The following is a 72,089-nucleotide window of genomic DNA, read 5'->3' on the forward strand; positions in this document are numbered from 1 at the left end:
ATATCTTCACCTTCCTTACTCCTGATTAGAGATTTTGACGGGAGATCTTGCTGAGGCTGAGTCCCCGGCTGTAATGTAGGCCCGTCTTGTCTTTTTCGGGAAGCAAGGAGAATCTGTGATCCTTGTGTTTGGCATCCTTGCGTGGATTTTGCTCGTGGTACCGCAGGTCAGGCTGCGGAGTGGTAGAGGTCGGTTGAGATGAAAGTTGTAGGCCTCGACCTGAAATGGTCGCGCATCTTTTGGGATAGGTTTTGGAACGCGGAGCGGAGCTGCTAGCATAGACTTGGCGTGAAGGGAAGCCGCTTGCATTGGTTCGGCTTGGGATTAGCCGTCAGCATTGGTGGGATTGGACCTGGAGCCGTTAGCACTTGGTCGTCTTGAAACGGAGTTGCTTGTGTTGCTCGGATTGGAGTGGAGATAGCTTGAGTTCCTTAGAAGGATGTCGACAGGCTTCGGTTCCGTGGGATGATGGAAACTTTGTCTGAATTAGGGTTTGGCATGCTGAAACCCTAATTAGCGCCCTTTAGTAGAATCGATATATAATTCTCGTACGAATTCGGATTTCTACAGTCCGCTCCCTCCATTCTGAGCGGAAAAGAATTTCCTATCTCTTTGCGCGGGAATATTTAGGTTTCGAGCTCGTCCGGGAGGCGAAAACAGCCTGACAGTAAAATTCAGGAAGAATTCGAGAGGGATGTTGCGGGCCTGAGGTGGCATAGTCGCGCCCAGTCATCCGTTTCATGGAGAAAGAAGGGACATTTATTTTTTCCAAACTCTAGAAACTTCGTCCGCATGAAAAGAGATATTGACCTTCTCCTGTTTTCTGTTGCTCGTCCGGATCTGCACCTTCATCTGTAGTGTCTCTCCAATGGATTCCAAAATTTACCGAACTTCGTCAGAATGCGACAGATGGATGAAATATGCGCTCGGCAACGACCAAGTTGGAGCTAACATTGGAGATTGTGGTTGTGTGTTCCTATCTTGTGTGGTCGTGGGGATTTACAGTGATTGTTGCCATGGTGAAGCTCTGGCCGGTATCAACAAACGGGCGGCAACAGTTCTTGGCAGCAGATGTGATCAGAAGAGACTTGGAAGGAAGGAGTGGCGCTTAAAGAACAATCCTCAGTGAGGAAGAGCGGCGGCTACGACAAGATCCTTAGAAAGAAGGAGTGGCGGCCACGACAAGATCCTTTACAGGAAAGGGGCGTTGAAGTGGCTTCGGTTCTCGGAGAGAACGTTGAAACTTATGGAGTAAAGACGCTGAAATTTCGTCTTCGGATCCTAGAGCAGCTTATGGAGAGAACGCTAAAGTGGAGCGGATGTTGGAGCGAATAATTAAAGCGGAGCGGCTGCTGAAGAGAACATTGAAGCGGAGCCGCTGGAGAGGCTGCGTCAATCAGTGTGTTGTAAGGCTGGGCTCCCTTCAAGCGGACAGTGGTTAGGAGTCCCCAGTTCCATCTATCAATCGTGCTCTCCAAGAGAGGTTGGGATTTGGGAACGATTTATCTGGTTGGAAAAGGTTGTTTCCCTGATGCGGTGCGGTTGAGGGCTACAAATATGTGTTGACGTTGTGCCTTGGGGAAACATAGAATCTCACATAAATGTTTCATCATGGACTGCACAGTTTTGTGGGCGAAGTCCCCATAAATCATGTGTCTCTTGACAGGAAGAGAGTCTTCGTGAACTCAGGGGGTTTGCTGATTTTCTTTTCTTCTATTTTAGAGAAGTCGTTCCTGATCTTTACGTGTGATGAAATCGGATTGCTGATTCCCTACGGGGCGTTCAAGTGCAACGCTAGAAGGATGCAAGATGCTAGCGCTAGGAAGATGCAAGTTGTTGTAAAGATGCAAGTTGTTGTAAAGATGCAAGCTGTTGTAAAGATCCAAGCTGCTGTAAAGATGCAAGATGGAAGTGCAAGTGTGACGCTGGAAGGACGCAAGTTGTGGAAAAGATGCAAGCTGCCGGCGCTGGAAAGATGTAAGATGCCGGTATCGGAAGGACGCAGGCTGTTAGTGTGCTGGAAAAGATGCAAGTTGTTGGCCCTGGAAAAACGCAAGTTGTTAGCGCTGGATCTTGTTGGAACGAGCGTCGCCTTGGCATGGACGTTGGCTTGGCAAGGCGCTGGCTTGGCGTGGGCGCTGGTTCCGGCGTGGGAGCTGTCTTGGCGTGGCGCGGTAGAAATAAAGTGGGCCAACATATTCCAGGTATGTACTCCAGCGTTTCTTGTGTTGGTGCAAACCCTAGCCATAGGTATGCCTCCCATAAATCTGTAGAAATATTGTTCTTCTCTTCGAATATTACCGTAGTAGCGTCAGCTACCTCATGACTAGTGACTGGTAATTGTTATGATGCAAAGTAGGTACACATGGGCATGCAACTGATTCCACAAAGACTGGGCGTTAGGGTTTCTCTGAGATCCAAGGTTGCAGGCCAAGGTGACCGAAGGTCCTTCTGCGGACATGGGCAAACAACAAGAGGCGGAGGTTAGAAGGTTGTCCAAAGAGTTGGAGTTGAAACAGGCGGTCCTCCAAATGACGAAGGACGTCTTCTTCGACAAGAGCAAACCACTGTTGAATAGCTTCCTTTGGATGCACTTTTGTCTTCTGAAATTCTTCTGTTTTTTTTTTCGAAAGGCAAATGAAACACCTGGCTTATGGTTTTGATTTTCTGGATTTATGGGTTGATAGACAAGTGTTACCTATGAGGGTTTTGGGTTATTATTCGGGATGAACCGTTTTAGGATGATGTCGTTTTTTGTTTATGATTGTAAGTGATACGGAAATCCCAGGGAAGATATGGAACCGTGAACGTTGCGTGTTGGTAGATGACATGGGATGAAACATAACATGGCTATTGGTTTTATCATTCCCGTGAAAACTTGAAATTGTAAACCATATATTCTGTCTAGGCAAGACTTACTCGGTTTCCCGGATCTCATGATGAAAAAGGGATCCTCCGTGTGTAAGATCGAGTTTTGTGGGAAGAACCGCCGCGATTGTGGAAAGTACCCAGTCGTTTTGAGTCACTTGATGACTGGATCGTTTGCTTTCGGTTTCTGTGAAGTCCCAAGCCGTCTCTTGCGGTTTGCGACTGGTAACCAGGTTGTCTGGTAGTCGAGTTGTGGATCCCTGAACAGATCGCTCGCTACTGCCGTTCTGATGTCTGGATCGAAGTATGAGATCGAGGATTGAAAACTGACATTGTAACCGAAAGATCAATATTCCACTGTGGTCGCCAATGGTTTATAGGCAAAAACCGTTTCTGCTAATTTTGGTAATTTCGGTGAGTGAATGAGAAACAAATCTAAACCCTAAACAAATGTACTGCACGGGAGTACTTTAGATTCGAGAGATCAATCTATACAAATCTGGCCTAAACCAATAAATGGTCGTTCTGAATTTGCTTCGGTCACAAAGAGGAGGAGAAGGGCTGGTTTAGGGAGGGAAGCGAAGAGAGTGTTGAGACCAGAGCAGTTCTGGAAGAGTAGTACTTGACTTATATCAGCAGATGAAAGCTTTGAGAAAGCTAGCAAGAGTTTCCTTTCTGAGTGTTGTATTTCTCCCTGACCAAAAACTTGTGTTTTGGTGGAAATAAGTAAAACCTATTTATAAGAGTCCAAGTGAAACGTACTCTGGCCTCGTAAGAAAAGAAACGGATGAGTTAAATGGGAAGAGGTGGTAACGCCTGGTATTGATGGAATTTGATGGAATTGATGTTCCATAATGAAAGAGCGTTTCACCATTACTTCATGCATTTACTAACCGTTTTATTCTTATTATACCTTCTTAAAACGGGCATTTGTGTATGCCGCACGATGTAGACCTCCAAACCAAAACCCTAATGAGCATCCCCCAGTTTGTGACATACATTTTGATGTCTCAAGTGTTTTCGTGGAAAACATGTAGCATGTCGCTGGTGTTTGATAAGTTGAGCTTGAGAGACTTGCCGGCTCAGTGGCGACCTTCGACGGTCGAGGTTTTGTATAAGAGGAATCGTGGCCTTTGATGTAGGCGCGGCATGCCAAAGTGCAAGGGTTGCACGACATGTGCCAATGGCATATGTGGCATGCCTCGGCCCTGGGTTGCACGTCGGGAGCAAGTGGAAGTGCCAAAGTGCAAGTGTTGCACGGCATGTGCCAGTGGCATGTGTGGTATGCCTTGTCCCTAGGTTGCACGTCGGGTGCAAGTGGAAATGCCAAAGTGCAAGTGTTGTACGGCATGTGCCAATGAAGCGTGTGGCGGCGTTGACCCTAGGTTGCACGGCTTAGCATGCCAGGTTGCAAGGGTTGCATGGCATGTGCCAATGGAGCGTGTGGTGGCTTTGGCCCTAAGTTGCACGGCTTGGCATGCCAGGTTGCACGACATGTTCCAATGGCGCGTGTGGCGGCTTTGGCCCTAGGTTGCACGGCTTGGCATGCCAGGTTGCAAGGGTTGCACGGCATGTGCCAATGGCGCGTGTGGTGGCTTTGGCCCTAGATTGCACGGCTTGTCATGCCAGGTTGCAAGGGTCGCACGACATGTGCCAATGGCGCGTGTGGCGGCTTTGGCTCTAGGTTGCACGGCTTGGCATGCCAGGTTGCAAGGGTTGCACGGCATGTGCCAATGGCGCGTGTGGATGCTTTGGCCCTAAGTTGCACTGGTTGGCATGCCAAGTTGCAAGGGTTGCACGACATGTGCCAATGGCGCGTGTGACGGCTTTGGCCCTAGGTTGCACGTCTTGGCATGCCAGGTTGCAAGGGTTGCACGGCATGTGCCAATGGCGCGTGTGGCGGCTTTGGCCCTAGGTTGCACGACTTGGCATGCCAGGTTGCAGGGGTTGCATGGCATGTGCCAATGGCGCGCGCTTTTGGCATGGTTGCCATTTTTTGCAATGGTGGTGCGTTTTGGATTTTTGGCATGGTTAACGTGATGATTGCGCCTTGATTTGCGGTTTGGCATGGTTGCTACATCTAGTGCAATGATTACGTATTTATTTGCGGTTTGGCATGGTTGCCATATTTAGCGCGACGGTTGCGCGTTATTTGTAGTTTTGGCATGGTTGCCATATTTTTGCACAATGACTGCATGGTACATGCAATTGTTATGTTTTGTATGATGAGTGCACGGTGTGTGCATTTGGCATGTTTGCCATGCTTTTGCGCAATGATTGCACGGTACGTGCAATTGCTATGTTTTGCGCGATGTTTGCACGGTGCGTGCATTTGGCATGTTGCATGACATGTGTGAGTGGCATGATTGCCATGCTTTTGCGTAGTGATTGCACGGTACGTGCAATTGCTATGTTCTGCGTGATGATTGCACGATGGGTGCATTTGGCGTGTTTGCCGTGCTTTTTTCGTAATGGTTGCGCGGTATGTGTGAATTTAGGGTTTCGCGCATCAAAACCCTAATTTAGTATTTGAAAAAGGGTACCCTGGTGATTTTTACATAAGCGCGTTAAATGCTCTAATAAATGTGATAGTGTCACCGGTGACGTCATGCTATAGTGAGGTTTTACGGTTTCACCCCTTGTCCTTAAACCACCATCAACAACTGGTATCAACCTAGTTTATACTATTCTCTAATGAGAACATGTTGAATTGGTTAAACCCTAGTTTATTCTTGAATAAGGGTTTTGAAAAAACGGGGGTACAACAACGACGCCCAATATTTCGTTCGGCAATCTGAGTGGACAAACTCGAATATACTTTTAAGAGAATCAACTAGACAGTCAGACTCAATCTTTAGAAAAGTATATCAAAGAGTTATATCTCAATTTCTCAATTAAATCTGTAATCAAAATAGGAATTTGCGAGCCCGATTGAATAAGAGAAATAACTTGGACAGTATCACAAACCAATATCCAAGTGTCAATCAATTCAATCAACAACCCAAATGTCGGATTTAAGAATTCATTGAACTTAACACACAACCTGTGATATTTCTATTATATAACAAAACATAATGCGGAAAAGAAATAACACGGACACCAGAATTTTGTTAACGAGGAAACCGCAAATGCAGAAAAACCTCGGGACCTAGTCCAGATTTGAACACCACATTGTATTAAGCTGCTACAGACACTAGCCTACTACCTATGAACTTCAGACTGGAATGTAGTTGAGCCCTAACCAATCTCACACTGATCAAGGTACAGTTGCGCTTCATACGTCTCTGAACCCCAGCAGGATTCTACGCACTTGATTCCCTTAGATGATCTCACCCACAACCAAGAGTTGCTACGACCCAAAGTCGAAGGCATGATAAACCAATCTGTCTCACACAGAAAAGTCTATTGAGATAGATAAATTTGTATCCCACAGAAATACATATGAGTTTTGTTCCATCTTATGATAAATCAAGGTGCACATGAACCTATTGATAAACCAGACTTATATTCCCGAAGAACATCCAAGTATTATCAATCACCTCACAATAATCTTAATCGTATGGAGGCGAAACAAGATATTGTGGATTCACAAACGATAAAATGAAGATATTTGTGACTTCTTTTAATCTTACCTATCGGAGATAAATCTCAAGCAAATCTTATCAAAGATAATACTCAATCACGATAGTAGAAGTAAGATCATAACATACAACTACAGAGAAAATAGTTGGGTTTGGCTTCACAATCCCAATGAAGTCTTTTAGTCGTTAACCTACAGGGTTTTGGAATAAAGCTAAGGTTAAAGGAGAATCGACTCTAGTCGCAACTAGTATCACACGGTAGGTGTGGGGATTAGGTTTCCCAGTTGTTAGAGTTCTCTCTTATATAGTCATCAAATCAGGGTTTGAAAGCTTTGGAACAAAGAAATATTCACCGTTAGATGAAACCTGATCTAAGAGCCAAGCTAAGTTTGCTTGAAACCAAAGTAATATCTCTCCGCCGTTAGATGGACTTATCTTGTTACATGTAACTACTCGTTTTCCCGTAGCCTACGTGATGTGTACAGCTCAAAGGATCTGATACTAAGGAGTATCGATACCTCTGTTGAACTGATTAAGCTAAGCAATAAATGGTATCTAAGATCACAATAATAACAAAGAACATAAGAGCAATGTAAAAGCCTCTAAGTTTTCATGAGACACAAGATGTAACGTGGTTCGACATATGTCTACGTCCACGGGGTAATGAGTGATAGAATCGTATTAAGTATGTGGTGGTTACAAAGATCTTAAATGCTTCCCAAAGTAATAGAGAGAACTCAAGTTGAAGTAACTACTTAAGTTCTAAACATTAAAGATGTATAAGCTTAAGACTAGATATTCTCTCCTAGATATTGAATGCCCTTAGTTTGTTGGTGAAGCTTGGTATTTATAGCCCCTTCTTCTCCTGGTATATCTTTGCTGCCTATGGGTCCATCGTATGCTGATATACATTCCGTACCAGTGGTACCTTCGTCCACCGCATGCTTCTCCAGTTGTATCTCGCCACCTCAGCTGACCCACGTTCCTTTGGGAACTACCTAGCCTCAGTGCGCGTTGTACCTTCGTTCACCGCTTGCTTCCGCCAATCGGGTTCTGACACGCTTCCTCTCCCCACGTGCTTTGACTCATGCGTGTAGATATGAATCAGAGCATTTAATGTTGAATGGATGCGTCATCTACCTATGTCCCTTTTCCAGCTGACCCTATGTAGACTAGCCTTTTTCTTCCTTTATCTTGACCGTTCACGTCCTTTCTCTTGGGATGATGTGAAGCAGATCTACGAAGGTATCCCTTGCTACTCAGGCACGTATGCGGCCACTAAGATCGTGACACGTGCTCTGCAAAATATTGGTATTCACAGTTTTCCCCTTTTCTTTCATCTTCTGCCGTTTGGTAGAAGTGGAAGGAAACTTCCGTTACGCCGCCAATTTTGCACGTACCGATTGGGTGGCCCTACATGTCCTTTCATGCAATAACTTCCCCTTGAATTTGGGGACATCAAAAAAAAAATTGGATTGTCCAGCCGCCTATAAGAGGAGAACAAAGAGAAGGGAATTTCATTAACTCCCTTTCCTTCTTTTCTTCCGAACTGTCGCTCTCCATCACTTTCGTGGAGATGTTCTTCTGTTGTTAACTGTTATTCCTCCTGTTTTCTTCTTCGATTCTCCTCGTATGTTGGCTTCACTGTGTCGATCGTACAATTAAGTGATACTCACTTTCGATCATGATTTTCTTCTTGTAGTTTTTCTTATACTTGCATGTGAGAATTTTCGCTCGTTCTTAACTGCTTGTGATGATTGGGAACTTGGGTTTTGTTCCAATTTGGTTTTTGATGTTAATTTTTCCATGATTATTTCTTCGCCTGCCAGTTTGGTCGTGTGATCAAAGATTTTCGCTTTTGCGTCATGATATGTTCAAACGGGTCTTTTTGGTTGGTTTATAAAACCCATGCCCAAAATTTCCCGTTTCTGCCATTTTATTTGCCATTTGGAGGTACTGTAATTTTTCTGCCGCCATTGTTGATGATGAAGTTTTTCCTGGTGGTGTTTGGGAAAATGAGGCTTCCGAAGAAACCTACGCGTAAAGGGTCGAGGGTGTCTTCGTCGACTGATCCTCCTTCGCGGATGGATCATCCTTATGCTACGCCATCCCCTCCTACTGAGGATACTGATGTGCCTGCGATTGCTGATATATCTACGGTTGCTGAGGAGGCCGCGGAGTCTGGGGCTGAAGAGTTTGATGTTGAAGATCTTCCTCCTCCTCCTCATTATGAGCTGCATAGGCTTCAATTACGTGACAAAGATGGCTACGGTCACTTGTCCCTTGCTGAGATTGCAAAGAACTTTCGTCTTCACAAGTTTGAGATCTTTTTTTTAACGACCCTGATGTCCTCACCCAGTCTCTCATTCGAGATTTTCCTTACGATGGTGTAGTTGCAGGAAATCCTACACTACACCCCTCATATGATTTCATTGTTGATCAACTCATTTTTAGGTTTACACTCTTAATTTTATTGATTAATTTTTGAATATTCTTACAAGAAAGATAAAGAAGTAAAGAATGATCTCTGCTCTGAACTTTCTCTCTCCTATTTACTTGTTTCTTACTCAAAAAAGATCTCTCTCTCCTTCACAACTCGAATGACTATTTATAAGGAAATACATAGTGGATGACAGCTAATCTATCCTTTATTTTCGGATATGGTTTGTGATATTCTCGCAACCTTACAAATGTTAATTTCGCAAGCTCTCATATTTTCACAGGACTATCACATCTTTCTCATGATACTTGCTGACGTCGTTTCTGAAATTGTTCTGCGACGCTATTGTGTTGTACCATTGATAATTTCGCCGAGACATAATTGTTGCGAGATTCTGATCCTACATCTTGCCTCTTCTCATATTTTCTCTACAAATTAGAGAATGATGTGAGAAATGTCGCAGCTGCTTATATTTTCATATTCCACATTTATCACACGTACTCTCTTTTCCATTTATTTCTTGACACGTCTTCTGTAACCGCTACTTTTCAACCGCTCACGTCTCTTCGTCTTAATGGTGTTTATTTCTTCGAGTAAAAAATTTTCTTTATATACTCTTCTCCCCCACTTTTTCCACTTTTCTTTTTACTTTCTCTTCTAATTTTGTTCTCTCATCTCTGCAACTCTGTTATTCTTCTGCAAATTGTGCTGCTGTAATTTTTTCTTCCTTCAATCCTTTTACTTTTCATACATTCCCTGTTTCTAGCGCCATTATGTAGTTGCAGGAAATCCTACACTACACCCCTCATATGATTTCATTGTTGATCAACTCATTTTTAGGTTTACACTCTTAATTTTATTGATTAATTTTTGAATATTCTTACAAGAAAGATAAAGAAGTCAAGAATGATCTCTGCTCTGAACTTTCTCTCTCCTATTTACTTGTTTCTTACTCAAAAAAGATCTCTCTCTCCTTCACAACTCGAATGACTATTTATAAGGAAATACATAGTGGATGACAGCTAATCTATCCTTTATTTTCGAATATGGTTTGCGACATTCTCGCAACCTTACAAATGTTAATTTCGCAAGCTCTCATATTTTCGCAGGACTATCACATCTTTCTCATGATCCTTGCTGACGTCGTTTCTGAAATTGTTCTGCGACGCTATTGTGCTGTACCATTGATAATTTCACTGAGACATAATTGTTGCGAGATTCTGATCCTACAGATGGGAACAACCTTTTGATTAGTGTTGGTCAGCTGGCCGCTGGTATGTTTCTTCCTCTTTATAGTAGAAAGGATTCTTTCTATTATGAAGTCTTATCCACTAGGGATGACCCGGTGAACAAGACTCAAGTTCGAGGAATCTATCAGTATACTGGTAATTATTGGTGTGCCCTTCGTGAGTGTTGGTACCGTAGTAGGGGAAAGACCACCTTGGAGTCTTATGATCCCTTTGCTGAGGGGAGATCTAAGCGAGAAGACTATACTCCCACCAACTTCAATGCCACCTATGTTGATGCTATTCAAAAGACTAACCTTATTCCTTGGAGCATTGGCCCTCATCGCATCCATGTTACTGCTAGGAAGATTAGGGAAGGTAACAACCTTCGTTTGTTGGAGGAAATTGACAAGACCGGTTTGACTACGATCCCATACTCCACTAGGATGTCTCTGCCAAAGTCTGACCGCATTCGTCTTGATCATGATGACCGCTGGGCTCGTACTCCCCTTCGTGTGGTTGGTCCTTGGGCCTATGGTTTTACCACTACGGACCCTCCGGTTCCTCACTCAGATCGTTCTCTGCCTGAGAAGTATGATGGTTATCAGCCTTGGGTTTTCAATCCTGCTGCTTCTCACGAGGTACCTTTGTTGTAGCGCCTTTGTCCTGCTTAGATAGCTTCGTCTGCTATGGTATCTTTTATAACTTTAGCGTCTTTATTTCGATGGCTTCCAGTCTGACCCTGCTTCTTCTGCTGGGACTGCTCAAGGCTCTGCTGGTAATTTCCTGGCCACCAGGACTAGGAAGAGGAAGGCTTCGTCTGGTACACCTGCGGAGGTAAGGATCATACCTTTGTGTTTATATATTCCTTAGTACCTTGCCCCTGATTCTTAGTTGTCGCATGTGTTTCTTTGCAGTCTTCTCAGAGGAAGGGAAAACTGAAGATCGTGGTTGGTCTTGATGCCTTGGATGATGACCCTAAGGCCGTCGTTGAGGAACCTGTTGACGAAGATATGGAGGATATCGAGGATACTGGCTTTAGTCCTCACTTGGATGACATTCAAGAGGATTTTTCCAAGGATAGCCCTAGCCCAGTCCGAGTTGCTTCCGTTGAGGGTGAGAACCTCCCTGCTGGTGCCGGTCCTCAGTTGATCGATCCTGTTAGTATTCAAGCGCCTGCACCTACGTTGTCTTTGAAGATGCCTTCGCTTTCTGCTCCCTGCAAGGTTTTGCCCACCGTTTCTGCTACTGCTGGAGTTATTGTTATAGCTTCGAAGATCCTTCCTTCGTCTCCCGCTACTTCCCTCCAATCTAGCGGTTCATTTGCTAAGGTTGTTTCCCCTTCGGCGAGGGCTGGTAGCTCAGATTCTCAGCAGAAGAAGAAGGTTGTGATTTCACTAGACAGCTTCTCCTTCGATGCTGCTCCTGCTTCGCTAGGGAGTGCTCGGTCTGTTTCTACTGCCCCTGCTAGCAAAGCTGTTGGAGTTCCACCTTCGTCACCAGACTGGGCCATACTGGGAAATCTTCCTTCTACTGGTGATATGGATTTGGGCGGCTCTCAGGCTATTCCTTCTGTTCCTAGCTCTTCCACCATGCCATCCCTCCGTCGTGGTGAGGGTTCAGCTGTCGTGCCCCTTGCTCGCGTGCAAACAAACGAGGGTGCAATTGTTGAGTCTAGCCAAGGTCGAATGTCGGAGAGTTTGAGCTTAGGTAGCTCTGATGATGCTATTCTTGAGGCCATCCTTCGTAATTCCAAGGGTCCCTTTGCTGTTGGAGTTGACCATCATCATCTTGGTAGTTCTTTTGAGATAGCTTCGCAGTTGGATGTCTTGTCTGCTCAGTATCATGCTGCCAAAGACTTTTTCTTTGATCTTGATTGTCTTCGCTCTATTCAAAGCTTTAGTGAGATCCGCCGGGGTAACATTCAAGAAATGGAAGCTTTTATGGATACCTACGCCAGTTTTCTCCCTCGTCTCTCAGCATTCTCGGTAAGTGATTCTTACTTTGTCGCCTTTCTTCTCGATTTACTCTCTCGCCTGCTCTCATACTGCCTTGTTTGCAGCTCTGTAATCAAATCGATGTTAGTTATACCTTGTTTAAGGTATATAGGGCTAAGTGTACTCATCTGAGTGCCCTGCTGAAACGTGCTCGTCAAGACTATGCCCTTGCTATTGCTCAGCAGCCTTCGTCTAGTGAAATGAAACTTTCACATCGACTACCTAAATTTGAACTTTATTTTGATGTTTATGCTCTAACTTGTACCCAAAATTGTACCTTCCGTCTAAACCCAAACTCTCCATAGTCCATTTCACTAAAAACATTTTAGAAAACGCCAACATTCATGCCTAAACTTGAATTGCTACGAAGTTCTATCACTAAAATTTCTAACGAAAAGAAAGAAATAAATCAAATTTCAAACACGATATCATATGCCATCAGGATGTACGCTTGTGCCCCATTAAACCCCTACTTAAACTCACTATTACGAGATCAAATATCTTCAATTTCATCGGAAACTAATCAAAATTGATCGGAAAATCCACAAAAATCATACCTTTGCTTTATTCAATTTTATTTTATGGAATCTGCAGTAGCACAGCTCAAATTACAAAACTCTCTCAACAGAATAACCTGTAAAATCAGACACGTTCGAAATTTCACAGAAAATTCATCTAATCAGAATCTAGAACACCAACGTTAACCCAATTGTAAAATCTCAAATTCCACGACGTATGAAAAAATATATACAAGAAAATTGAAGTGGAGATCCTCACCAAAAACCCTTGTAAAAAATAAAATCCGTCTTGCACTTGTTTCTCAATTGGTTGAAGAAATCTCATATAAGTAACGTATAAAGAAACCTTCAGAGTCAAGGAAAGCTCAGAGAGAGAAGATCCAATACAAATAGTATTTTAGCCTTTTCCTTTTCTTGCATATACGAACAGAAGAGGAAACGAAAGAAAAGAAAACAAACACTTCCTCTGTAGAATTTGTACGTGCCAAATAATGAATCAGTGGGATATAGATGTTGATGTCCAGCTGCATTGGTTGATTACACGGCCAAAGTCAACTCATACATGTTAAATATGTTCTACACTTCGAGTCTGGAGTCTCTTGACTGTTAGCACAACCAATTACTCCGTATTGTATTTGTAATAAGTATGTTCAACGATTGGTTAGAACAGCCGAATGTGAGGGTGTTGCACGGTTATTACTGGATTGATTGAATTTTCTTTTCTTCTTTTAATAATACTCGGTGGATTTTCGCAAAACACAACTGGTTTTTTTTTTCTTCTTTCACAAATTTAATGTACGACATAGGCAGTAACAAAATTGGGGACATCAATCTGATTAACTGCAACTTCGGAGACCTTAGCCCTGGTCTGACGCTGTAATGAGCTTTAACCTAGAAACAACAATGGGTAGAAATTGATACAGTGAATAGAACCAAACAAGTTCTGGAAGTACATCTGCCTCCCAAACCTGAGGACTTGGTTTTTACTCCCTATTACAGACAAATTGAAAAGATCCACATTAGAGCAAGTCTTATGGTGGAATCCAACATATTCCAAGTATGGAAAAGCCATGGAATGTCAAGTCTAATGGCTTCCAAGTTGGGGTTTTCCACAGAAAATCCAAGCAAGGTTCCACTGTTTCGTGGAAGGGTTCGTGGAATACATCTGAACGCCAATAAGAATAGCGTTTTTTTTTGTCTGTAGATTTAGGATGAGTTGTTGAAATCTAACGGCTGAGAAAAACGCTATTCTTAATAGCGTTTTTTTAGCGCTATTAAGAATAGCGTTTTCACTATTTCACCACTACACTTGCACTTCCATCCACGGTTCTGAATGCTGAGGTGGCGTGGAAGATGGAAGATGGAACTCTTCCACCATAAGACTTGCTCTTATAGTTTGGTTCGATAACCTTACAAGTTACAAGAAACATAATCAAAAGAAGCAAGCTTACTAAAATGACATCCACTTTCTTATTTGTTCTCCATCCACAGTGGCCCTCTTCTTTCCCTGAAGAGCTTTTGCAAAAAGAGCATTTGTTCCCAAAAGATTGAACTTGTCGCAGTTCAGATGATCTGCCGATTTTGGAACTTCCGCAGCAGCTATGCACAGTCCCCACCTTCTTTCCCATGAGCTCTTCCTCCGGAAGTTCTCCTTCCTGGTTTCAACTGAGATACCTACGATTATAATTCCAAATCCAGCTAGCCCTGTGGATTTGTTATAAATAGAGATAAGCAAAAGTTAACAGATTCCTAGAAGGGATATCAATTTGTAAAATGTCAGATATAGGCACAGTTCTGCTGTCAACAGTATTATGAGTTCTATGCTAAGTTTCCGAGAAGTGGTTTAATATGAGATTTGCAGTGTGCCCTGGGTTGGGCTTTGTCTGTTGAAAAACGGTTTCACAGCGGGATTTCCAAATTTACCATCAGATAGTGGCACATACTTCCGCCCAAGGACAATAGGGAGTAAGAGAATGATATTTATTGAACAAAGAGGCACACCATTCCCCTAATTGTCAGATTCCCCTAGCTGTTGTTTCCTGATGAAATGAGCAGAACACCCGTACAGCTTTTCCAAAGCTACAACGCATTAAGAGATGTTCCCCAGTTTTGATGTATCATTACACATAACACGAGGGGGATTGATATGTTGACCACTGGAAGGAATTATTTGAATTCTGGGAATGACCTTCATTTTCCATATTTTCTTGGCCCATCCTCAATCTGAGCTTCCATCTTACTAAAAGATCATAAAGAGATTTACTACTGAAATTTCCTCGATTATTGTCCTCCCTAAAAGTAACCTCCTTGTGCTTATCAGGTGAAAAAATAAGTATCCTCCCCACTATTTCCTAATCAAACAGGACATAAATTACATTCCATCACTATCCGTAATGAGATCAGCTACCAGCTCACAATGCTCATAATTATGACACCTAAACATTCTCCTATCCCCTTCGATGTTGTTATTTTGGTTAATATCCTTCGTATCCGTGCTCGTCAAGACTATGCTGCTTCAATTGCTAGGATATCTTCGTTGGAGGGTGACCTGAGGAAGACGCAAAGGTCTCTGGAAGCTTGCTTATTGGCTCTTGAGAGAGCTAATAACGCTGCTAAGGTTGCCGAGGAAGGTCGTAAAGCTGCTGATTCTGCCTTAGCCACTGAGTCTTACAAATCTATTGGTTAGTTTTTTCCTTCTCCTTAGCTTGTTTCTTTACTTTGTGGTTGCTTGGTTCTGAGACAACCTTCGTCTGCCAGCCAATAATTCTAGCGAACTTAGATATCTCCAAGATCAAGTAGCTAAGCTAACCTCTGACGTCTGGTATTGCCAAAAAAAGTCTAGGTTGATGAATGTGATTGTTCATAATGAGGCCCAGCTTTCCCTTGAGTCTGCCCATAATGCTGATTTAGTGAAGCAGATGGTTGCGCTTTGTAAGGAGTGTGACGAAACCCTTAGATGGAAATAAGGTCTTATTTTAAAGCAAAAGGAGGATATTTCCTTAGTTGATAAACGTCTCCCTGCTCAAGAAGTTAATCGTAAGAAATATCATGCTGATTTTGAAGATGTTTGCGCTTCTTTAGCCAAGGTCACTGCAGAGCGTAATGTATTGACCTCCGAGGCCTGCTCCCTTAAGAACAAACTTGTCGACGCCGGCTCCGTGCCTTCTTCTATGTCTCATGCATCCCCAGTAAAAAGATTTGAAGAGTTATAGAATGTGTACCGAGATTTATCTTCTGAGAATTCGTCGCTCCGCATAGATGTTGACGATCTTCGGACTGAAAGGGATACCCTTTTGGATGATCTTGATACGGCTGAGGTGGACCTTGATGAAGCTCCATAGTTTAGAAGAGTCCAATATCCATGCCGGAGGTAGCTTAGGATGACTATTCCCTTCGTAGTATTCCTCGTATCTTTAGTTGCTTTGCATTGTCTCTAATATCCTTCGTATCCGTAGGTCTCCAAGAGCAGTTGGTGGGTGCAAATTCTAAGATCAGCAACCTCGAGGGTCAGATATCCCAGTTGGAAATATCTCGCCAGTTTGATGCTGCTGCTAAATTTAAGGCTGAGGCTCTTCAGCGATCTAACGATCAACTCAGTGCTCAGCTTAGGGAGCTTCGTCAGAAGTCGGCTTCTGATCTGTCAGCTCAGGCTTCTGAGATGGAGGCGCGGTTTAAGCGTTCTGCCATCGGTTATATCAACAATGCTTTCGCGGAGGCTGATCTCCAAGCGTAGGGTGTCACCTTTCCTCATCTTCCTTATCCTTGATTGTGTTATACTGACTTCGTTTTTAACCGAACTCCTTTGTTGTATTATGCCCCCAGCTTAGGGGCCTTTGTTGTCTCCTTTCTTTGAAACAATGCTCTGTTATTTGTAACTGCCGGACCTTTGTCACCTGCAACTTTTGGGGTGTGTTAGTCTTCTTTTGGTAACTCTATTATGGTACCTTTAAATTCATATATATATATATATATGTATTGTGTCTAATTATTTGCACGTTCGAGTCATCACTAGGTGCTAAGGTATTTTTATCTTTTTAACCTTTGGCGGAACATTCATCGTCCTACGTTAGTATCCTTTGGCCAGAAGGTACCGTGGTGGCGAGGGTTCCTACGTGGGAAATATTTTTCCTGTAACCCTACGCGTTCATCGTGATTGCTATTTTACTTCGACAAGGTATCTCTCTTTATGGGATATATTGCTTATTATTTGCCTTTTGGAGGGATTCGTTTGCCCTTAGGATCCGAGATTGACATATGCGCAGTTATGTCGTGCCTTGTCTCATCGTCAATTCTGATGGAGGGTGTCTATTCTAACCCACTTTGTTTTAATCAACATACAGTTTCTCTTAGAAAAAATTTTCTTTCATTTTTAGGTTTATAATACCTTTGATCAGGGATAGAACATGGTGGGATTCCGCCCCTTCCCTTCTTCTCCTAAGTGATAACCATTCTCTTACGGGTAATACTTCTTTAGGTACATTGCTTTCCAGGGGTGTTGTAATACCTCCCCTTTGAGGTTCCTTAGGTAGTATGAACCTTTCCCAGCAATGTCGTGTATGATGTAGGGTACGTCCCACGTTGGAGCTAGCTTTCCTCATTCCTTCTTCCTTTGGTATGGTGGTGTTTGACGTAACACATATTCTTCTACCACAAAGTTTCTAGGGATTACCCGCTTGTTGTATTCACGAGCTAGCCTTCGCTGATAATTCACCATCCTTTGCAAAGCTACTTCCCGTCTTTCTTCGAGGTCGTCGAGCTTTTCTAGCATGAGGTATGTTGTTAGGTTCTTTTCCCATGCTTCTATTTTTTTCGTTGGCAGTATTATCTCCATTGGAATGACTGCTTCGGCTCCGTAGGTTAGTAAGAACGGAGATTCTCTCGTGGCTGCCCTTCTTGTAATGTGGTAGGCCTATAGGACATTGTGTAACTATTCGCACCATCTCTTCTTGTATGCCCCCAGCTTCTTCTTTAAGTTCATCGCTATCGTCTTGTTAGTAGCCTCCGCTTGTCCATTGCTCTTAGGTATATCGGAGTGGACTTGTTTTTCTGAATGTTGAAGGCGTTAAAGAGCATATCTATGTTCTTTCCCTCCAATTGTTTGCCATTGTCAGAGACTATGGCTGCTGGTATTCCGAACCTGCAGATGATTTGCTCGAAAAAGAACTTGAAGACATCTGTGTCCCTAATTCTTGCCAAAGCCCTTGCTTCCACCCATTTGGTGAAGTAATCTGTAGCTACAATAAGATATATTGTTTTTGACGACCCTTCTATCAAAGGTCCAACAATATAAACACCCCATTTGGCGGATGGCCAAGGGCTGATGACTGAGTTAAGCTCCGTTGCTGGCGTTCTGATTTTTCTTGCGTAGCATTGGCATCTTTCAAAACGCCTTACTACATTCTTCGCATCTTCGTTCATGCTCAGCCAATAGTACCCTTGCATTTTAGCTTTGATTGCTAGTGACCTTCTTCCGTTATGATTGCCGGCCTCTCCGCTGTGTATATCATGCAATATCCTTTTACCTTCGGTTTGTGAGAGGCATCGCATCAAAGGTCCAAGAAATGACCTTCTATACAATACCCAGTCTCGCAGGCTGTACATTGCTGCTTTTGACGTGAGTTTTCGTGCCTCCTTGACATCTGCTGGTAAAGTACCTTTGTCGAGGTATTGGTGAATTGGAATTCTCCAATCTTCCTCAGCTTCATCTTCATTGTTTTCATCTGACATGGGTTTATCTTCGTCAGACTCCTCGGCTTCATTGTCTGGTTCCTCCATTCTTTCGTCTTCTTTTTCTTTTTCTGCTTCTCTCATACCCTGCTTTGGACAGCTAAGGTAGCGGAGGTTAATCCATCTATCGAAGGTTCATAAATTCTCCCAATTTGGATTGAGGTAGTATTTTTGTCCTTCAGCATTGATGATATGAATGCTAAGGCATCTGCGTGTTTGTTGTCCTTTCGGCAGACGTGCCTAAACACGACGTTGTTGAACTTCGCCGCATACTCCTGTGCCAGCTTTAGGTACGAAGATAGTATTGGATCCAAAGTTTGATACTTGAGTTCTATTTGTCTAATGACCAGCTGCGAGTCACTAGTTAAACGAACATCTGACAAGCCCAACTCCTATGACAATCGTAGTCCATGTATGACTGCCTCATACTCCGTGATGTTATTGGTGTATTTCTCGAATTCTAAACTGAATGCATAAATGAGTCGGTCTCCAGTAGGGGTCGTTATCACGATCCCTATGCCTGCTCCTTATCCGTTTGAGGAGCCGTCTACGAATATTTCCCACCTTCGTGCGTTCTGCAGTTCCAAGAGGTTTTCTGGTTCCGGCTTTTCTTCCTCCATTCTTGGAATGTCGTCTATCTCCGCTTCGTCGTTTAGAGGTAAGTCTGCCAAGATTTGTGATTTCTCCGCTTTCCTAGTTTCGAAGATTATATGGAACTGTTTGATCATGGCATTCCATTTTGCCACTCTTCTGATCTTCTCTGTGATGTCAAGGATTTGGCTTATCTGAGCTTTTGTGAAAGCTCTGATGGTGTGTGCATCGAAATATATCCTTAGCTTTTTTGTTGCTACTACTAAGGCATATATGAGTTTCTCCACCTTGGTGTAGTTACGCTCCACCGAACTGAGTGTCTTGCTAACATAGTATATGGGCTTTTCTCCTTGCCCTTGGTATCTTATCAATACTGCGCTTACAGCGTAGCTCGTTGCTGCTAGGTATAGGGTGAGTGTCTCACCTGGCTCCGGCTTTTGCAGGATGGGTACTGATGCTAAGTATTCCTTGATCTTGTGAAGAGATTGCTCACACTCTTTGTTCCATGTAAACCTGTTTCCTTTCCTTAGTGTATCGAAGAACGCTTTGCACTTATCTGACGACCTAGATATGAATCTTCCCATGGAAGCTAAAATTCCGTTTAGCTTTTGTACTCCTTTTAGCGTTTGCGGGGATGGCATCTCCATTATTGCTCTGACCCTTTCAGGATCTACTTCGATTCCTCGTTTGGTGACCAAGTAGCCTAAGAATTTTCCCGAGGTAACTCCGAACGTACATTTGTCCGGATTTACCTTCATGTGAAATTTTCTCATAGATACAAATACCTCCCTTAGGTCTGAGAGATGGTTTTTTTCTTCTTTGCTTTTGACAAGCACGTCGTCTACGTAGACCTCCAGTATCTTGCATTTTCATGGCTTGAAGATTTTGTCTACTAATCGTTGGTATGTTGCCCCCGCGTTTTTTAGTCCAAAAGGCATCCTTGTATAGCAATACAAGCCTCGTGGGGTAAAGAACGCAGTGTGCTCCTGATTTTCTTCTGCAAGGGATATTTGGTTATATCCTGAGTATCCATCCATGAAGGATAATCTTTGATGACCATCTGTTGCATTGATCAGTTGGTCAATATTTAGCAGTGGGTAACTGTCTTTGGGGCACGCTTTGTTAAGATTGCTGAAATCGATGCAAATGCGTATGCCTCCGTTCTTTTTTGGAACGATGACCATGTTGGATATCCACGTGGGATATTTGACTTCTCGTATAAATCATGCTTTAAGTCACTTTTGAAATTCCTTTTCTACCCCTTGATGGTAGATGTCCGCCACCTTACGTATGCGTTGCTTGAATGGTGGTACCTCCGGTTTGAGCAGAAGGTGGTGTGAGACCAAGTTCGGATCAATTCCTGGCATGTCTTCCATTGACCATGCAAAGACATCTGCGTATTCCTTTAGTAACCTTTGTATCTGCACTTCCTCTTCATCTTCAAGCAACGTTTCGATGCTTAACATCTTTGGTTTTGCCTCCGTTCCGATGTTGATTTTCTTTGTTGGTTCAATTGGCGAGGAGATGTGAGGAGTGCTTTTTTGTAATTGTTATTTGGTGGAGACGTCTGCACCTGCATTGGTGGCGGTGTTTGCTTCTGGTGCTGAGACATCCTTGTGTGCGGAGGCGTCCTTGTGTGCGGAGGGTGCTGCGTTCTGCACTTCCTTAGTATTTTCTTTACGCTTCTTTCTTTCATGCTGCTGAGCAGCAGCTCTTTCTTCGTTGAGTTGGATTTCTGCTAAATTGCATAGCCTCGCGTCTTGCTGGTCACCTTTGATCTCCATTTCTCCCATAGGTGTGGGGAAGCGTAGGTACTGATGATACGTTGAAGTTCTTCCTCGTAATTTATGGACCCATAGTCTGCCCATGATCACATTGTAGGGCGAAGGTGCTTCTACCACGTTTAAGCGTGTGCTGGTTACTAAGGGTCCTGCGTGTACCTGCAAAACAATTTCTCCTTTTGGTCTAGAGACTGCTCCGTTAAACCCATATATCGTGTAAGTGGAAGAATCCATCTGCTCTGTTGTCAGTCCCATACGTAGGTACGGTTCGTAAAATAGCACATTGAACGAACTGCCTCCGTCGACGAGGACCTTCGTAACATTTCATCCATGTATTGGGAGGGTGATTACCAGTGGATCGTTGTGCATTTCCACTTCTTGGTTGACATCTTTTGTTGAAAAGGTTAATGGTGTAGCCATCCAGTCCTCCCAAGTGATAGAAGGTGGTCCGCTTAGCTTGAATACTTCGTGGGTTTCGACCTTCTTTCTGTTTCGAGCTAATTCGAGGATATCTTCGAGCATATGTTCTTGACCTCTGTTGGAGAAGGTGATCATGTTGATGTATTTCCCATCCTGGGGTAGTTCAACCCTTTTATTTAGGATGTCCTCCGTCTATGTTGGCTGCAGTTGTACGTACTCCATGAATTTACCTTCATCAATGAATCTTTGAATCACATTGCGGAGGTGGTAGCATGAATCAGTGGTATGCCCATAGTATTGGTGGTATGCACAGTACTCCTTAGATTCCTTTGTTCTGTTAGGCTGCTTCCCCTTAGTATTAGGGTAAGGAAAGCCCGGCTTTGCTCCCTCCTTGCTGAGGATGTGAGAAAAAGTTGTGTTCAGCTTCGTGTACACTTTATCTGCAAATTCTTCTCTTCCTTTGCCTCTTTTCCATCTCCGTGTTTGGATCGCTTGTCTCGAGAGTTGGCTCTGCCCCCTGCTTCGTTGTGTCGCTTAGGTATCTCAGGAATTGGTTCCAGAGAGTTGGTCATTTGTGGAGCTGCTACTGTCTTTGTTTGTGCCCTGGGGTTGTCCTTCTGGATTTCTTCGAGTCTGATGTATCGGTCTTGGACAACTCTGAGATCGCCTTCAGAATCTAAGGCTTTGTTGTGGAGCTCCACGAAGATGGCTGAGGTTCTGTCAAGTTCGTACTTATAGCAATTTATGTTAATTTCTGGATTGACTTTCCCAATTTCTTGGCATGTCTTTTGCCATCTGTATGTGTCATTGTTTTGCGGGGTCCGATGGCTAAAGAAAATAGCCTATCTAACCCAGCCTTTGTTGATTTGTTATACATGTACGTCTCCAAGAACACCGTGGACAATTGCTCGAAGGAGTCAATTCAGTTTGCTGGTAAGTTGTCTTACCATGCTAGTGCTGATCCTGTTAAGCTTGATGGGAAGTATCTGCAAAGTACTACCTCGTTTTTCTCGCAATGGTCAAGAACACGAGTGTAATACCGTAGGTGTGCTGCGGGATCGGAGGTACCATTGTATGCTTGGAACGTAGGTACCGGGCATTTCGGAGGGATGGACTCCCTCAAAATGTGAAAGGATAGCGGAGACGTAGTTGCTTCCTGTAGTACCTCTTCCAATCGCGCGCCTGCGTGACCAGTTTTTAAGCCTTGGATCTCCTTCCGCATTTTCTCCATTTGTTCCATGACCATGTTCACATTGTGAGCATCTTTAGAAAATGCTTCGTCGTAGTAGCTTTGGGAGGGCTTGTATGTTGAATCCGTCTCGTCTGGATCGTGATGTGCTTTATTTGCTCCTCTAGGTTGAGTCGCCTTTGGTGGGTTGGTATCCACCCTTCGTCTTCCTGAGATAGCTCCGTTGTCACGCCTCCGTTGCGGGGGGTGAGTTTGGGAACCTTCGATCTGTGTGTTTAACATACCTTTGAGGTTCTGATTCTCCTGAGCCATGTTGTGCATGGCATCTTCGTTTTCCTTGTTACGGAGTAACAAAGCTGCTATTTGTGCCGCCATTTGATCTTCATTGTGGGCTCCACCTCCCTGAGGAGTGTTGTCGTCTGGATTTTCGGAGTTTTCCACTCCTTCTTATATAATTGGCGCGTCTGGATCTATCTGAATTGAAGTTAGGTTTCCCAACCCTCGTCCCCTAGGGGCTAAGGTTCTGGAAAACCCTACGTTGGCCGTAGGTGGCTTTGTCGTAGTTGCATGCTCCGGTAACGGCATGTCGTAGATTGGTTGAGCTCCTGATGTTTGCCCCATCCCTTCAGCAGGAATAGGTGATTTGTTAGCAACTGTTCTTCTTGCTATTTCACTTTGGCCGTCCTCCGTTTCATTTCTTTGGTTTGCTTGAGATGGATTTTGGGATCTCCCTCTTGTGATAGCTGGTCGTGAGTTTTTTGGTGCATCAGTTGGTTTCTGCATACCTTTGGTTCTTGATAACCTGCGGTGACAGAAAAGACGAAAAATTTATGTTACTTGGGTGCCTTCGTTAAAAGTAGCAATTAATGCTCTGACACAGAAGACTGTTAAGCAGCTTTTTCAGAAAAGGACTGAAATAAAGCTTTTGAAAGACGGGTATTAAATGCTTATGACACCCTTGGGAAAAAAAACCTTAAAACGTCGAAAACCAATGAAAAAGGGGTGTCAGATCTTGCGAAAAACAGGGCTACTAAATGCGTTAGAACATATTTTATCCTTAAAATCTTACTGAGATTCCTCTGTCAGTCAAAGGTTCTCAGATCCGAAACGTGGTGTGCTGTTTTAGTAAAAAACAAACATTTTGGCGTTTTGTGAGTGTGTTTTTTTGAATATTTTTTGTGGATCTGTAGTGTGACACGGTTTTAAAGGCTCTGAACTCCAAAAACATACGCAAGAAATGGATGAATGAATCACTAGAGAGTGAAAGTCACCGCTGAAACACAGACCCCTTCGTTTCAGAAGATATATAAGAAAAATATAAACTTTGTCTAAACTCCGGTGCGTGAGAAAAACACGGTGGGCGCCAAACTGTGACTACTCGTTTTCCCGTAGCCTACGTGATGTGCACAGCTCAAAGGATATGATACTAAGGAGTATCGATACCTCTGTTGAACTGATTAAGCTACGCAATAAATGGTATCTAAGATCACAATAATAACAAAGAACATAAGAGTAATGTAAAAGCCTCTAAGTTATCCTGAGACACAAGATGTAACGTGGTTCGACATTTGTCTACGTCTACGGGGTAATGAGTGATAGAATCGTATTAAGTATGTGGTGGTTACAAAGATCTTAAATGCTTCCCAAAGTAATAGAGAGAACTCAAGTTGAAGTAACTACTTAAGTTCTAAACATTAAAGAGGTATAAGCTTAAGACTAGATCTTCTCTCCTAGATATTGAATGCCCTTAGTTTGTTGGTGAAGCTTGGTATTTATAGCCCCTTCTGCTCCTGGTATATCTTTGCTGCCTCTGGGTCCATCGTCTGCTGATATACTTTCCGTACCAGTGGTACATTCGTCCACCGCATGCTTCTCCAGTTGTATCTCGCCACCTCAGCTGACCCACGTTCCTTCGGGAACTACCCAGCCTCAGTGCGCGTTGTACCTTCGTTCACCGTTTGTTTCCGCCAATCGGGTTCTGACACGCTTCCTCTCTCCACGTGCTTTGGCTCATGCGTGTAGATAAGAATCAGAGCATTTAATGCTGATTGGATGCGTCATCTACCTCTGTTCCTTTGCCAGCTGACCCTATGTAGACTAGCCTTTTTCTTCCTTTATCTTGACCGTTCACGTCCTTTCTCTTGGGATGATATAAAGCAGATCTGCGGAGGTATCCCTTGCTAATCAGGCTCCTCTGTCTAGCGAAGGTTATACAGTTTTAGACACGTATGCGACCACTAAGATCGTGACAAGTGCTCTGCTTTGGTATTCACATTACATACAAATGAAATGTACCTTCATTTAGATATAAGTAATCGTACCTAAATGTGTACACTAGGTTGGCTCAACAATAGTTAACCGAAGTTAGCCAGCTAACTTGCATATCAACCTTATTCATATTAAACACAACTAGTTCAAATGACTCAAATGAAACTAGTTATTGAGTTGTTTAATTGCTATATTCTCATAGAATTATACAAGAACACAATTGAAGCAAAATCGGTTTGATTCACTCGAATAAATTCATGAACATTATAGCTAAGGTTTGCAAGTGATTGCATTCCTTATTACATAAATGTATTAGGGTATCAACCAGGCCTCCGGCCTGGTCTCAACCTCTCGTGCGCCTTCGGCGCGGTGGTCTTCATATTCAGTCGATTTTGGGGCATATTTCAATGAGACGTATCCCTACTCTCACTAAATACTAAAAAACATGATAAAAAAAATTGTATAATGGCAAAGTTCCAAAAAAGTAAATAGTGAGTTCTTCATACTACATTAAAACTTCAGGATATCGATTTGTTGTTACCATATCTAAACACTCATTTGATTCTTCTGACAACAATATAGCTGATTAAATTTGTAACACATATACAGCGTTAGAGAAACGCTGTGATATTAATTGTCATTGTTTTTTGTAACAGTTTTCACTGTGACAAAATTTAATTACAGTCACATTTATAAACTGTTACAATAGTTAATAGTAACAATTAAGCTAATTTTAGGAGAGCGACACGTGGCGTCACAATAATTATAACATACTTAATTGTTATTATAAATTTGCAACAATTTGATGATGACACGTGTCTTACACCGCCAGGTAGGCAACTATTAAGTTTTGCGGCGTGTCACTTTTTCTTACGACTGCAATAACAGATATAAGTGTTGCAATACTTTTTGCAACAAATCCTAATGGACACCTGTCATCTTTTTGTCACTACTACTGTAACGTTTGAACTGTTACTCTCATTTGTAACAGCATTAAGATGATGACACGTGTTTTTTTCTTCACAATTTTGGTCACAGTTAACCCTGTGACAATTCTTTCAATTACAATTAAAAGATGGATAGTCTAGGTCATTCTCATGGACCTGGCCTTCCAGTTTACAGGCCTGCAATACAACAACTGATGTTTCAGACCTGAGATACAATATTTGAACCTGAAACACAGGCCTGCAATCTTGTATTTTTCAATCTTTCAAACATTCTCAATTTGCAAACTATCCACAATTTACAATTCATACATACACATTTACAAAAAATCATTCTATTCATTATGAACAAAGAAACAAATATGATTCCAAGTAAGAAAACAAACTTCCTAGGCACCAAAAAAAAGTGTCTGAACAAACTAATAGACACCAACAACCTATTGCAGTTCTTGACTGTGAACTATATCGAATGCCCTACACAGATAAACAAAATAACCAGATCAGTATGAGAACAAATGCAGAAACAACTGACCAATTAGCGGACAACCAATATATGGACATCACAAAGATTTAAGTAAAAACATTAAATTCAAAGATAGTATCTTACTTGGTACAAGAATCGCATGAAACTGACCCAATAGATTTTAGAGATTTGTTTGACTGGCCTCCACTTGCAGGGATCTTTCCTCCCTTGGGGTAAGGAGTACCTTGACGAACTGCACCACCTTTCTTGCCATCAGCACCTGCAAAAATGTGGACAGTTACAAAAAACTAGAATAAAAATAAGAAAATGGAAGCAACATAACAATCCAACGAAGCAAGCCAAATGAAAAGAGATTTTCACCCGACTCCTGAGGAGTTTCTACTTAAAGTTATAACTGGTAAGCAGTGGCAATTACAGAGAACTCTTACTCAAGATAATCATGGAAGTACTAAAAACGACCAGGGGGTTAGTCCTCGAGTGATTTCGGGGGAGTTGAGTGTATTTTAAATCTCAGGGATTTTGAGAGAGTTTGAGAGAGTGTAGGGAGTTTGAGAGAGTTTTGTGTTTTTGAGTTCAGGGAGTGTAGGGAGTTTGAGAGAGTTTATTAGAGGGAGTTTGGTGGAGTTTGATAGAGTTCACTCCTAACTCATTCTCTTTTAAGAAACAATAAACCCTTATTTGCAAATAACATTGATCTTTAATCACAATAAAAAAATAAATGAAAATGATCATATCTCTGTATCAATAGCATGTTATTTTGTGCAACAAGATAATTTTTTTCCCTTCAATTTAACGGTCTCCATACAATTCTAACTCCCTTTGTTCACGAACATTTTCCCACATATCATCCGCTATACTCTTTCTCCATGCATTAGCTTCTTGACGTTGTTGTTCTTGAGTTTGTTGTGTCAAAATTTCATCGTCATTTACAAGCGTTGATGGATGGCTATTTTCCTCTTCCTCGACCGGAAACTCATCTGAACGGCATTCTTTTCGTAAGAAGTTGTGTAGGTCTGCACAAGCTGTCATTATCTCCGCTTGCACCTGATACGGAAATGGAGGTTGAGACTTAAAGATCAAGAAACGAGACTTCACAACACCGAACAATCTTTCAACTACATTCCTCAAAGAAGCATGACGCATGTTAAATAATTCTTCAGCCTTTTTCGCATGATTACCCATACCAGAAAATTCTTTCAAATGATAACGTTGGCCAAGAAATGGTGTTAAACAATATCGTCGGTTTGCAAACCCACCATCCCCCAAGTAATATTTACCTGAATAAAATACAAAAAGAAAACTTCGTCAAGTAGAACCCGAATATAACTTAACCAAAAAACTCAAAACTTCACATTAGATAAAAGTAAAATTACCTTGCGGTATTTTCAGTCCATTTCTTTTTGTCATTGCGTCGTTAATTATTTTCGAATCATGAGCAGACCCTTCCCATCCACTGAGAACGTATATGAACTCCAAGTCGAAGTTGCAAACCGCTAACACATTTTGAGATGTAATTCCATGTTGATTCCGATAAACGGCTGCATTTCTTTTCTCTACCATTGCTGGGATATGTGTACCGTCCATAGCTCCAATGCAATCCTTAAAGTAAGGATAAAATCGTGTACTCTCACGAATTTTAAATGGAGTTGCACTTGTTGGCTTATCCATCATCCTCGGAGCTATAGAATTTAAAGCTCGCAACATCCTGTTGAAGTTTTTACTAACTGTCCATCGAGAGCGACCAAATGTGTCACGTATTGTGCAATATCGTGAACTTTGGCCAACAACGAGTAAAAATGTACCAAGCATTTCTTCAATAGAAACACATCTTGAATCACATAATGATGTAGTTTCTCTAATGCATGACGACATAACAAATTATGAAGATAGCTGTAAAGGAATTTTGTTTCACCGAAACACAGTTTCAGATTGTCCAATCTTTGCAGTACTAATACTTACCTGATCCTCTTGAAATTTTTACGGTACACTTAAAATTCAATATTCCACAACACACTCAAAAATCATAGCATTCCAATGGTGCATTAAAAAGATACATTACTCAGAACCCGACTACTTTCAATACATGCATACAGAATTCAGTTCCGGATTTCTCACACTTTGGTGTACCTAAAGTGATCAGAACTTCATGAAATTTCTACATTAGGTAACCTTCATATATACAAACATCATAATAAAATTTCAGCTTTGTACGATAAGCGGAGAATGAGATAATTAGGAATCATTCCCCTATTCGGGATTTAAACTCAGCAAACCATAGTCATATATTGTGCAATATTTTCAGTAGCAAACGTGACCTGATCCGCGTGAAAATTTTATTGTACTTCTATAACAAGGTAAACTACGACATACTCAAATTTCATCATATTCCAACGGTTGAATTTAAAGATATCATTATAACAAAAGCACCGTATGAATTGGCTAAAACACGCCAATACGGAATGAAGTACGTCACTGTATTGAACTTTGGCATATAAAATAGAAGAGAAGTATTTGTCTAAATAAGATGAATTAACAAGTGATAGTGATTCTCAATGACACCCATGCAAAGTAGCAAGCCAATTAATGCATGATGACATAACAAATTATGAAGATAGTTGTAAAGGAATTCTGTTTCACCGAAACACAGTTTCAAATTGTCCAATCTTTGCAGTACTAATACTTAACTGATCCTCTTTAAATTATTATGGTACACTTACAACTCAATATTCCACAACACACTCAAAAATCATAGCATTCCAACGGTTCATTAAAAAGATACATTACTCAGAACCCGACTACTTTCAATACGTGCATACAGAATTCAGTTCTGGATTTCTCACACTTTGGTGTACCTAAAGTGATCAGAACTTCATGAAATTTCTACAGTAGGTAACCTTCATATATACAAATATCATACTAAAATTTCAGCTTTGTCCGATAAGCGGAGAATGAGATAAATAGGAAGCAGTCCCCTATTCGAGATTTAAACTCAGCAGACCATAGTCATATATTGTGCAAGCTTTGCAGTAGCAAACGTGACCTGATCCGCGTGAAAATTTTACTGTACTTCTATAACAAGGTAAACTACGACATACTCAAATTTCATCATATTCCAACGGTTGAATTTAAAGATATCATTATAATCAAATCATGCAATTTCTTACCAAGATCTTTTGAACCACAAATTAGGGTTTTGACAGAGAGAGAGTACCCACAAAAAAAAACTATACACACAATCAAAATAAACAATCATGGAGATCAAAGATATGAAAAACAATCAAAATAGTATACAAATCAAACTATTATAAACAATCATGGAGATCAAAGAAGAAAAAAAACATACCTGGAAAAAAACGTTTCCTCTTCTTTCTCCTATGGTTTTCTACGCACCAAACTCCTTCCCAAATTTCTTTTTTGAGAGATTTGTTGTGAGACCAAAATACACTAAAAACTCCTTCGAACTCCCCAAAGCAACCAACTCCGTAGTATTGTAGGGTTTTATGACTAACAGGGAGTTCGAGAGCTTTTTTTAAACTCTACAGCGACTAACATGTGTTTTGTAGAGAGTTTAGGAGACTCCTCTAAACTCCCCCACGACTAACGGAGATTTGGAGAGACTCCCTCAAACTCCCTCAGGACTAACAGGATAAAACCTAAATACGTTAAAATCTCTCGAACTCTCCCACGACTAACCCCTGGACGACATTCCTAGCCAAAAGTAAACCACAAGGTTGGACAATGCCTGAAAAGCAAGGGGCGTGGACAAATTATGAGACATGATCAACAAAGCAGATTTTGTGAATGTTAAAGTACTCACTCTTAACGCAGCTTTATGTAGAGATGATGAGCGCATATAGGCTTTCATGAGCCTGAATATCATTGTAATTACTAATCCAAGAATGACCTGCCAACGATGTCATTAAGCCTTTCATCTGCATCGTGTCAGATTAATTAGAAGTTAGAAACCTATTTTTAACAGCCAAAGCTAAAGAAGCCTAATTTTATTTCTGAATAATATGATCAGCACCCAAGAGAGTGAAAAATCACCTTGTTTCAAAAAATCGGACAAGCCAAAATCAATGGCCTTCAAGTACGAGTTTTCATCATCAAACCACTACACTTGGTTAGCAATATAAAAAAGTAAAAGAACAAGAATGTTAAGAGAAATAACTCGTATGTTTGGTAGGATAACTTGGAACAAGATCCATGCCAGATACTACTGATTGACAAAGACCAACACTTACTGATTTATCTCAAACAAACCACTATTTGGCATTCATCCGACACCGAAAGTGAAGCAGGATGGGAGCTTTTGCTGTTTGCAGAAGATACAATCAATCTTCATCTGAATTGTCGAAGGTGATCTATGTCGCCTTTGGAGCATCTGCAGTAATTTCCTTGAAGTGGGCTCCATAGAGCTTAGATTCCTGAAACAAGTAACTGAGATATTAGTCATGCAGCTCTGCAATCAAGCAAAATTTCGACACGAGAACATATTATCTGTCAAGCACTTAAGCTGTTGCACTCTCATAGCATTCCACATATCGATATGCTTAAAGCATGGCCCCACCCTACTCCCCAACCATGTTATGAATTCACATGACAAAAAAAAATGCAAGACAAGTTGTCCACTGTGAGACGATCACCTTTTTCTTCACATAAGTGCCAAACTTCATAAGGGATTCAGGCACAACCTGTCCAGCTTCTCTAAGAAAATTCACCAACTCCCCAGCGAGACCCTGTGGTGGTGCTCACATTAAAACTTATTGTGTACACATATATCTCACTATCAGACACGTGTATATAAAAAGATACGTGGAAAGCATGCAGGCCAAAACATCAAAACATGATGCGCCACGAAACACCAAATAAACCCCGAGGAGTTACTTTATCGCATCCCCAAAAGAGAAGCTAGGATCAACGGTGGAGAGGAAGTTAGCTGACACGGACGTGACAGGGGCAGAAGACACTTGTCTGACACGAGCAGACCCCTCAACTACCCACATTAAACACTCTGAGCAGTGTACGTGTCGATCAACCTGTGGAACGAGCGAGGATGCCCCTGCGGGATCAAGGGGCAAACGCAGACCTCTGCGTGATAGACGCAAGGACACAAGAAGATAAGGTTCCAACGGTCATCAGAGAGGGGTCCCACATTCTAACCTTATAAATACCCCGTCTCCACCAAGAGGAAAGGAGATCGGAAGAATTAGGAAGGGAAGGAGAGAGAGAGAGAGTTTGCAAGTGTAAGTTAATCATTTAGAAGAGAGAAACATGTAAACCCAAAGTCATTCGACTATTCGTGTAACCGTGAAGAATATAGTAAAACAACAAATCCCGTGGACGTAGGCCTTAGTGCTGAACCACGTAAACCTTGGTCTTATTTTACATTTCAGCACTTTATATTTATTTAGCCCCATGGATCTTTACTTATACGTTTTGTTTTCTTTGCTTGTACTTATATATCCCGTGCGCAACGCCTCGCATGGAGTTGTTAGATGAGGCTATGATAAACCCGAAGTTTGAGCCAATGAATCACACTAGGATATCCTCATCAACCAAATCTCTTAGATGATGTGATGATTGTGAGCACTCGGTCCTTCGTGATTTGTGTTCACATTTGGCGCAGAAACAGGGACTTCTCCCGGTAAAAGATTTATCTTATCCTGTGATTTCATTTTAAATTGGCTATATTGCTCTGATTTATCAGCTCGGACCGTATAGATCATTTGTTAACTGTATTGTGTTAAAAACCCACCTTTTATGTTCGATAAGATTTATTGTTCTAATCCGCAGATTACGATTTTCTTTAAATCTCATGCGAACCGTCTCTCTGGGGGGTTTTTCGAGTTTTATACTAAGGATCTCCTTTAGTAAACTTTAACCCGTTATTATAACTTGTGTGTATTATCCTCTCCAGGAAGAATGTATTTCGTCAACTAACCGCTTCACGCGGATTTCCCGTTTTTAGTTTGAAAATGCCTTATGCAGAAAGACGTATTGTGAGTAAAGAAGGCGAGGTTTCGCGAGATTTCATTGTCAACAAAAGGAAAGTGATGGAAAAGACGCAGGAAGCAGGAAATCCAAAGCTTGTCAAAAGAAACCACCCAGGACAACCCGGTCATCACCGAAGCAAGCAGAAGGAGATAAAGCTAAAATGACCAGTCAAAGGCAAGATACTGCGGAAATCACTTCACCTATGAACGCTAATTCAGTTGCAGCGGCGGCTCTCAGAGCAGCAGCGACAAAGTACGGTGCGGCTGCGGTAGTCCCGAAGGCTGCAGAGGCTAGCAATACTTGCGCCATGAATCAACTTAATCAACCAAGAGAAAGGGTGGATGAATCCAGAACATTCCAACCCGTGCACCTTCTAACTTTTGGAATGCCACCAACAAATGATCAAAATCAAACCATACCGGCGGCTCTAGCACCGCAGAGGGGCACTCCCCAATTTGGAAATGCCAGCAACCGAAGCTGAACCCCTGCCACCTTTAGTGCAGACCATGGAGGAGGGCGGCACCATGGCTGTAGTAGCACGCGCTGGGACCCCAATCAGGGGTCCAACCAATCACACCGACTGATGGCTGAGCTTGAGGAACTGAAGAAGAGCCAGCAGGTTTACGCAGATGTGTAGCCCTGTTGGCCAGAGAAAATCAAGATTTAAAGGAGCGGATTGCTCTAAGCACGAAGACCAGCCAACAACTTGATGAAGCAAACTCCAAAGCACCAGAGCCAAACCGAGACTGTAGAGTCGTCATAGCGGCTAATGAAGACGCGACAAGGGGAAGTAGCGTATCCGACCCGGATTATGACGATGGAGAGTCAGACGGTAACGACAGAAGAATTTAGGGCACCACCGCGCAATGGAAGAACTACGAGATGAGATGATGGCCGAGATCAGGCAATTAAAAAATAAACAAGGCGGGGGGAGGTTAGAAGAGGTCATGAGAGAAGCTAACTCCACGCCCTTAACTCATCGCTTGGCCAACACCCCTATTCCACTGAAATGCCCTGTCCCAACGTTCGAATGCTATGATGGATCCAGCGACCCTGCTGCACATATTCGGTACTACAACCGTGTCTTAGCTAGATGGGGTCAGAACGACGCCGTACTCTGCAGATACTTCCCGTCAAGCCTGAAGGGATCGGCGTTATCATGGTTCGATAATCTGCCACCAAACTCCATCCACTCATACGACCAACTCGCAGAGAAATTCTTAAGAACGTATATGTACAACAAGACTGTAAACACCGGAATGGATAAGCTCTTTTCACTAGCGATTGGCTACAAGGAAACCACGAGGGAGTACACTAACAGATGGCACAAGATCTGCCAAGCCATAGGGAGCGTGGACCCAGTGGTAAGCATCAATTGCTACAAATGGGGCTTAGACCGAATGAGTCCCCTATTTGTTGAAATTCATGGGAGCGTGCCTAAGACAGAGGGAGATCTTCGAATAATTATCGAAAAGCACGCTCGACTTGAAGAAATTCAACGGGAAAACCCGAGGGCATATCCGCAGAGGTCTCACCGCACCAATTCAGCGGAACAAACCAATGGGGCCAAAAGGAGTTGCTCAGGGGAGAGACCTCACGAAGATAGGAAGGAACGAAGGGATGAACGAAGACAGGTGACCGAAAATTCGAAGATCAAGTTTACACGAAACTCAACGCTAGCTATGCTCGTATCCTACGAGAGATCAAAGGGAGGGAAAACTTGGAGTGGCCATGGTCTAAGGGAAAGCACCCCGAGATCCGAGAAGTCTAAAGATTACTGTGAATATCACTGTTTCAACGGACACCAGACCGAAAAGTGCAAGAACCTTAAAATAATGATCCAAAAATTAATTGATGCGGGAGAGCTCAAACATTACGTACGAAAGGATGTTACCGAGGACAGATCCAAGCGAACCAAACCAGTCCAACTTCCGGAAGGAAACCGAACAATCAACACCATCTCGTGTTCTGAAGCCACAGGACCCTCACTTACAGCGCAGATAGGAAAGAGGTTACGGAAGCAATTCGAAGACCGCTGCGAATTATATAAGGTCGATGGGATAGTGGTGGACGAACACGAAGAATGGATGGAATCTCCTATCATCTTCGATGCCGAGGATATCGAAGAAGATATGGAAGACCATAACGATCCCTTGGTCCTAACACTACCAGTAGCTGGATGTAACCTCAAAAAGATCCTCATAGAGGGGGAAGCTCCGTAAACGTCCTATTTACGATGCATTCAAACGGATGAAGCTCCATGATGAACAGTTAATGACCTCTTATCACACCATCTACGGATTCAATGGAGCAGCCACGAAGCCCTTGGGAGACATCGTGTTGCAGGTTAACGCAGGGCCCATGAAACTGGAAACCCGATTCAGTGTGGTGGACACCCCTTCCCCCTACAACGCTATTATTGGACGAAAATGGATACATAAGCTCAAAGGAGTTGCGGCAACATACCACCAATATCTCAGATTTCCAACACCTGAGGGAGTAATGGAAATCAAGGGAGATCGGATCACTACGCGAGAGTGCCAGGCCACTCAGGATCATATCAACAACGAGCAAGAAGAGCAGCGAAAAATCCGAAGAGTAAAAAATCAAGAAACCGCGAAAGAGAAGGCCATAGACCTGTTCCTCAAGGAAACTACAGGGAAGGGCTTGACGAAAGATGATAATGTCCTAAGCACAGAGAAACAAGTACTTCAACAACCAGCGAAGAACAGAAACACGCTAAATAGCAATTAAAAACGTCCCAGTCCTCGGAAACCCGAAGCCTGTGTTCACACCAGTGGAGCCCGTAAAGGAAATCAACATAGGAACGGAAGAAAACCCGAAGATGATCAAAATCGGGACCATAATGGACGAAGGAAGGGAACATTCCTTAACCAAATTACTTAAGGAATACGCGGATGTGTTCGCCTGGAAGCTAGGAGATATGCCGGGGATTGACCCAAAAGTAATCCAACATGAACTACGCATCAAACCGGGCACGCCCCCGTTCAGGCAGAAAATACGAAAAGTAGCTCCAGAGTATCATGAGGCAGTAGAAACAGAACTTCGGAAACTACTAGACGCAGGATTTATCAAGGAAGTCAAGTATCCTACCTGGATCTCCAACATGGTCATTGTTCCTAAGAAAAATGGAGGGGTTAGAATATGCATCGACTTTACTAATCTCAACAAGGCATGTCCAAAGGACAGCTATCCCCTGCCGAGCATAGATCAACTGGTTGAAGCAGTGAAGGGTACGAAGAGACTGTCATTCATGGACGGATTCTGGTTACAACCAAGTAGCCCTGGCAGAAGAAGATCAGCCACACACAGCGTTCTACACCCCACATGGCCTTTATTGCTATACTAGAATGCCTTTCGGACTTCGAAACGCAGGGGCAACATACCAAAGGATGGTCGATGCTATCTTCAAGCCATGGATTGGAGGAACCCTAGAAGTCTACGTTGACGACATGCTCGTCAAAAGCAAGCTGCGTAAAGATCACCACCAGGACCTGAGGAATATCTTCGAAGCAATGAGACAGCATCACATGAAAGTGAATCCGGAGAAATGTACTTTCGGTGTCACCTCGGGGAAGTTCCTCGGGTATCTGGTAACAAAAAGGGGCATCGAGGTAGACCCAGCAAAGATTCAAGCCATAGTAGAGATGCCGTCCCCAAAGAATTTAAAGGAAGTACAGAAGCTCAATGGATCTATAGCAGCGTTGGGCAGATTTATTGCACGGTCTTCGGACAAATGCAAACATTTCTTCAATATTCTCAAAAAAGGGAGCAGGTTCGAATGGACCGCTGAATGCGAGGAAGCATTCCAAAAAATCAAAGAACACCTAGCCTCAATCCCGATCCTGCAGAAGCCAGACCCTGACGAGGTTTTGGCACTGTACATAGCAGCAACAGAGGACGCAGTCAGCGCGGTATTAGTCAAAACCAATACAAAGATAGAACAACCTATCTATTACGTCAGCAAGACCCTCAATTCTGCGGAAAGAAATTATACTAAGATTGAACAACTCATCCTCGCACTGGTATGGGCTACCCAAAAACTGAGAACCTACTTCCTAACTCACCTCGTCAGGGTCCCATGCAAAGCACCATTGGAAGCAGTCCTCAAAAGCACGGGAAAAGTGGGCCGAATAGCCAAATGGAACACCCATCTGGACCAATTCAACATCATTCATGAAATTCAACATTCTCGGAAGTCCCAAGTTCTGGCGGATTTCTTAGCAGACCTCCCCCTTGACAACGACGAAGAGATTAAGGGAATACCAGAAGCCGAGGAAGAAAACAAGGATCCAATGGATATCCTCGAACCTGCGAGTCAAAGACAATGGGAAGTCTTCGTCGACGGATCCAAAAATAAGGAAGAAGGAGAGGAATAGGCATTGTCATTATCACCCCAACTGGAGAAAGGATTATACAGGCACTTAGATTGGAATTCAAAGAGCATACCAACAACATTGTTGAATACGAAGCTGTCGTACACGCCCTCCGTATAATAATAGAGATGGGGGTAACCGATGTAAGGCTGACAAGTGATTCGCAGCTTGTCATACGGCAAATAGGGCTCGAGTATAATGTGTACGATGACACCCTCTCAGCTTACATGGCCTTGGTCCAAACATTGGCATCACAAATCCCGAACATTAAGTTCCGGCACTTATGCAGAAGGGACCTCAGGCACGCGGATGCCCTAGCATATATATCATCCATGCTGAGGGATAAAAATGTCGAAGCTATTAAAATAGCAAGGGTATACGAGCCTTCGATTGCATCTCAATTCTCCTTCGCTACCAATCAAGATACAGTGGAAGAAAATATCGAAGACCAGGTAGGAGAAGACATCCATAATGACTTTGACGAAGAGGATATCCTGTCAAGAGCAAATCAAGACGAAGACTTCAGCAACGAAGATGACTGGAGAGTGGACAATCCATGCCTTTCTCGAAAAAGGAAGCTTACCTGCGGATCAGAAACAAGCTAGGAAGATACTCTCCAAAGTGGGAAGATATGATCTTCGGGATGGGGTCCTGTATAAGAAATCCTTCCTTGGACCATTACTACGTTGCTTGTCCCGGAAAGAGGGGCATCGAATTCTAAATGATATCCATTATGGTGACGCGGGGAATCATAGCGGCATGAGATCACTAGCTGACAAAGCAAAAACGCAAGGATATTACTGGCCGACAATGATACAGGATGCCGCGAGGATGTCCCGACGATGTGAAGAATGTCAGCGCTTCGCAAAAAAGATCCACGCGCCGGCGACAATGTTAAACTCCGTCGATAGCCCGTGGCCATTTGCAAAATGGGGCGTAGACATCGTCGGGCCTTTCATCGAAGGATCAGGGAAAAGACGATTTTTGATAGTAGCCACGGACTACTTCAGTAAATGGGTGGAGGCTAAGGCCTTGGCCAGGATCAGAGACGCGGATGTGTTTACTTTCATATTCCAGAACATCATTTGCAGATTTGGTATACCCGCTGAAATGTATCTGATAATGGCAAGCAATTACAGGGAAAAATATAGACATGCTCTTCGATACTTTCAAAATAAGAAAGAACAAGTCCACCCCCATATACCCTCAAAGCAACGGACAAGCGGAAGCTACCAACAAGACCCTCGCCCTTATACTCAAAAAACAATTAGACGAGCATAAGGGAAGATGGTGCGAACAACTGCACAATGTGTTATGGGCATACAGGACAACACGAAGATCCGCCACCGGGGAATCCCCGTTTCTTCTAACTTATGGAGCTGAAGCAGTCATACCTGAAATCCTCATGCCAACCACGAAGACCGAAGCTTGGGAGAAAAACCTCACAACAGATATGATGTTAGAAAGGTTGGACGACTTGGAAGGAAGAAGGGAAGTCGCATTACAAAAGATGGAAAATTATCAACGAAGACTAGCAAGGGAGTACAACAAAAAGGTAAAGCTCGGAATTTTGTAGAGGGGCAGTATGTGTTGAGAACAATCCCACGGTATCAGCAAGAAAAGAAATGGGGAAAATTAGCACACCTACGTGGGGAGGACCTTTTTAATACACGACGTTGCGGGTAACGGTTCCTACTACCTTCGTAATCTAAAAGGCGAGGTCCTCCGGCATCCTTGGAATGCTAAGTGGCTCAAACCATACTTCCCATAGGAGCAACGCAGACTTGAATCTGCTTGGAGTGTACCAGAAGAAGAAGGGAGCCTGACCGCTCCACATGTTTCTATCTCTGGAAGAGGAATTGCAGGCCTCAACTTATCAATCAAACAAGCTTTCAAATTATCAAGTCAGCGGAATCTATCGACAATATTGGGGAAAGTAGTTAATCTACAATCTCTCAGGGCTCCCCCATCAGTGTCCATAAGTGTAAGACCAGGGGGAAGGCACCCAGCAGAAAGAGATACCCAACCAATCTTAAGGCAACGGGTCGACGGAATGGGTGTGTAAATATTTTAATCCCATATCCTAGAACGTTGCCCCGGCCCCCACCGTCTGGGAATCCTCTGGCCCAGGATTCGCCAGCGGGGTGACAGGTCTCAAGACGATCACGAAGGTACCTTCCTTCAGTATCGCACCAAACACTTAAAAACTTTTGTTTTGTTTTTTCACAAATGCTTAAAATAAAAACAAACCAACATTGCAGGTATATCAAGAAAAGGATCCATTTCATAAAGGATGATTACAAAAAGTGAAAGGCCAATTCAAGGATACACATCAAAAAATATTCCTTTTACAGGATATCAGCAAAAAATATTCTTGTTACATGATTACAAAAAGGGAAGGATAATGATGCCGCGGCCCCTACAAAATGCTGCGGTCTCTGCCTAGATTGCTGCCCCATCGGCAGGATTATTCCGAAGACTTGAAGGGACGCTCCCACCAGAAGAGGGTCCCGAGGAGCAGGCAAGGCAGAAGGAACTGGACGACGAGGATAGTTCTTCACGAGACCATGCTCGTTCTTTAGGCCAAGTTCTATCCTCTCCAGCATCTTGTTCGTCTCCTCAGCCAATTGACAACGAGCCTTGTGCTTAATAACTGTTGTCCGCTGTTGGGCTTGGGATAATAACGAAGATAGCCGATTCACTTCTCTAGAAGCAGCACCAACGGCCTCCTCGCGGGTTGCCGCTAAATTCTTGAAATGATTGGTCTGTTCTTCCTGCTGCGCTAAGGAAGATTGAGCCTTTTCAAGTTTTTCATTTGTGACGCGAAGGTGTCCCTCGAGCTCTGAAAAAGACAACACCACGGAGTTAGCGCAGAAAAAAAACACGGTCACACTCGATGAAATAGGATTATACCTTCGACACAAGCCGAAGCCTCTTCATACTCATTAACAACCGCATCTCGCGCTTCATCAAGATGGTCATATTCCGCGGATAATTTCTTATAGTCTAGTTGAAGGTTGGTGAGAGTAAATTGACAGGCATCTAATTCTACCTGCTTCATCGAGTCCATGTGACGAAGGTGGTCGACCTCTTTATTTATCTCTGAGACCCCTTTGCTAAGTCTGTACATACACACTTCAAGATTCCTCTCAGACTCAGCCTGACGAGCTACTTCAACGCGGACGCGGAAGCAAGGCTTGCTAGAGCAGGGCTTCGGCACGGGCATCATCTCTTTCTCTGACAAGACAGAGCATATTATCCTTAACCCCTGTGAAAGAGGAATGGATCGAGCCTTCTGTAATTCTTCTTCCAGCAGCTGAATCCTAGACTCCAGCAAGGAAGTACGCTCACGGGCTTCCCGCAGACTATCACGTGTCCACAGCAGTGTGCCATTAAATAAAGCACGATCATGGTTGTACAGATTTTGCATGTCGACCATCTGAACATGCCTCGCGCGCCATACCTCAGCCCGAGCATCCCATTTCTTGGCTTCATTCTTAATTTTCTCAACCAGATCTCTAATACGAGATTTTTGCCGAGCTCTTTCGTTTCGAAGCCATATCAGCTCGGGGACGCCACCCACTGGAGATAGGGTGGGGAGACTCAGACAGAACAACTAAGAAATAGAGGAATGACGACATACTGCGAGGGAAAAAGAACCAAACCTGTGAAAGTTGAAACTTGGCTGCGAGTTTGCTCTAACTCAGCGCGAACAGCAACAAGCTCGGAACGAAGACCGGCCTCTGCTTCACCCAGCTTTCTTTCTCCTTGAGGCTTTTTCAGTTCTTCTATTTCCACCTCAGCCGCAGATAATTCCTTTTCTCTGTGACGAAGCTTAGCCTCGAGCTTCAGAGATTTCGCTTTGAAGAACTGATACAGCACGTGGTTACAATGCTCACTCCTCATCATCTACACATCAAGATGACAAACATTATTTCACCGAAGCATTCGATGTCACGAAAAAGTATGTACGAAAATTTACCTCCAAGACACGCTGCTGCGGAAAGCCATATTGATACCCGTCGGCGATGGCCATCATATCTGCAACGGAAGTAGGAGGCTCCGGCACAAGGGTAGCTTCGGGAACACTCAAATTTTTTCCCCAGGCTTCAGACACCCGCGCCTTAGAAGACATCTCCATCATGCGACGGGTATACGCAGTAGATTCCTTTTCCCCAGCAACAACAGGGGGGATGAGGACAAATAGAAGATTCTTTTCCTTGAACCAATCCATGATGGCGTCCTCCCCTCAGACGTCCGACTGGGGGGAAGATTATCAGCAGGCGCATCAATGACCGATTTCCCCTTCTCTGACACGGCCCCTCAGCACAAATGTCGGCATGCTCCTCCGCGCCTACATGCGCAGCATGCTCCTCCGCGCCACCATCTTCAACAGTAGCGTCTCCATTACCATCACCACCAAGAACATCCCAATTATCATTGGGGGAAAGTAAAGAGAAGTCCTCGGGAAAATCGAGGGCATCGTCAAAGAACCCCCGTGGAGTACATCCGATCAAAAGAAAATTCTTGAGAGGCGGGAAGGGTATCCGCGACATCACCAGCAGGGACAGAAATGCCCCAATAACAACGCCATCAGCCACCACGGCTTTGTTCCTTCCTTCATCACCAACATGACCAACGAAGACCTCTTCTTCGACATTGATAGGGGAAGTACCAGTACGTTCCTCCCCATCTGTAATCTCCTCATCCTCAGCAAACTCTTCGTTCACTGGACTAGTAACTTCTTCTTGGGCCTCAGCCTCGCCCATCACAATAGTAGAAGACTGCTTCGGCTTAATCTTTTTCTTCTTCAACACCTGAAAAACAACACCACAAAAAGAATTATTTTTCCCGTCAGATGAATTTCTAAAAGAAGAAGCGCAGCTAGAATCCGCGTACCTGAGCAGTTGAGGTATTCTTCGGTGGAAGTATAGCACCAGAACCTTCCTCCTCGTCTCCCTCTACGACGTCAAGGGCATAAGGAAAATTCATACCCGCAAAGTTCAAACGCCAGGGACAGAAATCTCCATAACGAGCAGGAGGAGACTCGCGTGGCTTACTACTCTCGGTAGGCCGCCAACCGCGGGGACCAGGAATCCAACCGTAAGCCCACGGACCAACTATTTCGATAACGGTGGCGTGCCACTCGTAGTCATGATCGCGCTTGATCCTCTCGGCGCTGGGAAGAGTTTCCGATGACTAGACCCCTCCGTGCCAGGAACATACTTCAGCTTGGCATCGCTGACCTCATTTAACAGACGAATCTCGCCCCGAGGAGCAGCGAGATTCCGAAGGCTGACACTCCACGGCTTGCGGTTCCTACTATTGACGTAATCACCGAAGGAGTTATTGAAATTCTCAGGAGTATACCATTCCTTCTCCGCGGGATTGGGGACGTAGCAAGTCATCGACGTTCCCCCTTACTCCGCAGATAGCACTCCTTCAGGGCGCGGAGATAATTCCCCGATAGTTGGGATACGGAACGGCTGTGAGTATTGGTGGAAGAGCCTTCACGACTAGCGAGCACGTCATAGTAGAAGGAATCACCTGATTTGTACAACGGCAGCATAAGACCAGCTTCGAACGCTCCAACCGTCGTTAACAAATGAAATTCATCGAACTCATACTTTGAGATAAGCTCATAAGTAATATCATCCTCAGGGGCATAGAAACGAACCCCGAAGGCTTGAAGCTCATGCTTTTCCTTGAATATTTCGAGATCAATATGCTTGAAGGTTACTTTTTTCTTACTAACCGAGACACTACGTATCAAGGGGGCAGCCTCATCCTCCTCGGCGGGGCCGGATGAACTAATGAACGCTTCGGAAGCTTTTCTCTTCACGGAGGATTCTTTGAAGATTCAGCCCTCGGAACTACACCCTTCGTATTCTTCCCTTTAAAAGTTGGAGGGGACCGCAGATGATGCTCGGGCACTAACGAACGTAGAGGAGGAACGTCAAAAGCAACAGCACGAGGCGGAGCCTGCGTACTCCTAATATCATCACGAGGACGAGACGCTGCGCGATCGAAGACTCTTCGGGAACCAGAAGGATTTGTCGGAGGAATCTCTTCCCTAGAAGACGAGGCCTTCGCTCCAGAAGAAACTCGACTCCGACGACATCATCTTGAGACTCTCTACGCGGAGGAGATCTCGATAGACCAGAACCAGGAGTCTGACAAGTAAGCCGCGGACGGTCAGACATGGCTGCGAAAAGATTAAAATCAAGAACAAGTTACACACATTCAAAAACATTACCAAAGATCAAAAAACCACATCAATAGCAATACACACGATAACGCAGAAACCCTAAAATTAGTATACATGCTCAAAATTCCATAAAATTCAGACCCTCAAAAACTCAAATACAAGCAAAACAGTGGCTTCCTTGATTTAAGATAAAGAACAGGGGCAAACTAGTATGCAAGCATCAAAAAGAAGTTCTTCATCACAAACAAGGAACAACAGTAGCAGAGAATTTACAAATCAACACAGCGTAAAACAGTGGAAAAAAGAAAAGAAAAACTTACCGGCAAAAACAGCAGCAGAAGAAAACAAACAGTGGAAGCGGGCGTGATTAATGCTAAGGTGCAGAGAATTTAAGATCACAGGTTCAATGAAGACTGACAGAGAATTTAAGGTCACAGGTTCAATGAAGACACAGAAAATTTAAGGGCTGAAAAACAAAAAGAACGAAAACTGAGAGAATGTTTAGGAAGAATGAAATTAATTTTCTTTCTCTCCTTAATATACCCGAAAGAAAGAGAAGGAAATTAATGGAGGAATGGGAAACGTGCCCGTTACATAAGCAGTTAATGCACGAATAAAAGACGTGCCCAAGTATCTAGGAAAGTTATTAGGAGTGAGAAGAATATGCGACGATAGTTTTTCTTCAAGGCACCCATTAGACATTCAAGCCCGAAGAAAAGGGGCAAATTGTGTACACATATATCTCACTATCAGACACGTGTATATAAAAAGATACGTGGAAAGCATGCAGGCCAAAACATCAAAACATGATGCGCCACGAAACACCAAATAAACCCCGAGGAGTTACTTTATCGCATCCCCAAAAGAGAAGTTAGGATCAACGGTGGAGAGGAAGTTAGCTGACACGGACGTGACAGGGGCAGAAGACACTTGTCTGACACGAGCAGACCCCTCAACTACCCACATTAAACACTCTGAGCAGTGTACGTGTCGATCAACCTGTGGAACGAGCGAGGATGCCCCTGTGGGATCAAGGGGAAAACGCATACCTCTGCGTGATAGACGCAAGGACACAAGAAGATAAGGTTCCAACGGTCATCAGAGAGGGGTCCCACATTCTAACCTTATAAATACCCCGTCTCCACCAAGAGGAAAGGAGATCGGAAGAATCAGGAAGGGAAGGAGAGAGAGAGAGAGTTTGCAAGTGTAAGTTAATCATTTAGAAGAGAGAAACATGTAAACCCAAAAGTCATTCGACTATTCGTGTAACCGTGAAGAATATAGTAAAACAACAAACCCCGTGGACGTAGGCCTTAGTGTTGAACCACGTAAACCTTGGTCTTATTTACATTTCAGCACTTTATATTTATTTAGCCCCATGGATCTTTACTTATACGTTTTGTTTTCTTTGCTTGTACTTATATCCCGTGCGCAAACGCCTCGCATGGAGTTGTTAGATGAGGCTATGATAAACCCGAAGGTTTTGAGCCAATGAATCAACACTAGGATATCATCATCACAAATCTCCTTAGATGATGATGATTGATTGTGAGCACTCGGATCCCTTCGTGATTTGTGTGTTCACACTTATATTGAATTGAATATAATGAATTCCAAAAGAAAAAAGCATAGTTTTTTTCTTTTTTTTGCCTTCTCACTGCAGTTTTTGGAATGGTGGAAAGGAACTTAGAAAATGGTCTTTAGATCATACCCTGTTTTCGTGCATGAAGAAAGTATGAGCCACACCCTTTTTACCAGCTCGGCCAGTTCTCCCTATTCCGTGAACATAGTCCTCAGTGGTAAGAGAAAAGTTGTAGTTGATCACTACTTCGACATCGGGAATCCTTGAGCAGCTACATCAGTAGCTATCTGCAGACATTTAAATGTTCACTAAATAAATCTTTTTTGTGGGTATATATTCCACCAGTACAAACAATCACCCCTCCCTCTCTCCCTTTCTCTATCATGTTGCCATTAAGTGATTATTTTATTTGAGCATTTACAAATACCAGATAAACACTAATTCAACTAGCTCACGTGCATATTGGATTTTTGGTCCTAAGCGGACCCCTATCACACAAACTGCTTATCATTGAGAAATATGCCCATGGGCATCATGTAGTAGGTGACTTTACCATTAATGGGCAAGTTCCATCTTTGAATAATGCAAGTGATTACGCTCACCCTGAGCTTTATCTCCATGTACAGAAACAACCTTCCATCCCCTGTAATCAGAAGTATGGGATGTTAGCTTTCAAAATAATAATATATTGTATAATGGGAAAGTTCATCATTTGACACAACTAAATATTATTCTGGAAGTATGTTTTGCATGTCATTGTGTGATCCACAAAATAGTAAAACAAATGAAACCTACAAAATAAGGGTCAATGTCAACATAAGAGGAACTAACTTAGACTAATGTCAAGGGATTTGCTCCATAAATATACAACAGGCCGTCACACATGTAGCAAAAGCTGCACTATGTGCTTAAAATAAACAATAACTAAACCATAAGAGATGTGCTCTACAAATACAGTAAAGCATGCAACTTAAGGAGCTCAAAAAGCTAAAATAAGACACATCATATTCATTGAGGTGATCGACGGTGCCATGCCATTTCATGTGCTACCCTAGGTACAACATTTAACCTCTTGAGCCTTAGCCCAAGGGGAAAATATGTCATTACCTTGGAAGGTTCACTCGAGGACAACCCTACACCATTAGGCATCCCAGATTGAGGATCAGCGGCAAGATTTGGTAGAAGACCAACTGCGTTGTTGGAGTTTTCACCCGTACTCATCTACCAAAAATGAGAAAAATAAATAAGAAGTTAAAGTTACATCAAAAAGGTAATATAAGATTAAGCAGCTACCCATATCATAGATACCTCTACCCATATCATAAATACCTCTAAGGACAAAAATTGTCACAACAGTCTTTTACCCATAGGACTTACATCACTATACTCTGAATCTTCTCCAAGAAAGGCATCCCAACTGGCTTGGTGATTGCCATCACGTGGTTTTGGTATCAACTCCATGGAAAACCTGATTGTTTCATTTACCAAGTTCTTCTCCTTGACAGATCCTTCAATGTACCTTGCCCTGTATCAGATTGCACATTGACATTTCATTAGAAAAGAGATGTGTTATACAAAATCACAAACATCACATGAGCAAGGCCAAATTAATGCTAAGAACTCATGCATTGCACTTATAATTGGGACTAAAGTTTCCTTGTATCCATCAGTTCAGGAACTAATGAATAACTATAGATTATCACCCTAATAAACTACCATTAAATAAACTAACAAGGGTCAAAACAAACCCACTTCTCCTATTTGTTCATCCAAAGAGGTCACACAATAAACAACTAAACATTATCACCCTACTAAACTACCATTAAAAAAATTAACAAGGGTCAACTGGAATTCAATTCTCCTATTTGTTCATCCAATTCGATTGGATACAAAATTAAGACCTGAGACAAAAAAAAAAATACTTACCCTAAACATATGAAGAACAAAATCCAACAAACCCTAATTAACATACTAAAGATCATCACCCTACTAAAGTACCATTAAAAAAACTTTAGTGGTTCAACTGAATTCAATTTTCAAAACAAACCCACTACTCCTATTTATTCATCCAGTCAATTAGATTTTTGCTTTCTACAAATTAAGAACCCTAATCTGACACAACATATTAAAAATAAAAAGAAGTAGACACAATTATTAGAGCATCAGCTTCGAAAAACAATAAAATTAAACCCAAACGTATAAAGAACAGAATCTATTCAGTGAAAGTGAGGGATAAACAACAACAGAAAACAAGTGATAACTTTCATCAACGAGATGAAAAACAAGCGATACTTACATCTTTACAAATCAGAGTTATAGATCTGTAGTGACGGAGAAATTTGCTTCAGAGAAAGTTAGGGTTTCTTCTTCTTCGAGAGGATTTGAGGGAAAATGGTTCAGAGAAAAAGATAAAGTTTTTTAAATTGGGAAGAGTTAGGGAAAGGGATAAGGCCAAGTCTTGTGGTTGAGATTTGTCCGTCAGAAAGGAAAGGTTTAACGATTGAGATTTGTCCATCAAAAAACACGTACGACTAGCATTTTTTTGAGGTTCTCATACGGATTAAGGGGGTGCGTGTGAGAAGCATGTGTGTTCTTTTGAGAAACATGTGTTTTTGAGAGATGATACACGCACCGAAGGTGTGTCCCGCAAAGTGCACCGTGAAGAAATCTAAGGGTTGTTAGGGCATCCCTGGGGGAGATTTGAAGGGGGTGGGGTAAGAGGTGAGGTCCACCAACTTTTTTTTCTCTCACACCAAAATCACGGTGCACATCACGGTGTACCGAAAATTTTTCGTGTGTTTTTAGAGAAAATCAGAAACCGTCCGACCGAAAAAAGCCACTTTTTGTAAGTTAGACATATTTTAGCATGTGTGTTCTTTTGATGATCGAGTATCGATTTTTTTGGGTTAAATTCTTTGCTCTCAATGCTCTAAATTCTAGATAAAAATGTAATATGGGTATTTTCGATCATACGATTCGGACTAGTAATCGCTTAATAACGTTGATGTAGCTTCAATGTTTAGTTGAGTTTAATTTAGAGAAAATGACAAATTGTCCAACAGATTTTACCATCAAGTTAAGAGATAACTAGAGATAGACTTAAGTTTCTCATTATGATGAACTAAAGATGTAGAATATGAAATTTTACCGTCTTAGGTTGAGAAATAACTAGAGATAGGCCTGAGTCTCTCGTTCGGATGAACTGGATCAGAAATATATTAGTTTTCAACATCCCAGGTTCAAATATTACTAGAGTTAGACCTGAGTCTCTCGTTCGGATGAACTAGATCAAAAATATATCAGTTTTCAACATCCCAGGTTCAAAGATTACTAGAGTTAGACCTGAGTCTCTCGTTCGGATGAACTGGATCAGAAATATATCAGTTTTCAACATCCCAGGTTCAAAGACTACTAGATTTAGACCTGAGTCTCTCGTTCAGATGAACTGGATCAGAAATATATCAGTTTTCAACATCACAGGTTTAAAGATTATTAGAGTTAGACCTGAGTCTCTCGTTAGGATGAACTGGATCAGAAATATATCAGTTTTCAACATCCCAGGTTCAAATATTACTAGAATTAGACCTGAGTCTCTCGTTAAGATGAACTAGATCAGAAATATATCAGTTTTCAACATCCCGGGTTCAAATATTACTAGAGTTAGACCTGAGTCTCTCGTTAGGATGAACTGGATCAGAAATATATATCAGTTTTCAACATCCCAGGTTCAAAAATTACTATAGTTAAACCTGAGTCTCTCATTCAGATGAACTGGATCAGAAATATATTAGTTTTCAACATCCCAGGTTCAAATATTACTAGAGTTAGACCTGAGTTTCTCGTTAGGATGAAATTGATCAGAAATATATCAGTTTTCAACATCCCAGGTTCAAATATTACTAGAGTTAGACCTGAGTCTCTCGTTCGGATGAACTGGATCATAAATATATCATTTTTCAACATCTCGGGTTCAAATATTACTAGAGTTAGACCCGAGTCTCTCGTTCGGATGAACTGAATCAGAAATATATCAGTTTTCAACATCTCAGGTTCAAATATTACTAGAGTTAGACCTGAGTCTCTCATTAGGATGAATTGGATCATAAATATATCAGTTTTCAACATCCCGGGTTCAAATATTACTAGAGTTAGACCTGAGTCTCTCGTTCGGATGAACTGGATCGGAAATATATTAGTTTTCAACATCCCAAGTTCAAAGATTACTAGAGTTAGACCGAGTCTCTCGTTCGGATGACCTGGATCAAAAATATATCAGTTTTCAACATCCCAGGTTCAAAGATTACTAGATTTAGACCTGAGTCTCTCGTTCGGATGAATTGGATCAAAAATATATCAGTTTTAAACATCACAGGTTTAAAGATTACTAGAGTTAGACCCGAGTCTCTCGTTAGGATGAACTGGATCAGAAATATATCAGTTTTCAACATCCCAGGTTCAAATATTACTAGAATTAGACCTGAGTCTCTCGTTAAGATGAACTAGATCAGAAATATATCAGTTTTCAACATCTCAGGTTCAAAGATTACTAGATTTAGACCTGAGTCTCTCGTTCGGATGAATTGGATCAAAAATATATCAGTTTTCAACATCACAGGTTTAAAGATTACTAGAGTTATACCTGAATCTCTCGTTAGGATGAACTGGATCAGAAATATATCAGTTTTCAACATCCCAGGTTCAAAGATTACTAGATTTAGACCCGAGTCTCTCGTTAGGATGAACTGGATCAGAAATATATCAGTTTTCAACATCCCAGGTTCAAATATTACTAGAATTAGACCTGAGTCTCTCGTTAGGATGAACTAGATCAGAAATATATCAGTATTCAACATCCCGGGTTCAAAGATTACTAGAGTTATAGTTGAATATCTCGTTAGGATGAACTGGATCAGATATATATCAGTTTTCAACATCCCATGTTCAAAGATTACTAGATATAGACCTGAGTCTCTCGTTGGGATGACTGGATCAGAAATATATCAGTTTTCAACATCCCAGGTTCAAATATTACTAGAATTAGACCTGAGTCTCTCGTTAGGATGAACTAGATCAAAAATATATCAGTTTTCAACATCCCGGGTTCAAATATTACTAGAGTTAGACCCGAGTCTCTCGTTCGGATGAACTGGATCGGAAATATATCAGTTTTCAACATCCCAGGTTCAAATATTAGTAGAGTTAGACCTGAGTCTCTCGTTCGGATGAACTGAAGACAAAATATATCAGATTGGAAAATCACAGGTTCAAAGATTACTAGAGTTAGACCTGAGTCTCTCGTTCGGATGAACTGGATTAGAAATATATCAGTTTTCAACATCCCAGGTTCAAATATTAGTAGAGTTAGACCTGAGTCTCTCGTTCGGATGAACTGAAGATGAAATATATCGGATTACTAGAGTTAGACCTGAGTTTCTCGTTCGGATGAACTGAAGACGAAATATATCAGAATTGAACATCACAGGTTCAAAGATTACTAGAGTTAGACCTAAGTTTCTCGTTCGGATGAACTGGAGACGAAATATATCAGAATTGAACATCACAGGTTCAAAGATTACTAGAGTTAGACCTAAGTTTCTCGTTCGGATGAACTGGAGACGAAATATATCAGAATTGAACATCACAGGTTAAAAGATTACTAGAGTTGGACCTAAGTTTCTCGTTCGGATGAACTGGAGACGTAATATATCAAAATTGAACATCACATGTTCAAAGATTACTAGAGTTAGACCTGAGTTTCTCGTTCGGATGAACTGGAGACGAAATATATCAGATTCGAACATCACAGATTCAAAGATTGCTAGAGTTAGACCTGAGTTTCTCGTTCGGATGAACTGAAGATGAAATATATCAGTTTCGAACATCACAGGTTCAAAGATTACTAGAGTTAGACCTGAGTTTCCCGTTCGGATGAATTGAAGACGAATATATAAGATTCAAACATCACAGGTTGGAAGATTGCTAGAGTTAGACCTGAGTTTCTCGTTCGGATGAACTGAAGACGAAATATATCAGATTGGAAAATCACAGGTTCAAAGATTGCTAAAGTTAGACCTGAGTTTCTCGTTCGGATGAACTGAAGACGAAATATATCAGATTACTAGAGATAGACCTGAGTTTCTCGTTCAGATGAACTGAAGACGAAATATATCAGACGAAATGACCATAGTACCCTTATCGGAAATCAGTGAAATAAATATTACAGATTGTAAAAATGACCATATTACCCTTACTAGAAATAAGTGTAATAAATATCACACAGACAGTGAAAATGACCATATTACCCTTACTAGGAATTAGTGTAATAAATATCATGGAGACAATTAAAATGTCCATACTACCCTTATCAGAAATAAGTAAAGTAAATATTACAGATTGAGAAAATGACCATATTACCCTTACTAGAAATAAGCCAATGAATATCACAGAGACAATGAAAATGACCAAACTATCCTTATCAAAAATAAGTAAAGTAAATATTATAGACTGTGAAAATGACTATTTTACCCTTATTGGAAGTAAATGCAATAAATAATATGGAGACCGTCAAAATGACCAAACTACCCTTATTGGAAAAAAGTGCAATAAATATCATACTGACGGTGAAAATGACCATACTACCCTTAATGGAAATTAGTGAAATAAATATTATGGAGACTGTGAAAATGACCATACCACCCTTATCAAAAGTAAGTAAAGTAAATATTACAGACTGTGAAAATGACTATTTTACCCTTACTAGAAATAAGTGCAATAAATATTATGGAAACTGTCATAATGACCAGACTATCCTTATCGGAAATAAGTAAAGTGAATATTACAGACAGTGAAAATGACCATACTACCCTTACTGGAAATAAGTGCAATAAATATTATGGAGACTGTGAAAATGACCAGACCACCGTTATCGGATATGAGTAAAGTAAATATTACAGTCTGCTAAAATGACCATTTTACCCTTAGGGAAAATAAGTGCAATAAATGTTATGGAGACTGTCAAAATGACCAAACTACCCTTATTGGAAATAAGTGCAATAAATATCACAAAGACGGTAAAAATGACCATACTGCCCTTATTGGAAATTAGTGAAATAAATATTATGGAGACTGTGAAAATGATCAGACTACCCTTATCAAAAATAAGTAAAGTAAATACTACAGACTGTGAAAATGACCATATTACCCTTAATGGAAATTAGTGCAATAAATATTATGGAACCCGTCAAAATGACCAGACTATCCTTATCGGAAATAAGTAAAGTGAATATTATAGACAGTGAAAATGACCCCACTACCCTTACTAGAAATAAGTGCAATAAATATTATGGAGACTGTGAAAATGACCAGACCACCCTTTTCGGATATGAGTAAAGTAAATATTACAGTCTGTGAAAATGACCATTTTACCCTTAGGGGAAATAAGTGCAATTAATGTTATGGTGACTCTGAAAATGACCAGACTACACTTATCGGAAATAAGTAAAGTAAATATCTCTGACAGTGAAAATGACCAAATTACCCTTACTAGAAATTAGTGCAATAAATATCATGGTGACAAAGAAAATGACCAGACTACCTTTATCGGAAATAAGTTAAGTAAATATTATCGACTGTGCAAATGACCATTTTACCCTTACTGGAAAATGACCATTATATCCTTACGGTCGTAAGGCTAAAATGGTCATTTTCACAGTCTCCATAATACTTACTGCACTTATTTCCAATAAGGGTAATATGGTCATTTTCACAATCTGTAACATTTACTTTACTTATTTACGATAAGGATAATCTAGTCATTTTCACAGTCTCCATAATATTTATTGCACTAATTTCCATTAAGGGTAATATGGTCATTTTCACTGTTTGTAATATTTACTTTACTTATTTCCGATAAGGATAGTCTGATCATTTCCCCGTCTCCATAATATTTATTGCACTAATTTCCATTAAGGGTAATATGGTCATTTTCATAGTTTGTAATATTTACTTTACTTATTTTCGATAAGGGTAGTTTGGTCATTTTCACAGTCTCCATAACATTTATTACCTTATTTCCAGTAAGGGTAAAATGGTCATTTTCACAGGCTATAATATTTACTTGACTTATTTTTGATAAGGGTAGTTTGTTTTTACAGTCTCCATGATGTTTATTGCATTAATTTCTAGTAAGGGTAATATGGTCATTTTCACAGTTTGATATATTAACTTTACTTATTTTTAATAAGGGTAGTCTGGTCATTTTCACACCCTCAATAATATTTATTGCACTAATTTCCAGTAAGGGTAATATGGTCATTTTCACAGTCTGTAATATTTACTTTACTTATTTCCAATAAGGGTAGTCTGGTCATTTTCACAATCTCCATAATATTTATTGCATATGTTTCCAATAAGGGTAAAGCGATCATTTTCATAGTCTATAATATTTACTTTACTTATTTTTGATAAGGGTAGTTTGGTAATTTTCATAGTCTCCATGATATTTATTGTACTTATTTTCAGTAAGAGTAATATGGTCATTTTCAGTCTGTAATATTTACTTTACTTATTTTTGATAAGGGTAGTTTGGTCATTTTCATAGTCCCCATGATATTTATTGCATTTATTTCCAGTAAGGGTAATATAGCCATTTTCACAGTCTGTAATATTTACTTTACTTATTTCTGATAAGGTAGTCTGGTCATTTTCATAGTCTCCAGAATATTTATTACACTTATTTCCATTAAGGGTAAAATAGTCATTTTCATTGTATTTATTATTTACTTTACTTATTTCTGATAAGGGTAGTTTGGTCATTTTCATAGTCTCCACGATATTTAATGCACTTATTTCTAGTAAAGGTAATATAGTCATTTTCATAGTCTCCATGATATTTATTGCACTTATTTCTAGTAAGAATAATATGGTTATTTTCACAGTAAGGGTAATATGATCGTTTTCAAAATGTGTAATATTTCCTTTACTTATTTCCGATAAGGGTAGTCTGGTGATTTTCATAGTCTCCATAGTATTTATTGCACTTATTTCCAGTAAGGGTAAAATGGTCATTTTCACAATCTGTAATATTTTCTTTACTTATTTCTTATATGGGATGTATGGTTATTTTCACAGCCTGTAATAATTGCTTTACTTATTTCCGATAAGGGTAGTCTGGTCATTTTCACAGTTTCCAGAATATTTATTGCACTAACTTACATTAAGGGTAATATGGTCATTTTCACAGTCTGTAATGTTTACTTCACTTATTTCTGATAAGGGTAGTCATGCATAATATTTTGTTGCACTTTTTTCCATTAAGGGTAATATGGTCATTTTAACAGTCTGTAATATTTGCTTTACTTATTTCCGATAAGGGTAGTCTGGTCATTTTCAAAATATTCGGAATTTTTATTGCACTTATTCCGATAAGGGTAGTTTGGTAATTTTCACCGTCTTCGGAAGAAGCAGATATGTTAAAGTCAAATTTCTATAAAGTCATGACTTGTTGACTTGGTCTTGATCCAGTTTTCTAATATTAAGAAAATTAAAAAGAAAAATGTATTTTGATTTATAGAAATGAAATATAATTGTTCGTTTGTACAAATGTGGAAAAATTAGTGACAAGTAAAATTCAAAATGTTATAATTTTGGGGTTGTTTTAGATGTGGTGAAATATTTGGGTGGAAATATCACTTTGAATTATAATTCTGATTGTCTGTAAAATTGTCAACAAATATTATTGTGACTAATAAAAAAATTTAATATTCCTAATTATTATCACGAATACAAAATTTAATAACAGGTATAACTGTTGCAGGAGTTATCACAGGTGTATCTGTGACTGAAAAATAAACTGTGACAGGTTGCACTGTTACAAAATCCTGGTTTTGGTGTAGTGTAGTGATGAAAGATAGAATGAATCTTTGATTATTCCACAGTATTGGTATTTCCCTGATCCACATCCTTGTGAATGTACTGTGTTGCTCCGTAAGTTTTCTTATGTTGAGCATTTGGCCAATCGAATTGATCATTTCCTTTGTGGTTAATTCAATTGAGATTTTTGGATACAGATTCATGTTTCATGTGATTTGATTATATCCAAAGAAATCCTTCTTTTCTTGTAAAAGTAAGGTCGCTCTTGTTGTTCTTTCGGGAATGACATTTTATGGGGGAAAGTTCTTAATTGAACTTATGCTTGAATGCCATATATTTGTGGGGAGTGCGGCCGTGGAATATTGCAGGAGTTTTCTTGTATCTTTATAAACTCCTTGATGAATACACCAAGTTTCGACTATGTGAAATCATCGAAACCAAGTTGATGTGTTCTCTTTTGGTTATGAAATATCTTTATGAATATTTTATTCGGATCCCACTAGTTTTCGTACCTTTGCCAATTTGTATTGACAAAAAGGGGAAAATTAATGTGTAGTTCACACTACAAATACATATGGTTTATGGACCATTATGTAAGGGGAAGTGGTTTTCATTGTGAGATGAAGTATTGACTAAGGAGAGTGATACATATCACCATAGTATTGTTGTCAAAGTTGTGATACAATTGATCTTTGATGTTGTGTAATAATACTATGACACTGTATAACAATGATTCAGAGCAACTGTTTTCTCATTGTTATTGCTACGGATATTCAACAACTATGATGCTGAGTTGAACACATTCAGAATCACTGGAGTACTTGGAAGTGACGAAGATTTCGAGTAATGTTGAAGAACCAAGGAAATCAAGCATTTGGATGAGAAGCTACAAAGTTTATTTATTTTGTAACCCATATGTATTGATAGTTTTGTCACTAAAATTGACAAAGGGGGAGATTGTTAGAGCACTGCTCGGTCAAACTCGCAAGCGTTGCTATCTAAAGCTTGTTTGTCAATGTTAGTGATCAAAACTATAAGTCATGATTTCTAGTCTACTTATAGCTATGTCTCGGACTAGGATAGATTGTGTAGTTGAGCTTTAGACTTCGCGACATTCATCATTGAAGACGAAGAACTACTAAGGAGAGCTTGTGGAACTTCATCAACAAAAGATATGTGCAGACTCAAACTCATCTATCACTTGGAAAGTCTAATTTTAATCTATCTCCTATACTGATACAAAAGTCGTATTGCTATATAATATTGGATTATACACATTTGATATTTCGAGCTGAGTTTAACTTGCTTACATATTTCTCGAAATATGTGTTGGTAAGCTTTCGCTTCGACCAAGTTCATCTTATATTCTTGAAGAAAGTCAAAAGATGATCATGTGAAAATCGCCTGGTAACATCTTACATGATTTGTGTGATACAATCATTTGATGAAGACTTGGAATGTTTCGTAATGATTATTTCAATAACTTGAAAATTGCTTTGATGCTAATAGTTCGTGAAAACAACTATTGTAATCCTCTAAGAATGTTTCAATGATTGAAATAGAGTTTAAAACACTTAATCATAATTGGATTACAGACATAGTATGCGTACTTGCATATATTTTGATCCAAGACCGGTTTAGTATGCATACCCGTATGCATACTGGCGAGGTCAGGTGAAGTCTGGGAGCCTTGGTATACATACCCGTACGCATACTGGCGAACTCAGTTGAAGTCCGAGAACTATTGTATGCGTACCCGTACGCGTACTAATTCAACTGTTGTTTTGGATGTGTGGTAGTATGCATACCCGTATAGACAAAGTCTAAGTCCGGCTACTTAAGTATGCGTACCCGTTTGCATAATTGGGTGGGTTAAAGTTCTAGAATGTTGTGACATGAACAAATCAATTAACTATGACGCAGTTGCCTTTTTGGAGGAGACAAAGAGTGGTCCAGATGAGTTTTGGGGAACACAATTAGTGGTCAGGATCCTTTAATCTAGCAACGGAAGATATATACCATCTGTTTTTGGAACGATCATTTAATCCACCGTTCTTTGTCTTTCACGCCTTTTTGCGTCATGCAAAGAAGTTGGAAACTGCTGCATTATTGAAAATGTGTCACAACCTCCTTTTCTTTCTCCCTATTTTGCTCAGGTGTCTTGGTAGATAAGTTCTTCGTAACTTCGTATAACTTCGTATAACTTCCCCATTGATATAAAACAAAGCTGCAAATCAGTTTCTATTAGTTTCCCACTTAATTAGTTTCCACTTAATCAGTTTCTAAGATATCTCACTTTCTCTCTTAATGGTTCCCATCTTTTTCATGGTGATTTTATTTATTTTTTCTCTCATTGTCTGTTTATCAGATAGTAATTAATAAACATCACAATAATCTGCGAATTTCCTTTTGGTAAGTGTAGTGAGATGGAGGACGAACAAATTTGGAGAAAGACCAAATCTATCAAACGAAGATTAGCACAAAGATGGGGACTCAGCCATGAGATGGAGGACGAACATGCTGCTTGATTATCATCATCCCTGAGAACCAAAACAAAACTAATCACGGTTTGCTCTTGGAAATCAAATTTACCTGTCTATCTATGAAAGTTTGTAATCCGTTTGCGTTTCTCCTAAATAATTTTTTTTCTTAACAGTTGGACAAAGATCCTGAAGGATTACGCTGACATCTCATGTTATCTTACATTTAATTTATTGATGATTCCAACAACAATTAAAATGTACCGTGGAAGTGCGTAATAGCGGATTTCTCAGTATGATCATCATAAGTGAGTGCTATAAACGGTACAATGGATTTATCAGTATGTATTTTTGTCGAATTTTTCTTTGAAATTTTCTTTGCTAAACCTATCGATCAGATTCAGAATCTTATTTTTTGCAGCAGCGATATTAGAAGATTAAAGAAAAAACAAATCTTACTTAACATCTTCGACCAAAATAAGATTTTTGAAGTGTGGTAACTAATATAGTTTATTGTTCTTTACTTAGGTTTTTGAAGAAGAGGCGCTGGTCGTTGACCGGAATATGCGATTATTTCACATAAAATTTTGATTGCTTACTTGCCTAATGTTTTTTCTAGTCATAGCATAATCTTTGTAGCCTTTTAGTTTTGACGGTGTCCGATCCTTCTCGCGCGCTATTAATTTGATCCTATTTGTGTAGGTTAATTAGCAAGTGGATATTGGTTCATTGTTTTCTGTTCGGTTCATTCTATTTTCTTTTTAATTTGGCCAAATATTGTTTGCATCCTCTTTGTGCAATGACTAAAACATTCTTTCGATTCTGCAGTGATTTGATTACTAGATTCTTTTAATCTGATTCAGTTTGAGATACCTGGCAAAATTGGAGGGAAGAACTACTGGCATTTAGAGGTGATTTGACAAGAACTTTGGCATGGAATTGTGGTGTTGGGACGTGAAGATGGATATTACTTGAAAGCTCTCTTCCATCGTGTGATATTTGTATGCTTCATATTACAAATAGCTATTCCGTGTCATAGTTAATTGATAATTATGTTAATATTTCAGAACCTTTGGGATCATATTTGAAATCCTGTTACGTAGTTGTGCCGACGAACTACTGATCATTAATTAAGCATCGTAACAACATTTTCTGCAGGAGTGTTAATGTATTATCTGTTATACTTATATGTCCCGCCAGATCTTTGATATGCAGATATTTTGTTTTCGGAGCTGACTAAAGAGGAAACGGAATGAACGTCTGCAAATGGTCCGACTACATCGTAGTGATTTTGTTGAATACCAAACATATGTTTCTTTTTCATTTGCGTACACATGTATTCATTTATTAATTGTTATTGTTGCTGACGCTGGTGCAGGCAGTTAGAATATCTACTTACATTTGTGTCATTTATTTCCTTTCGTGTCTTTTATCGGAAACATTTTGGTATAGCCTTCAGAAATTGGAGATGCTGGATTTTTTCATGAATATCGTTCTGTCTTGATAATGATATATATATATATATACATATTTTAATTACAACAGGAAAGAACTGGTGAGATAGATTTTATCCCAAGAATTACTTTTCAGCCGTCACATTCAGAGATGGAAGTGCGGATGGAAAGACGTCAACTCAGTGTGGAATCGTCTAAGCGTAGTGCTGCAAGGAGTAACATATATGCCCTGTGACAAAATCCTGGTTTTGGTGTAGTGCTATTTGCATAGAGACATGTAATAAACTTAATCTTTGTAAACGAAAGTTCATCCTATCTTCCATCAATATTTGCATAATCACATAATAGGCTTAACTTTTGTTGTCAAAAGTTCATTCTATCTTTTATCAATATTTGCATAACGACATATAATATATAGAGTTAACTTTTGAGTAAATATGGGACAATCAAGGTTCACGGATGATAAGCATGTAAATGCTACATTTTATACCCATATTTATATCAGTTAGGATACAATATTTTAGTTACTAATACTATTTTAGTGCTTTTGTAGAAAGTACAAGTGAATTCGACCATCCGGCGAATAAACAACAAAATGTGAGACTTAATGGTCTTTGCGACGAAAATGGCCAAATATGGTTGGCCTGGTATTTCCATGTATCGGCAACCACAATGATGAAATGAGGTTGGCCTGGTATTTCCATGTATCAGCAACCACAATGATCAAATATGCTGGCCTGGTATTTCTATATATCAGCATCACTTATTATGCTGGCCTGGTATTTCTATATATCAGCAGCACTTATTATGTTGGCCTGGTATTTCTATATATCAGCATCACTTATTATGTTGGCCTGGTATATCCATGTCTCAACAACCGTAATGATGAAATAGGGTTGGCCCGGTATTCCCATGTATCAGCAACCGCAATGATGAAATGGGGTTAGCCTGGTGTTTCCATATATCAGCAACCAGTCTAATTACCATGAAATGGGGTTTCTTGCTGTGGTCGAATTAGGAAATGAAGGTGCTTAAAGGATTTTGTCCGCGTATGAGGGCCTGAGCTGTGCAGTCGTGGCAGGCATAAACAAAACGTTGCAGCTGGATTAATAGGTTGAGATGTTGGCGTTGGTTGCATCAGTTTCGGTGAAGTTCGATGATCATAGAATAGATGGTCAGGAAACATAAACTGCAGCGATGATGTGAATGGAGATGAGTCATTGGACAACCAGCTGGGGTTATTTTCGTTTGTGGCAGCGAGTGCTCCATTGAATGAACTTCTACAGCAGCAACGAGAAGACCAAGGTCTGTATGTTGGCTGAGATGATTATGGTTTACAAAAGGATGGTCGAGGAGAAATGAAGCAGCAACGTCGATGAAGCAAAGAGGCAGTAGTCCGGGACCTGAGTTAAGAAATGAGTTGGATGTTTGATCGAATGGAGATGGCTGTATTCAGTGAAGTGGAGATGTGTGTATGAGTTGTGCAATCGATAAAGAATTTGACGCAATGAAACTAGTCTTGTGGTCAGCTGGGAATGAGCTGAAACTTAGATGGTCAGAAGTTGGACAGTTGCCGTACTTGAGAAAGAATTGGCAACAACAAAAGAAGCCACAATGGAGATGCTCCAAGTTCAGGTTTAACTCGAAGTTCGCAGAGAGTAATTGGAGGATTGGTAATTCAGTTACGTAGAGGAAGTGTTGTAGACGGATTCCGGAAGGAGCTTGTGTTGATCATGACAGAGAATGAGTGGAGTCTAATGTCACTTCAGGTCCGTGAGAAGAAATGTTTATCAAGGCTAAGAGGCTGCTGACGATGGAATTGGTGATAGTTTAGGCTTACTGCCAGTATCGGCCATTGACCCTGGAAAATCATAAACGTTGTTAAAAGGGTGGTACGTGGCTGTGTATTGGACATTTTTGGAAGAAAACAATCACATGCTGCTGTGGACGGGTTTTTGGCAGACCCACGAATTTGGCAATTAACTAAAGAGCTTGGACGTGGCCTGGATTTGGAAACCGGTGGGTGACATTTTGGACTGGGCCTTTTTCAGATGGCTAGGTATTATTTGGAAGTCGCAGCAGCACCTATATTATGAACAGAGAAGAAAAAAACGAGGGGGGAGGCGTGCAGCTACGGCCGTGAACAGAGAATACTAGGGTTTGGAGTTTCTTCTTCTCCGGATCCATTTTTGCTTGGCTAGTTTGATTTGAATATGTTTATGGATTTTGAGAAGGCCATGTCTAGCTAGAGCCATGTTAAGGTTTAGGTAGAAACCAATTTAATTGTGTGAACTCTTTATTTATATGCTAAATAATGATTTGATTGATTAATAGTTTTTCTTCATATAGCTTGGTGTTTAATCGTTTATGTGATTTTCTTCATTATTTATGCTTTTGAATTGATATTTCGTGCTTCGGTTAAATCCCTAGACGTGGTATGCAAGGATTGATAGGTAATGCTTTAGAATCACTACCCATGAAGCGAAGAAAACTATAGCGAAGAAACAATATTTGATAATGTATGGAATATATTTTTAAAGATTAGTAGAGTTTGCATAATTAATTGGTGGAAACCGAAAAACCTTAATAACTCATTTTTATATTATATCATTTTATTCCAAACTCCTGAAAAATCGTTAAAATATCATCTTGTCGATTAGTTACTTTTGATATTAATTGGTTGAGTATTTCACACTCCTCGAGGGAACGACCTGTAATTGCCATTGTTCTCCTAGTTAGACACTGTGCACTTGCAGTATTATTATTGTAGGTTTTCGAGCCTGCCAAGTTTTTGGCGCCGCTGCCGGGGAGTGGTTGAAAAATACTCTCTGATTGATATCTTTTTGTACATAATTTTATTTTATATTTTGTTTTTCTTTTAGATTTATTTTGGTTCTTTTTACGCATTTCATTTGATTTTTTTTTAGGTACCTAAGTCTGAAGTGTTGTGGTTGAAAATAGTAGCGGGCGAAAAGAAAGTATGCACTCGCAAAGTTTTTCCAAGAGCCACTTGGAAGATCCATTAGAGGTTTGCTTAGATCATTTTGGGTATGATTTTGATGATGATAATGTTATTTGTGAAGTCAATGCCTTGTTAGACTCCACACCGCTGCTAGACACTAATAAATGGAAACCCAAACTAGAACCTCTAGTTCTGTCTGAGTCTCGACTAGTTCCATCAGTCGAGAATGGTCCGACTTTGACCCATAAGGCATTAAGTTCTGAATTTTTTTGTCTTGATGATATTGGTAATGAAACCGTTTTAAATGATAATGGGTCTATGATTCGTGATACTATTGCTCCAATGAGGCCTTGTTCGGCAAGTGAATTTGAACCAACATATGTTTGTATACCCGACTTAGCTGAAGTTGAACCAATATCAGTCGTGGAAGTTATTTTCGCTGACTTATAACCTGATTTAGAGAGTACAAAAACTGTTCAATTCTTTAAACAATCTTTAGTAATTATCTGCGAACCTGATTTACTTCATATTCAAGGTTCGAACTATGTTTTAAATAAGATTGAATTCAGTTTTATCTCTCTGGGTACTAATATTTCTTACTGCAGGTTCATGTTTATGACTAATCATATTAGTTGGGTTGATCCCCAACTCTTCGGGCTTTATATATATGATTCACAACTTACTTTAGGATACCAACTCCACATTGTTTGAGAACGTGCTACTGGCAAGTAGAGAAACAGATAACTTTCGCTTCATGGGAGTCAACCCATCAGATTTGTTCCCTCTACTCTATCTCTTATTTTCTTTTTGTTTATTTTTGCATTTCCCATCTTAATTTCTACGTTGGATGACTCAATTACATTGAGGAAAATGTAATGTTTAAGTGTGGGGAAGTGGGTAATTATCCATATTTTTGCAGATTTTCACTTTTCTTAGGAATAAATAAAACAAATTAATTGCATAATATCTCTGTTTTGCTCGAGGACTATCAAAATATAAGTGTGGGGGTGTTGATAAGCATGTAAATGCTACATTTTATACCCATATTTATATTAGCTAGGATACAATATTTTAGTTATTAATACTGTTTTAGTGCTTTTGTAGAAAGTACAACTGAATTCGATCATCCGGCGAATAAACAACAAAATGTGAGACTTAATGGTCTTTGCGACGAAAATGGCCAAATGTGGTTGGCCTGGTATTTCCATGTATCAGCAACCACAATGATGAAATGAAGTTGGGCTGGTATTTCCATGTATCAGCAACCACAATGATAAAATATGCTGGTCTGGTATTTCTATATATCAGCATCACTTATTATGCTGGCCTGGTATTTCTATATATCAGCAGCACTTATTATGCGGGCATGGTATTTCTATATATCAGCATCACTTATTATGTTGGCCTGGTATATCCATGTATCAGCAACTGTAATGATGAAATAGGGTTGGCCTGGTATTCCCATGTATCAGCAACCGCAATGATGAAATGGGGTTGTCCTGGTGTTTCCATATATCAGCAACCAGTCTAATTACTATGAAAACAAAAAGGAGTCGGAGACGAACTAAAGTTTGTTGGCGCTTCTTATGGAAATCACGGTCAGAAAAAATACAAGAAACAAAGGTTCTCTTTGATGTATGCACGTGAGTCCACCAAGAGCTAGATGTGTAGACCATTACTATTAGTGTGCCAAGTATTGTGCACCTAACCCAGTTGAATGTCGCATGGTCTGGAGGAGTATATGCTGGTCAAATTGGAGATTTATGAAGCAACTGCGATAACTGAATTGATGGGCTTGGGGCTGAATTTTAAATGCGATTTTGGTTCAGTGAAGCATTGAACACAAGCTGGGGTTTCTTGCTGTGATCGAATTAGGAAATGAAGGTGCTTAAAGGATTTTGTCCGCGTATGAGGGCCTGAGCTGTGCAGTCGTGGCAGGCATAAACAAAACGTTGCAGCTGGATTGATAGGTTGAGATGTTGGCGTTGGTTGCATCAGTTTCGGTGAAGTTCGATGAACACAGAATAGATGGTCAGGAAACATAAACTGCAGCGATTATGTGAATGGAGATGAGTCATTGGACAACCAGTTGGGGTTATTTTCATTTGTGGCAGCGAATGTTCCATTGAATGAACTTCTACAGCAGCAACGAGAAGACCAAGGTCTGTATGTTGGATGAGATGATTATGGTTTAGAAAAGGATGGTCGAGGAGAAATGAAGCAGCAACGTCGATGGAGCAAAGAGGCAGTAGTCCGGGACCTGAGTTAAGAAATGAGTTGGATGTTTGATCGAATGGAGATGGTTGCATTCAGTGAAGTGGAGATGTGTGTATGAGTTATGCAATCGATAAAGAATTTGACGCAATGAAACTAGTCTTGTGGTCAGCTGGGAAGGAGCTGAAACTTAGATGGTCAGAAGTTGGACAGTTGCCGTACTTGCGAAAGAATTGGAAACAACAAAAGAAGCCACAATGGAGATACTCCAAGTTCAGGTTTAAATCGAAGTTCGCATAGAGTAATGGGAGGATTGGTAATTCAGTTACGTAGAGGAAGTGTTGTAGACGGATTCCGGAAGGAGCTTGTGTTGATCATGACAGAGAATGAGTTGAGTTTAATGTCACGTCAGGTCCGTGAGAAGAAATGTTTATCAAGGCTAAGAGGCTGCTGATGATGGAATTGGTGATAGTTTAGGCTTACTGCCAGTATCGGCCATTGACCCTGGAAAATCATAAACGCTGTTAAAAGGGTGGTACGTGGCTGTGAATTGGACATTTTTGGAAGAAAACAATCACTTAAGATGTTGTTGTGGACGGGTTTTTGGCAGACCCTGGAATTTGGCAATGAACTAAAGAGCTTGGACGTGGCCTGGATTTGGAAGCCGGTGGGTGACGTTTTGGACTGGGCCTTTTTCAGATGGCTAGGTATTATTTGGAAGTCGCAGCGGCACCTATATTATGAACATAGAAGAACAAAACGAGGGGGGAGGCGTGCAGCTACGGCCGTGAACAGAGAATACTAGGGTTTGGAGTTTCTTCTTCTCCGGATCCATTTTTGCTTAGCTAATTTGATTTGAATATGTTTATGATTTTTGAGAAAGCCATGTCTAGCTAGAGCCATGTTAAGGTTTAGGTAGAAACCAATATAATTGTGTGAACTCTTTATTTATATGCTAAATAATGATTTGATTGATTAATAGTTTTTCTTCATATAGCTTGGTGTTTAATCGTTTATGTGATTTTCTTGATTATTTATGCTTTTGAATTGATATATCTTGCTTCGGTTAAATCCCTAGACGTGGTATGCAAGGATTGATAGGTAATGCTTTAGAATCACTACCCATGAAGCGAAGAAAACTATAGCGGAGAAACAATATTTGATAATGTATGGAATATATTTTTAAAGATTAGTAGAGTTTGCATAATTAATTGGTGGAAACCGAAAAACCTTAATAACTCATTTTTATATTATATCATTTTATTCCAAACTCCTGAAAAATCGTTAAAATATCATCTTGTCGATTAGTTACTTTTGATATTAATTGGTTGAGTATTTCACACTCCTCGAGGGAACGACCTGTAATTGCCATTGTTCTCCTAGTTAGACACTGTGCACTTGCAGTATTATTATTGTAGGTTTTCGAGCCTGCCAAGTTTTTGGCGCCGCTGCCGGGGAGTGGTTGAAAAATACTCTCTGATTGATATCTTTTTGTACATAATTTTATTTTATATTTTGTTTTTCTTTTAGATTTATTTTGGTTCTTTTTACGCATTTCATTTGATTTTTTTTTAGGTACCTAAGTCTGAAGTGTTGTGGTTGAAAATAGTAGCGGGCGAAAAGAAAGTATGCACTCGCAAAGTTTTTCCAAGAGCCACTTGGAAGATCCATTAGAGGTTTGCTTAGATCATTTTGGGTATGATTTTGATGATGATAATGTTATTTGTGAAGTCAATGCCTTGTTAGACTCCACACCGCTGCTAGACACTAATAAATGGAAACCCAAACTAGAACCTCTAGTTCTGTCTGAGTCTCGACTAGTTCCATCAGTCGAGAATGGTCCGACTTTGACCCATAAGGCATTAAGTTCTGAATTTTTTTGTCTTGATGATATTGGTAATGAAACCGTTTTAAATGATAATGGGTCTATGATTCGTGATACTATTGCTCCAATGAGGCCTTGTTCGGCAAGTGAATTTGAACCAACATATGTTTGTATACCCGACTTAGCTGAAGTTGAACCAATATCAGTCGTGGAAGTTATTTTCGCTGACTTATAACCTGATTTATAGAGTACAAAAACTGTTTAATTCTTTAAACAATCTTTAGTATTTATCTGCGAACCTGATTTACTTCATATTCAAGGTTCGAATTATGTTTTAAATAAGATTGAATTCAGTTTTATCTCTCTGGGTACTAATATTTCTTACTGCAAGTTCATGTTTATGACTAATCATATTAGTTGGGCTGATCCCCAACTCTTCAGGCTTTATATATATGATTCACAACTTACTTTAGGGTACCAACTCCACATTGTTTGAGAACGTGCTACTTGCAAGTAGAGAAACAAATAACTTTCGCTTCATGGGAGTCAACCCATCAGATTTGTTCCCTCTACTCTATCTCTTGTTTTCTTTTTGTTTATTTTTGCATTTCCCATCTTAATTTCTACGTTGGATGACTCAATTACATTGAGGACAATGTAATGTTTAAGTGTGGGGAAGTGGGTAATTATCCATATTTTTGCAGATTTTCACTTTTCTTAGGAATAAATAAAAAAAAATTAATTGCATAATATCTCTGTTTTGCTCGAGGACTAGCAAAATATAAGTGTGGGGGTGTTGATAAGCATGTAAATGCTACATTTTATACCCATATTTATATTAGCTAGGATACAATATTTTAGTTACTAATACTATTTTAGTGCTTTTGTAGAAAGTACAAGTGAATTCGATCATCCGGCGAATAAACAACAAAATGTGAGACTTAATGGTCTTTGCGACGAAAATGGCCAAATGTGGTTGGCCGGGTATTTCCATGTATCAGCAACCACAATGATGAAATGAGGTTGGCCTGGTATTTCCATGTATCAGCAACCACAATGATCAAATATGCGGGTCTGGTATTTCTATATATCAGCATCACTTATTATGTTGGCCTGGTATTTCTATATATCAGCAGCACTTATTATGTTGGCCTGGTATTTCTATATATCAGCATCACTTATTATGTTGGCCTGGTATATCCATGTATCAGCAACCGTAATGATGAAATAGGGTTGGCCTGGTATTCCCATGTATCAGCAACCGCAATGATGAAATGGGGTTGTCCTGATATTTCCATATATCAACAACCAGTTTAATTACCATGACAACAGAAAGGAGTCCGATACGAACTAAAGTTTGTTGGCACCTCTTATGGAAATCACGGCCAGAAAAAATACAAGAAACAAAGGTTCTCTTTGATGTATGCACGTGAGTCCACCAAGAGCTAGATGTGTAGACCATTACTATCAGTGTGCCAAGTACTGTGCACCTAACCCAGTTGAATGTCGCATGGTCTGGAGGAGTATATGCTGGTCAAATTGGAGATTTACGAAGCAACTGCGACAACTGAATTGATGGGCTTGGGGCTGAATTCTAAATGCGATTTTGGTTCAGTGAAACATTGAACACAAGCTGGGGTTTCTTGCTGTGATCGAATTAGGAAATGAAGGTGCTTAAAGGATTTTGTCCGCGTATGAGGGCCTGAGCTGTGCAGTCGTGGCAGGCATAAACAAAACGTTGCAGCTGGATTGATAGGTTGAGATGTTGGCGTTGGTTGCATCAGTTTCGGTGAAGTTCGATGAACACAGAATAGATGGTCAGGAAACATAAACTGCAGCGATTATGTGAATGGAGATGAGTCATTGGACAACCAGTTGGGGTTATTTTCATTTGTGGCAGCGAATGTTCCATTGAATGAACTTCTACAGCAGCAACGAGAAGACCAAGGTCTGTATGTTGGATGAGATGATTATGGTTTAGAAAAGGATGGTCGAGGAGAAATGAAGCAGCAACGTCGATGGAGCAAAGAGGCAGTAGTCCGGGACCTGAGTTAAGAAATGAGTTGGATGTTTGATCGAATGGAGATGGTTGCATTCAGTGAAGTGGAGATGTGTGTATGAGTTATGCAATCGATAAAGAATTTGACGCAATGAAACTAGTCTTGTGGTCAGCTGGGAAGGAGCTGAAACTTAGATGGTCAGAAGTTGGACAGTTGCCGTACTTGCGAAAGAATTGGAAACAACAAAAGAAGCCACAATGGAGATACTCCAAGTTCAGGTTTAAATCGAAGTTCGCATAGAGTAATGGGAGGATTGGTAATTCAGTTACGTAGAGGAAGTGTTGTAGACGGATTCCGGAAGGAGCTTGTGTTGATCATGACAGAGAATGAGTTGAGTTTAATGTCACGTCAGGTCCGTGAGAAGAAATGTTTATCAAGGCTAAGAGGCTGCTGATGATGGAATTGGTGATAGTTTAGGCTTACTGCCAGTATCGGCCATTGACCCTGGAAAATCATAAACGCTGTTAAAAGGGTGGTACGTGGCTGTGAATTGGACATTTTTGGAAGAAAACAATCACTTAAGATGTTGTTGTGGACGGGTTTTTGGCAGACCCTGGAATTTGGCAATGAACTAAAGAGCTTGGACGTGGCCTGGATTTGGAAGCCGGTGGGTGACGTTTTGGACTGGGCCTTTTTCAGATGGCTAGGTATTATTTGGAAGTCGCAGCGGCACCTATATTATGAACATAGAAGAACAAAACGAGGGGGGAGGCGTGCAGCTACGGCCGTGAACAGAGAATACTAGGGTTTGGAGTTTCTTCTTCTCCGGATCCATTTTTGCTTAGCTAATTTGATTTGAATATGTTTATGATTTTTGAGAAAGCCATGTCTAGCTAGAGCCATGTTAAGGTTTAGGTAGAAACCAATATAATTGTGTGAACTCTTTATTTATATGCTAAATAATGATTTGATTGATTAATAGTTTTTCTTCATATAGCTTGGTGTTTAATCGTTTATGTGATTTTCTTGATTATTTATGCTTTTGAATTGATATATCTTGCTTCGGTTAAATCCCTAGACGTGGTATGCAAGGATTGATAGGTAATGCTTTAGAATCACTACCCATGAAGCGAAGAAAACTATAGCGGAGAAACAATATTTGATAATGTATGGAATATATTTTTAAAGATTAGTAGAGTTTGCATAATTAATTGGTGGAAACCGAAAAACCTTAATAACTCATTTTTATATTATATCATTTTATTCCAAACTCCTGAAAAATCGTTAAAATATCATCTTGTCGATTAGTTACTTTTGATATTAATTGGTTGAGTATTTCACACTCCTCGAGGGAACGACCTGTAATTGCCATTGTTCTCCTAGTTAGACACTGTGCACTTGCAGTATTATTATTGTAGGTTTTCGAGCCTGCCAAGTTTTTGGCGCCGCTGCCGGGGAGTGGTTGAAAAATACTCTCTGATTGATATCTTTTTGTACATAATTTTATTTTATATTTTGTTTTTCTTTTAGATTTATTTTGGTTCTTTTTACGCATTTCATTTGATTTTTTTTTAGGTACCTAAGTCTGAAGTGTTGTGGTTGAAAATAGTAGCGGGCGAAAAGAAAGTATGCACTCGCAAAGTTTTTCCAAGAGCCACTTGGAAGATCCATTAGAGGTTTGCTTAGATCATTTTGGGTATGATTTTGATGATGATAATGTTATTTGTGAAGTCAATGCCTTGTTAGACTCCACACCGCTGCTAGACACTAATAAATGGAAACCCAAACTAGAACCTCTAGTTCTGTCTGAGTCTCGACTAGTTCCATCAGTCGAGAATGGTCCGACTTTGACCCATAAGGCATTAAGTTCTGAATTTTTTTGTCTTGATGATATTGGTAATGAAACCGTTTTAAATGATAATGGGTCTATGATTCGTGATACTATTGCTCCAATGAGGCCTTGTTCGGCAAGTGAATTTGAACCAACATATGTTTGTATACCCGACTTAGCTGAAGTTGAACCAATATCAGTCGTGGAAGTTATTTTCGCTGACTTATAACCTGATTTAGAGAGTACAAAAACTGTTCAATTCTTTAAACAATCTTTAGTATTTATCTGCGAACCTGATTTACTTCATATTCAAGGTTCGAATTATGTTTTAAATAAGATTGAATTCAGTTTTATCTCTCTGGGTACTAATATTTCTTACTGCAAGTTCATGTTTATGACTAATCATATTAGTTGGGCTGATCCCCAACTCTTCAGGCTTTATATATATGATTCACAACTTACTTTAGGGTACCAACTCCACATTGTTTGAGAACGTGCTACTTGCAAGTAGAGAAACAAATAACTTTCGCTTCATGGGAGTCAACCCATCAGATTTGTTCCCTCTACTCTATCTCTTGTTTTCTTTTTGTTTATTTTTGCATTTCCCATCTTAATTTCTACGTTGGATGACTCAATTACATTGAGGACAATGTAATGTTTAAGTGTGGGGAAGTGGGTAATTATCCATATTTTTGCAGATTTTCACTTTTCTTAGGAATAAATAAAAAAAAATTAATTGCATAATATCTCTGTTTTGCTCGAGGACTAGCAAAATATAAGTGTGGGGGTGTTGATAAGCATGTAAATGCTACATTTTATACCCATATTTATATTAGCTAGGATACAATATTTTAGTTACTAATACTATTTTAGTGCTTTTGTAGAAAGTACAAGTGAATTCGATCATCCGGCGAATAAACAACAAAATGTGAGACTTAATGGTCTTTGCGACGAAAATGGCCAAATGTGGTTGGCCGGGTATTTCCATGTATCAGCAACCACAATGATGAAATGAGGTTGGCCTGGTATTTCCATGTATCAGCAACCACAATGATCAAATATGCGGGTCTGGTATTTCTATATATCAGCATCACTTATTATGTTGGCCTGGTATTTCTATATATCAGCAGCACTTATTATGTTGGCCTGGTATTTCTATATATCAGCATCACTTATTATGTTGGCCTGGTATATCCATGTATCAGCAACCGTAATGATGAAATAGGGTTGGCCTGGTATTCCCATGTATCAGCAACCGCAATGATGAAATGGGGTTGTCCTGATATTTCCATATATCAACAACCAGTTTAATTACCATGACAACAGAAAGGAGTCCGATACGAACTAAAGTTTGTTGGCACCTCTTATGGAAATCACGGCCAGAAAAAATACAAGAAACAAAGGTTCTCTTTGATGTATGCACGTGAGTCCACCAAGAGCTAGATGTGTAGACCATTACTATCAGTGTGCCAAGTACTGTGCACCTAACCCAGTTGAATGTCGCATGGTCTGGAGGAGTATATGCTGGTCAAATTGGAGATTTACGAAGCAACTGCGACAACTGAATTGATGGGCTTGGGGCTGAATTCTAAATGCGATTTTGGTTCAGTGAAACATTGAACACAAGCTGGGGTTTCTTGCTGTGATCGAATTAGGAAATGAAGGTGCTTAAAGGATTTTGTCCGCGTATGAGGGCCTGAGCTGTGCAGTCGTGGCAGGCATAAACAAAACGTTGCAGCTGGATTGATAGGTTGAGATGTTGGCGTTGGTTGCATCAGTTTCGGTGAAGTTCGATGAACACAGAATAGATGGTCAGGAAACATAAACTGCAGCGATTATGTGAATGGAGATGAGTCATTGGACAACCAGTTGGGGTTATTTTCATTTGTGGCAGCGAATGTTCCATTGAATGAACTTCTACAGCAGCAACGAGAAGACCAAGGTCTGTATGTTGGATGAGATGATTATGGTTTAGAAAAGGATGGTCGAGGAGAAATGAAGCAGCAACGTCGATGGAGCAAAGAGGCAGTAGTCCGGGACCTGAGTTAAGAAATGAGTTGGATGTTTGATCGAATGGAGATGGTTGCATTCAGTGAAGTGGAGATGTGTGTATGAGTTATGCAATCGATAAAGAATTTGACGCAATGAAACTAGTCTTGTGGTCAGCTGGGAAGGAGCTGAAACTTAGATGGTCAGAAGTTGGACAGTTGCCGTACTTGCGAAAGAATTGGAAACAACAAAAGAAGCCACAATGGAGATACTCCAAGTTCAGGTTTAAATCGAAGTTCGCATAGAGTAATGGGAGGATTGGTAATTCAGTTACGTAGAGGAAGTGTTGTAGACGGATTCCGGAAGGAGCTTGTGTTGATCATGACAGAGAATGAGTTGAGTTTAATGTCACGTCAGGTCCGTGAGAAGAAATGTTTATCAAGGCTAAGAGGCTGCTGATGATGGAATTGGTGATAGTTTAGGCTTACTGCCAGTATCGGCCATTGACCCTGGAAAATCATAAACGCTGTTAAAAGGGTGGTACGTGGCTGTGAATTGGACATTTTTGGAAGAAAACAATCACTTAAGATGTTGTTGTGGACGGGTTTTTGGCAGACCCTGGAATTTGGCAATGAACTAAAGAGCTTGGACGTGGCCTGGATTTGGAAGCCGGTGGGTGACGTTTTGGACTGGGCCTTTTTCAGATGGCTAGGTATTATTTGGAAGTCGCAGCGGCACCTATATTATGAACATAGAAGAACAAAACGAGGGGGGAGGCGTGCAGCTACGGCCGTGAACAGAGAATACTAGGGTTTGGAGTTTCTTCTTCTCCGGATCCATTTTTGCTTAGCTAATTTGATTTGAATATGTTTATGATTTTTGAGAAAGCCATGTCTAGCTAGAGCCATGTTAAGGTTTAGGTAGAAACCAATATAATTGTGTGAACTCTTTATTTATATGCTAAATAATGATTTGATTGATTAATAGTTTTTCTTCATATAGCTTGGTGTTTAATCGTTTATGTGATTTTCTTGATTATTTATGCTTTTGAATTGATATATCTTGCTTCGGTTAAATCCCTAGACGTGGTATGCAAGGATTGATAGGTAATGCTTTAGAATCACTACCCATGAAGCGAAGAAAACTATAGCGGAGAAACAATATTTGATAATGTATGGAATATATTTTTAAAGATTAGTAGAGTTTGCATAATTAATTGGTGGAAACCGAAAAACCTTAATAACTC

At 40.6% G+C, this 72,089-nt stretch overlaps 1 long non-coding RNA gene across 2 annotated transcripts; it reads right to left on the bottom strand.

The window, feature by feature from the left end:
* Window positions 1-29,537: 29,537 nt before the first annotated feature.
* LOC113308957 lies at window positions 29,538-44,477 on the bottom strand. 2 transcript variants are annotated; one of them, XR_003340206.1, is made up of 6 exons: window positions 44,348-44,477; window positions 30,681-30,773; window positions 30,279-30,461; window positions 30,082-30,118; window positions 29,852-29,966; window positions 29,538-29,776 (listed from the first exon to the last, which is right to left on the bottom strand). It is a non-coding gene; the product is annotated as an uncharacterized LOC113308957 (long non-coding RNA). The 2 variants fall into 2 exon arrangements; XR_003340205.1 differs by lacking the exons at window positions 29,538-29,776; window positions 29,852-29,966; window positions 30,082-30,118 and having other exon boundaries at window positions 30,266-30,461.
* Between the last annotated feature and the right edge of the window lie 27,612 nt (window positions 44,478-72,089).

The sequence above is a fragment of the Papaver somniferum genome, chromosome 9 (assembly GCF_003573695.1).
Source record: "Papaver somniferum cultivar HN1 chromosome 9, ASM357369v1, whole genome shotgun sequence".
Lineage (NCBI taxonomy): Eukaryota > Viridiplantae > Streptophyta > Magnoliopsida > Ranunculales > Papaveraceae > Papaver > Papaver somniferum.